This window comes from Cotesia glomerata, linkage group LG4 (assembly GCF_020080835.1).
Source record: "Cotesia glomerata isolate CgM1 linkage group LG4, MPM_Cglom_v2.3, whole genome shotgun sequence".
Lineage (NCBI taxonomy): Eukaryota > Metazoa > Arthropoda > Insecta > Hymenoptera > Braconidae > Cotesia > Cotesia glomerata.
The window spans coordinates 27768878-27840966 of record NC_058161.1 but is presented as its reverse complement, the minus strand read 5'-3'; the positions used below and the strand labels follow the sequence as shown (position 1 = coordinate 27840966).

Here is a 72089-nt window from a genome sequence, read left to right as displayed (position 1 = left end):
GAATACTTGAAAGTATCAACAATCGACTGATCAATATTTGAACTTGCTTTTAATAGATGACAGTCCCAAATTGTAAAGACCTGATTATTCTTCTTATTATAATCCTCAAATATTTCTTGCCAAGCCTGATAACTACCGAATTGTCTTCCGACATAAAACACTTTTTCAGTATCCATAATTAATGAAAATATTTAATTACTTGTTTTAAGTTGCCTTAATCTTGCCTTAATCAGTGTACTTGCTTTTATTTGAGTCTCAGTAATATAATACGCATTACGTCTTTAAACGAAACAACTCTAATTCTATGAAACGCGTACCTGCTCGAAGTTAAAACACATAGTATTATCAGCGATCCCATAATCGAAACGTAGGAAACTAGTAATGTCAACGATATTAAACTTATACACACTGTAATACTATGCAGTAGCATTTGATAGTTAATTTATTATTATAATAACGCAAAACTTTCCATGTTTAGTCTGCTGAATAAAAGTTTAATTTTTTTTTATTATAATAAACACGATATTCTTTTATATAACTAACAAAAAAATAATCTTTGTATCACTTCAATAATGGCTGGTAATTATAAGTAATTCAAACAAACCTAAGAAGAAAGCAAAGAGTCGTCAAAGTTATTTCAGTGATATGAACATTAACGTGTACAGTCACGCGCTTGCTGTAGTAAAAATATTACTACTAAAATATCCAAACGTCATATTTATTATTATAGATTAGCTAACATATACACATATGTATTTTAAAAATATACGGATTTCCAATATTTAATTTATAACCATATTCTTTAGAAACACGCGCTTAATGAAATTTTTTTTTACATTTTTAACGTTTACCTATACTTGTTATATTTTCATATCATCCCGTGTAAAAAAAATTTGTTCCTAAGGAATGCCTCAGGAATCCCGCATCAGGAACGTCCCGCTCGTGAGACGGACAGGAACTATGAGCGGACGATTGACGGGACATATTAAAATATCGGAAGTAGCCGAAAAAGCCTTGAAAACCTGAAAATGATCTACGAGATAATTCAGGGTAGTTTCAGGTTTTTCTTCAGAATATAAAAAATTACAAAAGTGCCGCGGAAATTCCTGCAAATAACCTGAGGTTGAGTTTAGGATAGTTTCAAATAATTTTGCAGAATACAAAATTAATAATAGCACCGCTGAAATCCCTGTAAATGACCAAAAGACTAATTCGAGGTAGTTTCAGGTTCTTTTGCGAGATACAAAAACGATAAAAGTACCGCTGAAAGTCCTGCAAATGACCTGTGGAATAATTAAAGGAAGTTTCAGGTTCTTGTTCGGAATATAAGAAATTATAGAAGTACCGCTGAAAGTCCTGTAAATGACCTGAAGAAAAATTCAGGATAGTTGCCGGTTCATCTGTAGTATAAAAAAAATAAGTAAAGTACCGCTACCATTCTTGCAGATGATCTCGGGGATAATTTAGGGGAGTTTCAGGTTCTTTTGCGGGATACAAAAATGATAAAAGTACCGTTGAAAAACCTGGAAATGACCTGTGGGATAATTTAAAGGAGTTTCGGGTTTTTCTTCGGACTATAAAAAATTATAAAAGTGTCGCTAAAATTATAACTTAAGTTATTTTTATTTATACCAGAGATGAACCGGTAACTATCCTCAATTTTACTTAGAGTTATTTGTAGGAATTTCAGCGGCACTTCTATAATTTTTTATATTCTGAAAAAGAACCTGAAACACCATTTGCAGGACTTGAATTAGCCCTTAGGCCATTTATAGGGATTTCAGTGGTGCTATTATTACTTTTGTATTCCGCAAAAGTACTTAAAACTATCCTAAACTTAGCCTCATGTTATTTGCAGGAATTTCCGTGGCACTTTTATAATTTTTTATATTCCGAAAAAACACCTGAAACTACTCTGAATTTTCTCGTAGATCATTTTCAGGTTTTCAAGACTCGTTCGGCTACTTTCAATATTTTAATATGTCCCGTCAATCTTCCGTTCATAGTTCCTGTCCGTCTCACGAGCGGGACGTTCCTGATGCGGGATTCCTGAGGCATCCCTTAGGAACAAATTTTTTTTACACGGGTATATACTTGATAATATATTTAAAATGTATAATATTAAAATTGCCCCTCATGAAAATAAATACTTGCTTTTGTTTGGGTCTCAGTAATATGACACACATTACGCTTTTAAACGAAACAACATTAATTTTATGAAACGCGTACCTGCTCGAAGTTAAAATATATAGTTACTTTCAGCGATCCCATAATCGAAACGTAGGAAACTAGTAATGTCAACGATATTAAACTTATACACACTGTAATACTCTGCAGTAGCATTTGATAGTTAATTTATTATTAGAGTTGCGCAAAACTCTCCATGTTTAGTCAGCTGAATAAAAGTTTAATTTTTTTTTATTACAATAAACGCGATATTTTTTTATATAACTAACAAAAAAAATACTTTTCATACTATTTAAAGAATGGTTGGTAATTATAAATAATTCAAACAAAACTAAGAAAAAAGCAAAGTGTCGTCAATGTAACTTCAGTGAAAGCAACTTGTAGAGACACACGTCTGCACTCAGTAAAGATATCGCTACTGACAATATTATGTAAACGTCATTTTTATCATTATATAATTGCAAACGTATACACAAATATCTTTGATGAAATTCAGCAATTTCTAAAATTTATTAATGATCATATTTTTAAAAAACACACGGCTAATAAAGTTATTTTTCATTCTCAACATTTTTATGTATTTTATATATTTTTATGTTATATACGTTATTGTATACTTGATATCTGTACTTTCTACTTTTTATTATAATAGTTGCTTAGTTTTTAATTTCTTGTAGCAACAATCTATTATAGAAGGCAAAAGATGAAAATCACATAGGATTGTTCAAATGTAACCCCAGTTTGTCAATCTGAATTTAAATCTAATTTAAGATAAAATTGTTTTTGCCAATATATGCATATACGAAAAATATAAAAATCTTGTAAAAATTAGCCCTCATAGAAAAAAAAATACTTGCTTTTGTTTATGTCTCTGTAATATGATATACATTAAGCCTTAAAACGAAAAAACTTCAATTCATTTAGACGCGTATCTGCCGGAGGTAAAAACATATCGTCACTTATAGTCACTCTTACCGAATCCAATATTCGAACGTATCAAGTTAGTAATTTCAAAGAGGTAAAACTTTGAGATGAAGTTTTATGATTAATGCGGCACAAAAAATATTGACATGAAAGGCTACTTAGATCAAAAAGGATGCCGCAACTTAATAACAACAACGTACTTTAATAAGAAACATTATCAATTCATCTTTGTGATTAAAATAATATTCTTTTTTTTTTTATTAGACACCATTTTTTTTGCATAAAATGTTTCAATGAAAAAATTCAACATACCTTTCTGTCCGAGATCGAAAAATCACCGCAACTGCAGCGAACCGCTTTAGTTAGACTGCTACCTCAACCTGAAAACTATCGGAAAATAACAATAAATTAGACATTGCAAGTTTTTCAATCGGAATAAAACTTTCAATAAGGATTGAATTTTATTTGCTAAAATAAGTATATACAAATTATATTAAAATATCGACAGAATTCGCCCTCATAAAGAAAAAAATACTTGATTCAGTTCGAGGCCCAGTCATATTGATACACAGAACGCTATAAAACAAGAGAATTTTTATTCTTAGACACGCGTACCGGCTCGAGTAAACGAGTAGTCACTCAGCAATCCCAATATCCCAACTTATAAGGATAATTATGTTAAAGATATTAAACGTATATACACAGTTAGACTCTGCATTATCATTAAATAATTAATTAAAAAGTATAGTTGCGCAATATTCTTGATATTTTGTCTCCTGAATAAAAGTTAAATTAAGTTATGTAATAAATCACAATATTTTAAAATAAAATTAATATTTAAAGAAAATTATAAAGTTTGCAAATTTTTTTTACTTGAGATGAAGTTTTATGATTAATGCGGCACAAAAAGTATTGACATGAGAGGCTACTTAGATCAAAAAGGATGCCGCAACTTAGTAACAACAACGTACTTTAATAAGAAACATTATCAATTCATCTTTGTGATTAAAATAATATTTTTTTTTTTTTTTTTACTAGACACATAAAATAAATACATAAAAAAATGTAATTGTAATTACGTAGCAAAACTTTCAACTCTTATCGGAACTGAAGTGAACAGTAGCTGGACCCCCCGAGCTAGAAGAAGCAATTCAGATCACTACGTCTTCGAAACTGCGACTGTTCTATCGAGTAGACTGCATGGTGGACAGTAAGATAAATATAATATTTATAATAACAATATATCCATAGCAATATTTCCTTAGTTATGTAGATTCATAATAATATTTTTATTATATAAATTTTTCTACTATTGTTTGTATTTTTTACAGGTGCTCGCTTTTGGATTTTTTAAAGATCATCGGCTTTACCCGCAAAGAAATTCGAACAGCTTTAGACGTTGCTGTGGACCGGCAAAGATGTAAGAATGATCGTAATATTTATTATATCTTTTCATTATAAATTGACTTTTGATTTTTTCAGATCTTTATCAAAATTTGACTCAGTTCGAACATCGCTTAGACCTTTTGGGCAGCAGGAACTTAGTCAGCCGAGCACCAGAGCCAGAACCCGCGGAAGTTGAAGATGAACTCGCGGAAACCGAAGATCAACCCGCTGCAGTCGAAGATGAACCGGTGGAAATTGAAGATCAACGAGAGGAAATGGAAGATGAACCTGCTGCTATCGAAGATGAACCGATAGAAATTGAAGATCGGCCAGAGGAGATCGAAGATCAACCCGTGGCAATTGAAGATCAACCTGTGACAATCGAAGATGAACCTGCGGAACCCCGAAGTGGAAATGATAATGATTATATTTACTATCGTAAGTAGAAATAATAGATTACTTCTTAGTAATCATTAAAAGACAAAAAAAAAATGTTACATTAATTTTTTAACTTTTTTTTTGCAGGTGGAGAGATACAGCTTCTTGATGAGCCGGAGCAGGTTCCATGGATAAATTCTTCAACTGAAGGGATGGAATTTAACGACGAGGAAGCTGATGACTTCGTGCTTGCCTGTGTTGCCTGCCGTATAAATAGGCCGAAGGCGGCATTCAGTTCATGCGGACACAGCTGCTTGTGTTCAAAGTGCAAGTACAAAATCGAAGAGAAAGCGAGACAGGAAAACGCTCATCGATCCTCTCATACAATTGCATGTTTTGTTTGTCGCTCGCCAAGTTCGATAATTGCTATCTTAGAATAGCTTGATGCTAGAAATATTTTTTACATTTGACATTTTATAATTTTTAATTAAGAATAACCGGAAATAATATAATACTGCTATACTATAATTAACTTTTAATTGTAGTATATTATTTCGTTCATTCGAAAATTTTTTTTTTTTTTTATAACATTTTATCTAAAAACTAGAATTTGCTTGTAATATTTAATACTCCTTCATAAATAAACATTAACATGATACATTAAAAAGTTTCTTGTAATATTCTTTTCATACAAAAATAGTATAATACTAATTAATATTAAGGTTAAAAACTTAGTCGACGATGAAATAATATAAATTTTGTTATTTTTAAAATTACTTAACATTCCCAATGAAGTAATGAATACAGTTGCAAGGAAGTAAGTATATTTATCATAAAATTTCATTTTTAATAAAAAAATAAAAATTATATCGGTTTAAAATTCATTGCTTTTAAGATATTGTCAAGTATACTCAAACTGAAATCTTGAAGTTGTAAAAATTTTTGCGTAATATTTTTACCGTTTTTAATGATATCAATTTTTATAAATTAAACATTTGAAATATGGTTGAGATTTAAACTGTTTCTTTTTTTTCTTTTAAACGTGATAGAAAAATGTATATATTTCATTTATATAAACGTCTCAGTTCTAAAATGATTGAGAGCATAGTAAACATTGAATGTATATTCGAGCCGGTATTATGTTCATTGATAAAAGTATATTCAAAAAAATTATCTCATATAGAATAATATCTGACACTAATTTCATATACTACAATGATTCAAAAAATGAAATTAATAGAAAGCATGAATTCTAGCATGAACAAATTAATTAAAAAAAATTTAAAACTTAAGTGTAAAAATAAAAAAAGAAGGCAAAAATTTTAGCGGTTTCACTTTTCATTAGCTTAGTTCGTTTAGCACAAAAAAATTTTTTACAATAATTATACTGGTTAAAAATTTTTTTTTTTAACAAAAAAAGTTGATATCTCAATCTCTCTTTTTCTATATATGTATTTATTAATTTATCTTTTCCTTTCTTCCGTTGATTAATTACTATTGTTTCAACAGCTTGCCGAATGCTGATAATATTCGATCCCACGCTTCAAGACAAGTCATTCATCGTCAACGACGTCGTTACCGTCCTCCAATTCCACAAAATTTCGAAGATCTAGGTGAAACATTAACAGCTTACCGTATGGTATCCAATATTTATCAGCAAGAAGTTATTGCTGAAGATGGATCAATTGCTCAAATTTTTGGTAGCAATAACACGTTACGAAGACTCGGAGAAAGCGATGAGTGGCACCTTGACGCTACTTTTTAAGTAAATATCTAGTGAAAATTATCACCATTAATTTTTAACTTCCCGCTAAAAAAATCGAAGATTTTCAAAAATCGAAGATTTTCAAAAATCGAAGATTTTCAAAAATCGGGAAGTTATTGTTTTCACCCCGTTTTGCAAAAATCGAGTTTTCATCAGATCTCGACGTTTGAAGGTCACAGGAAGCTTCCCTGACTATCCCCGCGAGGTTGTCACGGTGTCTGTATGTATGTGTGTGTGTGTGTGTGTGTGTGTGTGTGTGTGAAAGTATGTGAACCGCTTATAACTTTTGAACGGCTTGACCGATTTCATCGCGGTTGGTGCCATTCGAAAGGGCTTGACCAAACTTAGATTTTGAAAACTATTTGGACCGATTCAGATCAATAGATTTTGAGAAATCTTCAAAAAACTAAAAAAAAAATTTTTTTCAAATGTGGTTTTTTTGGAATAAATTTTAAACGGCTTCATGGTTCAATTCTAAAAACTTATCAGCTTTTAACCTTGAAAAACCACGTCGATCGCCACCAGTCCGGTCAAAATCGGTTGATTCGTTCGAGAGATATCGTGAACGAAAGAAAACCGAAAAAAGTGTTTTTTCGGAATAACTCCAAAATTCCTAGCGCGATCAATTCAAAATTTGAGATTCTTTGTGAGGCTTGAAAAACTGCGTCGAATGCTTCTAACCGCGTAAAAATCGGTTTATTCATTCAAAAGTTATTGCGGTTTAAAAATTCAAGAAATAGTGTCTTATCAAATCTCTATCAGACTTTTGAGCTCGAAGTGCTTTAAAGCATAGAAAAGCAATCTCTTTGAGCTCGGAGAGCTCAAAATAACCCATAAATTGTATTTTTGAGCTCGAAGAGCTCAAAAACGTTATTGGTGCAATTTTAAGCGCCTAAGTATGGAATTAGCGGGAAGTTGCAGGGATGGCCTTCAGGGTCAACCGTTTTCCTAATTTTGTTTACAATATTTTCTTTTCTATAAAGTTTTTATTTGATTCAGTGCGTACCACTACGTCCTCGTGCTTTGCAACTTCTTATCATTCATATACGTCGATTCGATGTGGTAAATAATAATTTTTAATGATACGAGATTAAATTAATATGTATTAAATTTTAATATTGATCACGAAGTGTTAACATTAGTAACATTTAATAAACAATTTCAGGGAATTCCTGCCTTATAAATTTTATGCAGTCATCGTACAACAGAAATGTATAACGCAATATTTCGGTGGATTCCACTTCAAGTAGTTCCTGAAGTCCAAGAAAACCTTCAAACAATTATAACAGACTTCGAAGCGGCTATTTTAAAATCCGTACAAACTTGCATGCCGTGGGTTCATCGGAGAGGTTGTTGGTTTCATTTTGCGCGGGTAATTTCATTTTTTTTTTATTTTTTGTAAAAGTAACAGTAGCAGCAGTAGAATCTCACAATTATTAAACTTACTGAAGCAAGATGATGAATAAAAAAAATTTTTGCAGGCCGTCACACGAAAATGGAACTCTCTAGGACTTCCCGGTCGGGAGGCACCTGAACATCGGATTTTGAATTTAACTTGGGCGTTACCACTAGTCCCAGCAGCTAGATTTGAGGAAGCTTTGGAAGAGGTCGTAGCATTAATTCGACCTTTAGAAGATGGAAATGATAATTTTTATTTATTTCGTCGATATCTTCAAAGATTTTGGTTGCCACTGGCAAATATTATTTCAGTTTATAATACACCGTGGCGAACTAATAATATTGCTGAAGTTTGCAATATGCATTTAGTGTCTAAAGTTGGGCCTCATCCACCGTTATTTAAATTTTTACGTAAGTAATAAGAAGTATTTCTTTATCGAACTGCTTTTCGTTAAACTTATCTTGAAAGGAAATAAAATTTCTTTTTTTTTTTAATAAAAATCACACTGCGTGTATACATATATTTTTTTTTTATTATTATTAATATTTTTTATTATTTAATAAAAAATACATTCATAAAAATTATTAGTTCTCTATGTTAAAAAATTAATTTCAGATCGCCTGATTGAAATAATCAAAGATGATGAAAAAAAATTAACTCGATTACTGGATGGAATGGATTTCGGTAGAAATAGGCGACATCGACAATATCAAATGGATATTTATATTCACAGTATATCCAAGAAGCATTAGAAACCAGGAGGTATGATTCCATGTTGAAAACACCGAGATATACGTTTATTTATTAACTACAGATTAAATTTTTTAAGTAACATTACATTACAACAACTTATTGTGCAGATACACAATGCTCGAATTTCTTGAAATGGCTGCAGTTCGACGTCTGGAAGTCCGCCATCGCTTAGACGTTGCCGTAATGAGACAGCAATGTATGTGGTTGTATAAAATTTCATTAGTAATCTATAAAAAATACGTTTTGTAAGACAAACAGTTTTTATCTTTATTTGAATAGACCTCGATGATGCTTTAACACAAGAAGAAGAAGTTTTATTGGAACACATCCGTAATGCTGTTGAATTACCAGCTGTACACCATGCACCATTAGATGCAGCTAATCCAATTGATGAAATCGATTATTATGGTAAAAATAAAAATTAAATAAATACTAATAGTTTAAATAATCTCATCATGATACATTTATAGCTAGTGTAACTGTTACATTTTTTTTGTTTCTTTTTAAAACAGCTGGTAAAATCATTGAAGAAGATGAGCCGGAGGTTGTTCCGTGGATTCATGATGCGTCAGCAGGAATGGTATTTGCTGATCAGCTGGCAGTAGAAGGCATTAATAAATGCTATGCATGCTTGACAAATCAAGCAAGAGCAGTTTTTTGTCCGTGTGGGCATTTATGCTTATGTTTAGAATGCAAATTTAAGGCTGAAATATCTGCCAACAGAGAAGATAATGCAGCACGATTAATTTGTTTCATATGTCAAGTACCGAGCAATTTTTTAATGATCATTCGATGAAAATGAAAAAAAAGTTTACTATACTGTAATATTTTTAATAACAACTGTAGTCAAACAGATGAGCGTGAAATAAATGAGCGCAACAAAAAATTTTGCTTTTTTTTTTTAATTCATTTAAGGTAAAAGACCCAGTTATTGACACTGAACTAGTTATTGACTCTTGCAATTTTATTTAACTTAAATAAAACAAATCGACTCTAATAAATTAATAAATATAATTTTTGAACTATAAATTTTAAGATAAATGGTTTTTTAAGAACATTTAATTTTTAAAATTAGAATAAAAATGCAAGTGTCAATCAACTAGGCCAGTGTCAATAACTGGGTCTTTTACCTTATATTAACATTTATGTTGAGAAACGTAATTTACAAATTCGAGATCCTTCATTAAGGACTAACTCGTTGACTTTATTAGTTTATCCATTTTTTACTCGTGATTTAATAGATATTCATAAATTTCTAATGGAATAACCGTTAACAAGTAAAACTGAAAAAGAAGAATTTTTTTCGTAAGTTTTAAACAAACTATTTTATTAATTTACTAATAATTATTATCAGTTAACTTCTTTTATACTTAAAACTTAAAGATTATATTTAATTAATTTATTTAATAACTATTAATTTTTTTTATTAATTACTATTAATAAAAATTAATTAATAATGATGGAGAATATTTTATACGAGTTTATGTTGAGAAAATAAAACGAAGTGAAACTATTGGCCCAGGTGATGGGTTCCCAAACTACCCTCCAGATTTGAATTAGACTCCACAGTATTCTTTGAGCTTTGATATTTCTGCATGAGAAAGCTCTTGCTTCTCACAACAACGTCTGCAGCAGCTTGATTTACATCACTCCAGAAGGCTCCTGGAAGCTCGGGGGTCTATAATTTCCTTTCAGGTTTACAGATCTCAAAATTAGGAAGGGTTACCATTGTCCACGAATCACAGTAAATCGTTGCCGGGTAAAATTATGAAGTGCAAATGGTAGAGTTAAAGTAGATGGTATCCATAATCATCTCATATACCAGACATTGTGAACCGTGAGCCAGTAATTAGAGAATTACAGAATCAGGCGTAACTAACTGACTTATTACCGAGTGAAGTAATGAATACAATTACAAGGAAGTAAGTATATTTATTATAAAATTTCATTTTCAATCGAGAAATAAAAATTATATCGGTTTAAAATTCATTGCTTTTAACATATTGTCAACTATATTCAAACTGAAATCTTAAAGGTGTAAAAATTTTTACGTAATATTTTTACCGTTTTTAATGATATTAATTTTTATAAATTAAACATTTGAAATATGTTTGAAATTTAAATTGTTTTTTTTTTTCTTTTAAACGTGATAGAAAAATGTATATATTTTATTTATATAAACGTCTCAGTTCTAAAGTGATTGAGAGCATAGTAAACATTGAATGTATATTCGAGCCGGTATTATGTTCATTGATAAAAGTTGATTCAAAAAAATTATCTCATATAGAATAATATCTGACACTAATTTCGTATACTACAATGAAAGCATGAATTCTTGCATGAAGAAATTAATTAAAAAAAATTTAAAACTTTATTAAGTGTAAAAATAAAAAAAGGAGGCAAAAATTTTAGCTGTTTTACTTTTCAATTACTTAGATCGTTTAGGACAAAAATATTTTTTACAATAATTATACTGGTTAAAAAAATTTTTTTTTAAAGAAAAAAAGTTAATATCTCTATCTTTATTTTTCTATATATGTATTTATTAATTTATGAATATTTTTTCCTTTCTTCCGTTGATTTATTTACTATCGTTTCAACACCTTGTCAAATGCTGATAATATTCGATCCCACACTTCAAGACAAGTAATTCATCGGCAACGACGTCGTTACCGTCCTCCTATTCCACAAAATTTAGAAGATCTAGGTGGAACACTAACAGCTTACCGTATGATATCCAATATTTATCAGCAAGAAGTTATTGCTGAAGATCGATCAATTGCTCAAATTTTTGGTTAAAATATTTTTTTTTTTACGAAAAAAGTTAATATTATTATGATCGTTATTAGCTCTTTTGAACCTAGAAAAAACTTCACGCTTGATTTGACCGTGATGAGGACGAACGTCAGTGACAAGTTTGCCGCCTATCACCGCAGCAGCTCCTAATATTGGCACCAAGTCAACAATTACTTTTTGACGGATTGTTCATTTACCAAATTTAATAGATATTCTCTAAACAATTTAGTAAAAATGGTTTTTTATATGTAAATATTACAACATATGCATTAAGGTTTAATTTTTCAAACTACATATGTTATAAAAATAAGAATTATCATTAAGATAAATTTCATAAAAATTAAGTAAGTTGTCAATTAAAAAGTTTAAAAAATTTTTTATCAAATAAATTATTTACACAAAAATTTTTCTGTTTATTTCTTATTTTAAAAACTTGAACAACTACAGGTGAAATTTACAAACGTTTATTTTTTTAGTTATAATTGGTTTTATGAATAAAATTTCAAATTGTAAGACATGCGCAATTTCATTAAACTTTTTTACCTATTGAGATTGGAGTACAGATGTCACTGAATAGAGATAATATTGAATAAGGATGGTATGGGTTGTGAGTAAAGTTATATCCGAACAAAAACAGTTTCACTGTAAAAAAATCGCGCCAAGTCCACGTTCATAAGACTATTAAGAAAAAAAAATTTGTTTTTTTCTTTACAAAAATATATAAAATAAAAAAATTAAAAAATCCAAGTAACCGATATGATTGTTTATGATTTTCGGAAATTAAAAAAAATTTTGTTACAAATTTAAAAATTAAAAAAAAAGTTTGGAACGTATTTAATGTGCGCGGTTGCAAAATTTAAAAAAATTGAAATACACAATGACGCACACCAAGTACGTTCCAAAATTTTTTTCTTAATTTTTAAATTTATAACAAAATTTTTTTTAATTTCCGAAAATCATAAACAATCATATCGGTTACTTGATTTTTAATTTTTATTTTATATATTTTTGTAAAGAAAAAACAAATTTTTTTCTTAATAGTCTTATGAACGTGGACTTGGCATTTTTTACAGTGAAACTGTTTTTGTTCGGATTTTAATATTTTTTGTAATTATAATAAAAATTTACAATTGGTACCAACTTAATTAAATCTCGCGTTGGTTGCATTTTTTATAGCAAACTATCCCCTTGAAACTACAGTTTATGTAAAAATAATTCCAGCGCACCCTGGCGGGCGTAGATGCAAGCTGTGAAATATCTATTTTTAACTGTAGTTTCCCATCTAATGAAGGATTACTATGCATTCTCGAATTATTTAGTCTGTGGCAGATCACTTTGCCCATCGAAAAAAAAGTCAGGATCGAAATTTTTGCGTTGCTATAGTTTGTGCTGATTAAATTTAATAATTTCAAGTAGATTAATTGTTATAAGTGAATATAATTAATTAATAACAGTCAAATAAAGTATGAATTACTGTTATAATATACAATTTAGGAAAAAAAAGTACCGTAGAATTAAATAAAATTTTGCAACCTCGAAATACCGTTCTGCTTACAGTAAACACAGTCGGTAGTCTGGCGCTCCGTTTACAGCAGATTTGAACGGAACTTGGCGCCAGATTCTACCGAATCTGTGGATTTGAATACAGTTGGTACTGAATTGAGTTGTTAGCACTGCACTAGAGTGAAGAAATTCTGAGTAAGCCTGTAAGTGTACCTGTAAATACAATAGTTAATTTTATTTATAATATTGATATTAGATTTGATTGATACAAATTATATATTACTTACTGGCTTTGATGATAGTCGACTAGTTCAGATGTAACAATTCTTACGAGGGCCTTCCTGTAAACATCTTCAAATATTTTAGATGATCTTAATGCTTTCAATATTTCGAGGCCTCCAGTCTTTGCTTCTAGTGTCGCTGTTACCGTGCCATATTTCTAAAATATACCAAAAAGAATTAAATGTTCGGTTTGACAGATACTGCAGATAAATAACATTAAAAAGATAAATTTGTACCGAAAATTTTGGAGTGGCACCAACGTCAAATGATGTTGATGCTCCTTCAATGCTTCTACCAGCAACTGATGGATAATTTCCACTTGATGGAGTAATTATATTTGAAGATGATGCAAATTCTCTGTTGTTTTCTTTTTCAATTACACTGTCAGTAGTCCTGAGATTTCCCAACACTTTCAATAAAAGTATTTTTGGGCCCATTTTGATGCCCATTAGCTCTAAATCTTCTTTCTTTAACTCCAAAAAAAACAGTACCGTCAATACACTCCTCTAAAATTTAATAAAAACAATTACAAATCGTATAAATACACACAAGTGATTATTCATAATAATAATTAATTAATTAAATCGTTTAAGTTATTCTTCAGTTTTTCTCACTAATTAAAATAAACCAAAAAATGAAATATTTATGCCTTCTTTGACAGATTATTAAAGAGAAATTAGTTACAATAAAATATGACGTAAGCTTATATAAAGATTGTTGGATTTTGATGGGTTCCAACAACATAAAGGTTTAAAGTATCCTAAACGGGATACATTAGTAAAACGATTGTCAGATTCTTCGTTACATTCAAGATGATATGCATGTAAATTTACATTAAATTCTACCGTTATGCATGTCGATATTAAAAAATGAATTTCAGTTCCATTTAGAATAATAATTTCTTTTATTTTTCCAAACAACGGCAAATTGTCTGAACGAACTATTGGAACTTTGAGACAAACGTATAGTCCAAGACGAAATTCGACACCGTTTACTTTCACTGATCTTGCCAAAAGTACTTTGTGTAACGGGTAATTTTCCACGGTTTTGCCACGTTCGGGGCAATTCGTGCGCCTGCTACCTTCCTCGGACCTGGCTACCGTTTCTCAGGTTTCCTACTCCGAAATGGGCAATCCACGCGCCGCAGCCTTCCTTGGATATGACTCCCGTTTCTCAGGTCCCCTCTCCGACTGTAAGTAAATGAACCAAAAGTCCTAACACTGGGTAACACAGCGTGACAACAGCTAATTAACCGACAGAAAACGGTAACAAGCAAAACAACTATAGTTTCAGTAATTTCAACGTCCCCCTTGCTCGAATCTGAAGCTTGCCGAATTCCAGGGTCAAAAGGGGGTTGTCATTAATATACAAACTGAAATAAAAGCCAAAACAAACTCACTTAAATGTAAATAATAGATATATAAATAAATCTAAAGAAATAAATCCGAAAAGTCAAACAGGTTATGATAAAGACAAAATAAAAAATTTATTTATCAAAATCAATTAAATTAATCAATGAAAAGATTACAAGTACAACAAAACACACGTAGTACAATTTTAGGTTATATTAAACCCCAAAACTAAATCAAAATGAAAATACAAAGAAAACGATTTCAAACTATAATCTTACGTCGGTAAACGCACGAGTACCTTCCGTCGGTAACGAAGGTCCGATCAAAACTGGTCTTTACAAAATAAAAATCCTCACACACACTCTCACTCGTCGTGAGCGTCAAAATCGCGAACTAACTGTCAAAAGCTGGTTCCCCGCTTCCCCAGGAGACTAGCCGTCACCCCTGGGCCTAAACCTCTACCCCGAGGGCGAATGGAGAGTATCCTCTTCGCCCCCACCTACACGGCGTATGATCACCTACTGGAGTTTTGACAGAAAGTCAAAAATCCAGGGAAGTCAAAATCTTGTTAAGAGTTCAAAAGGTACTTACCAATGTTCTGGGCGAAACAAGGTAATGTCCCTCCAGGTGTTATTGTTGGAAGAGTCTTCACCACAAATAACACTCTGTCACAAGACTTTTTTTCCGTGCCAAAATTTTGGACTTTATCATATTCAAAATTTTTACTTGAAGCGAACAAAATTGGAAATTTATCGCCATCTATCCGGCGTCATCGAACGAGAATTTTAAAATGGATGCGATGATTGAAATGTTTCAGCAGTCTGAAACAAAACATGGAGTTAAATATACAAACTACATTGGCGATGGTGATTCGAAAACCTATTCTGGAATTATAAAAGCAGATCCTTACAAAAATACAACCATAAATAAAAAGGAATGTATAGGCCATAATGAGAGCTTCAACCAACTAGTGTGGAAAATATGCCCAAAAACCGTGAATACTAGTTCTACTATCGTACAAATTGCTGCATACATAGCTACTTGTATATTGAATGAAGGTACAAATTCATTATTAATGATTATGGATACCCTAGGACTTAATTGTGGGTCTAATTCCCATCGGTATGCTGAAAAATTGGATGCTGCACGTGTGAAAGTGGCAGATCAGCGCGCCAACGACAACACTCGGGAAGGCAGAATACTTCGTAGGCAACAGCAAATTGATGTTTTGGAAACTTCCACAATGGCTGAAGAACTATTATATAGCCCAGGAATAGATGACTCGATGTAAGTAATTTAATAATTCGTATTTCTGTACGTGAATCTAGTGTGAAACTTTAAACGCGTTTTTTCCCAAAAATCTAGACAAAAATTTCCTGAGGACGCCATTTTGTTAATTTTTGAAAAAAAAAAAAATCCTTTGATCAGCCCAGGATTATCTATTTATAAAACTAATTTTTTTCATCCGATTGATTTTAGATGAATCTCCAAGGACTTATGATTGTCACCGCAAGGACCTTTTTTTGGAACTGGGTCAACACAGACAGCTATAACTTTGGAAATTAAATTTTTTTTTTTTTGAAATTTTCGTGACTTCAAGTCAAAACATTGTATAATAATGCCATATTACTACTTTTGTAAAATAACATGATTTAATAGCAAAAAAAAAAAATACTGAAAATTCTCATTTTTTCGTGCCTCTGACTACCCCTAACCCCTTGGAATATTACAAAAAATTACAAAAATTATTAGAGCAAATTTTATAAATTTTTGAAATTATTTAGGTAATATGAATTTTGTTTATTTAAATATTTATTTGTTGAAAAAATAAATTAAAAATTCATTATGATTACATTATCGGATCATCAGTAATAAAGTAAAATGGATAATCTATATTATTATAAGAGATTCCTATCTATATAGTCACTTATCACAATATCTCGGAAACCTTCAGACCATAGACCTAGACCATAGACCATAGACCATAGACCATCAGACCTAGAAACTTGAAATTTCGTAGGAATATTACTTTTGGCATGTAGAGGTCAGCTAAGAACAGTTTTTAAGAAATTCCTCCCCCAAAGGGATTTGCGGGGGCGTTAACAATGAAAAATTCCCGTTTTTAAACTATAGCTGCAATCGACTCCAAATTTGGTAGGAATCTTTTGTCAGAAATATAGAAATAGTATACGAATGAATTTTACGATAGATCACCCCACAGAGTGGATATCAACAATGAAAATTTTTAATTTTCCAACTATAGCTCCTACAGACTCCAAGTTTGGTAGGAATTTTCTATAAGTGATGTAAAAATCATTTATTAACGAATTTTACGGTATTTCACCCCACACGGGATTGCGGGGGTGGGTATTAACAATGAAAATTTTTAAGTTTCAAACTATAGCTTCTACAGACTCCAAATTTAGTAGGAATTTTCTGTAAGTGATGTATAAATCATTTATGGACGAATTTTACGATAGCTCACCTGACAGAGGATTGTGGGGGTGGGTGTTAACAATAAAAATTTTTAATTTCCAAGCTATAGCTCCCATGAACTTCAAACTTGGTAAGAATCTGCTACATGTGAGGTAGAAATGATCTAAGCGCGGATTTAATGACAACCTACGCCAAATATGAATTGAGGGGGTGAATGTTAACAATGAAAATTTTCAATTTCCAAGCTATAGCTCTTATAGGTTCCAAATTTGGTAAGAATCTGCTATATGTGTGGTAGAAATGATCTAAGATTTTATGACAACTTACTCCAAATATGGATTGAGGAGTGGGTGTTAACAAATAAAAATTTTGGTTTTCAAAATATAACTCCTACATGCTCTAAATTGAGTATGAGTCTTCTATATGTGATATAGAAATGATCTAAGAGCGGATTTCACAACGAATCACCTTCAATGAGGATCGCGGGAGTGAGAGTTGACAATAAAAAATCTTAATTTCCAAAATATAGCTTCTAAAAACTATAAATTTGGTAGGAATCTTTCATTTATAATGAAGAGATCATCTCAAAATGGACTTTAACAGATTCAACTCCTGCCCGACTAGAAATTACTTTGGGATTACCCAGCATATACATCTGGACCTGATTGGGTTCCGAAGAGGCACGTCCAATTGGGAAATCCCTATAAGGGCCTAATTAGCTCCCAATCGGGTAATCCCAACATAAAAATAAAAATTTTTATTCAGTTTTTCCCGATAGGGCCCTGCGTGGGACCTAAATGGGAAATCCTAACGTAAAAAAAATACAATTTCTAAATTTTCCCCAGTGGGATCTGTGTGGGATCTAAAAGGGATAACCAAACGAGAAATAATAATAAAATTGCTAAGTTTTTCCGAGTGGGATCGGTGTGGGACCGAAGAGGATTTTCCCAACGAAATGTAAATAAGGCATCGATGGGTTTTCCTAACTGGGCTCGTAGTAGGATCCAATTGGGATAACCCAACCTGAGAGTAGATGCATGAAAAAATAATCTTTAAATTTATACAATCGTTTATTTATATAAAAAATCAATCACCCAAAGGTTTGTGAGCTTATATTATTAGCATATATTTATTGTAAATTAATTAGAAATAAAAATAAAAATTAGCCGATAAGTATAGAAAAGAATTAGGAAAAAAAATCATCTAACATTGTTAAATAAAAACTACAAAATTTAGCTTCATCAAATTTTACATAACCTTATATTTTGAAAAATTTAATTTTACGAGATTAAAAATACATTGTAAAAAATCGGGATGGATTCGGAGTAAATCTTAATCCAAATTAAAATTTAGTCCCATTACTCGGAGTTTTGGAGTAAAGTAATTAAACAATTCGCGTGTAGAGTGAATCCGAAGTTTTTTTAGCGGAGTTATTCTAGATTAATTGGGATCGATTCCAGATTAAATTCAAGTACTCCACAGAAAAAAAAGGTTCACTTGAGCCAAGAAAATATTTTTCTTCCTAATTATTTTCTTGAGCGAAAAAAAAAAATTTTTTTGGCACAAGAAATTTCACTTATTCCAATAAAATTAATTTTCTTGCTTATTAAAGAAATAAGTATCTTGATCCAAGAAAATTTATTTAAGTTAAGAAAATCTTATTGTTTTGAGAAAATTCAGCCTCTTGCTCGAAAAAATTTAGTTCTTGATAGAAGTAAATTTTCTGATCTTGAAAAAATTTCTCTTTTGCTCCAAAAATTAAATATCTCGATAGAAGTAAATTTTCATCAATATTTTTATTGATCAACATGTCAAATGGGAAGATCAAATAATATTGAATCATTTTTTATTCAAAATGTATAATTGCACGCTAAAATAATACAAAATCGGTATCAAATATTTAAGAGAAAAATTTTCTCAAGGTGAGAAAATTTTTTTCTCAGCTGAAGTAGGTGGCGCTGCTTCCCTAAAGTATCTCAAAATCTTGATCAAATATAAAAATTTATTGTATCAAGTATTTATGATAAGTTGAACTAAGAAAAAACTACTTCCACCAAGAATAAAATTTCAAGAAAAATTTTTACTTCAGCCAACACAACTTCGGTCTTCCTTCAGGCATTCGAAAATTTTCTTAAACCAAGAATTTTGTTCTCCAGTAAAGGAATTTTCCTTTCTGTGTGATTTCTTAGACTGAAATACATTTTGATGTTGCTGAAACAAGATTCATACTCAAAATTTTTACTTCTTAGTATAAAAAAAACTTTTAATTGAAGATAATTTTTATTGTCAGTATGTAAAAATTCAATTTTTGAAAAATATCCAACTTTTGAGGATTCACATTTGCAAAAGAATTTATATTGTAAAAAAAATTAAACTTTTTCATAATTAAATTTTTATCCATACAATAAAATTTTAAAAAATAACTTGCATTTCAAAAAAATTTTAATTTTCGAAAATAAATTTTTTGTGTTAGTATAAGGGGGATTCTAAACTAAATCGGACAGTTATAAGGAATTTTATTCTTTATTTTTTCAATTTTTCTACATTTTTTGGTAAATTTTTTTTTTTATTTTTAAATTTTTTATTTAATTTATACAAAAATTGTATTTTCACGTCAGTAAAGTGGATAAATAAAGAAAAAAAAAAAAAAATTTCTTAAAGCTTGAGCATAACATGAATAATGTCTCAGTCAACCGGTAAAGTTCATGTATACGAGATAGGAACTTTCCTCATCAGCACTCCTGCTTGGACCAGCGGTAACGTCAAAGACTGAGGACCCAGAGGACGCAAGTTCGAGCCCAACACACGACAAGGATTTTTTCGATCAACGATTTCATTTCAATTCAAATTAAATTTACTAATGGGGTCTAATATAATATGAGTATCTAATCTTAAATTATTTTTAATCTTTTCAAAAATCATAATATTTTTTCTTTCAAAATTTAGATTGGGTTCTGATAGGGATTTCCCCCTTGGGACCTAAAAGGGATTGCCAAATGAGGGCCGCATAGGACTTTGCGTGACATCCCCATGTGGGGTCCCTATTAGGAAACCCAACGCGGGCCCAATAGGTCTTACATTAAAATTTCTAGTCGGGTGATAGGGATTGCGGATCTGGGTCTTAAAATCTACAATTTTAATTTACAAATTATAACTTCTACAGACTCCAAATTTGGTGGGAATCTTTGTGTATGATGTCAAGTTAAGCTAAGAATGGATTTTCTCGAATTCCAATCCAAAAGGGATTGCGAGTGCGTTAACAATGAAAATCTCTTATTTTTAAACAATAGTTTCTATGGCCTCGAACTTTTGTTGGAACCTTTTGTTTATAATGTAGTAATCATCTCGAATAGGATCTTACGAAATTCCTCCCCTACATAGGAGTGCGGGAGTGATGATTTGTCAAAAAATTCATATTGTTCCTACAGATATAAAATTTGATAGAATCTTAAGAGAAACAGGAAATCACAGAGATGGCCTCCAAGGTCAACCGATTTAGATATTTTTCTTTCTTAATGATTATATTTTCTTACAACAATCGTCTCTTTGGCAGCGGCTAAAAAGTCATTATAACGTTTCCAAAATTTTACTTTATATGTAGCTATTCAGTCAACGGACTAAAAGATTATAACATACATTTTATTTTTGCTGATCACTCACCGATGAATTGTTTTTATTACAGAGGAAATTTTAATTAACAGCAAAATTCGCTGCACTTTGAGCTAGGCAGATTTCAATTGCACTTATGAGACCTACAATGACTTTAACTGAAACTTTCAATGCTCATTTCAAATTTTTTTCTTCGTGTCAATTATTATTCATTTTTTGAAGAAAGCCACGGAAATGTTATATTAATTGCACATTAAAAGTTACAATAAATATTAGCTAGAATGATCACATGGATAGAAGGTAAATGCCAATTCGATGAAATTCGGAATCTCTGTAAGTCAATACAATACTCCAATTAAATTTCAAGTTTAAATCTACGAATACAATTCTATAAACGCCCAGCGGAGCGGGCGTCTAACAGCTAGTATATGTCATAATCCAAAGTACACAAAAATATTAATCAGTAATATACTTTGGGATATGCCCTTTTGGCATTAATAACCCAATATAAAAACTGAGCTTCAATACGAATTTAAGGTCCAATTTTATATATATTTATACATATATACCCATACTGCCGTTATCGTAGAATAGTCAGAATAGCTTTCTAGGAGCTGAAGGGCTTGAAGATCTGATGAGTATAGCATTTTTGATTTTTATAAAAATGTAATTGAAATTACTTACCGGTGCATTATAAAATACTCAGAGGTCCTTTATCTATAAATTAAATTCACAACAAGAAAATTCAAAACTTTCCAAAATAATTAAAAACTTTTGATTCAAAATTTATAAATAAAAAAAAAACTATTAATATTTAACTTATATTTTATTATGTTATATGTACAGTAACTCCGAGAGAACATTTATTTACAATTACTTATCCAAATTATATTAAAATTACAAAAATATTAAAATATAATAGTATTAAATCAATTTTTAAATAATATGAATAACAAATTAAAAATCATAAAAAAAAAAATTAAATTTTAAACTGATTACATTGAAGAAGCAATTCTTATTTAAATACAATCAAGTACAATTTACAAAAATTTTTTTTGCCTCTTGTAACGGTTAAAACGCTTTAATATCCTCTCTTGTACACCCTGTACCGGTGCTTTTCTTTTTATTCCACAGCCGTTGGAACCATTCATCTTCCTGGGAAGGGATGATATTTTCTTAATGGTTATTTTTATACCGACTTTAGACAAAAAACAACGATACAGGTTGTTCGATAATCTTTTCAAACTTTCTTCGGCTTGATCAATTTTCGCATTATTAGGACTGGTGCCGCTACTAATGCCACTGTCAGATTTAAAGTTTGTTTTATATTCTTCTTCTTCTTCTTCTTCTTCGGAACTGCTGCTGCTGCTGCTGCTGCTGCTGCTGCTGCTGTTGCTGCTGCTGCTGCTGCTGCTGCTGTTGCTGCTGCTGCTGCTGCTGCTGTTGCTGCTGCTGCTGCTGCTGCTGCTGTTGCTGCTGCTGCTGCTGCTGCTGTTGCTGCTGTTGCTGCTGCTGCTGCTGCTGCTGCTGCTGCTGCTGCTGCTGTCATCACTACTGCTATCGCTGCTACTATCGTCGCTGTCACTGTCGCTACCACTACTACTATGACTGTTCTTATCCTCATCTTCAAATAAAAAACAGGTTGGCATAAGAGTTCGGATAGTAGTTAAAGTTTCTTGATCTTCTTGAAGTTTTTCTTTTAACTCCTTTTCACTCAGAACTTCATTTGGTGTTTTCTTGAATACACCGTCGACAAATTTCCGAATTTCGTCCAACGTTGACTGCTGATAATCCCACAAGTCGAATTCTCCATCCATTTGCACAGAAGGTTCTAATTCCTGCACAAATTTCACCAAGCTTAATTTTTTATCATCGGACAGCCTCATGATCGCCAAAGAAAGAAAAACTTTCTGCTGAGAATCCATTCTTAACTTATTTTATCAGAAAACGGTTTCTCACTTTATATTGAAATTTCACTTAAACAAACAGCTCTGAGTAAACGACACAAATTATTGTTGTATATTATTTTCAAATGTTAGAAAATAATTATTTACAAGCGACAGTGAAAACTGATTAAATAAAAAATTGTAGCACAATATTAACTAATAATCACTTGAGATTTTTATAACTGTTAATTGTCCAGATATACCAAATTTCTCTGAGAGACGTCTGACTTTCTCAAGCAATATCTTGAAACTAATTTTGAAGTCACCAGGGTTGTAATGAGAATGACTACAATTAGTATTACAAAAGTTGAAACTTTATTCCCATTCGACAATATTGTCTTTTGGAAGGGCAGCAATATAATAGGTCTGCAATTGTGATTGGTTTGTCGTCAGCCAGGTATAACTTATTATATTGGGTTTTGACTTCCGTATCTGATTCCAGGAATATGTAATGAGTTTACTTAGTTATCCATTTGTACCGAAAATGAAGGTATATTGTTTAGGTGAGGCGCATATACTTAAAATCTAATTGAAAGAATAATATTAGAATGTTTCCGTATTTGTACAAAAGTAACCGTCCTAAATACAGGAATTTTTGTAATAGACACAGTCAGGCAGTATTCTTGAGGTAATGAGATTATAATGGTCAAAATTTTTGCTTGACAATGAGTAACAAGTAATAAAACTTTTCATGTTTGAAAGCAGGTAAAATGTAATTATGAGGACCATATTTTTCAACGGAGTAAATTTACCAGGCTTGGTCTGGCGCCAAAATGTATGTATCAAGCACGTAATTATATTCGTAGACTTCCGTAAGCGTTTAGAATTTTTAACTTTTAAGGATGAATCGTGTTAATTATATCATTAAAATTCCTTTTTAATTTGATCTCAAAGAATAAAAATAAATTTTATAGTTTTGATTATTCACATCTCTATACTCGTAATCAAGATTCTATTGAGTTTAAAAAATATTAAATTAGTTCATGAAAAACATAATTATTACGTTTTATTTACTGAAATTTTCGGAATGATTTGTCGCTGGATGTTACTTCAACCAAATCTTTAGATAGTTTTCGACCTTTATTATATGTATTTTTAATTAACTTATAAGGTGAAAATGACGATGTTTGAATGTAATAAATTTATGTAACATAAAAATCTTCTAAAATTATAGACACTGCCGATTGCGAAAAGATATCCCAAAGATTATCATTATATTAAAATATGTTATTAGATACTATTATTATTACTAATATACAACACTTATTATAGAAATATTATTAAGATAAAAAGACAAAAAATGTAAACAAATTTAAGTACTTTGCTAGTTTTGTTTTAGCCTAATGTTTAAAATAAAATTTCAAAATTATCAGCTATTTAAATTTTATTTCATATTAAATTGAATATCGTTGACTAAATAAATCTAAATTCAAATAAATAATAAATAAATTATTGAATTTTTATTTCCATTTTAAAAATAACTAAATAAAGTGTATTAAACAGTCGACGCAGTATTAATTTCAGCACGAGATTTGTCAATATTAGAAAAATTTTACTAGTGTTAAATAAGTGATGATTATGAATATGTATACATGAACACCTCGAAAGGTTTTATACCTACAGTAATTTACTATGGTTTGAATTATTATATGTATTGAAAAAGGTTCTAATGCATGGGCTTACTTGAGGTAGTTCACTCATAAATGCAAGATTCTTAAAAGTTTTTCAAGATTTGAAATATTTGTAATCGAATACATATTACATACAACGTTAAAATTTTAATTCAATTAACCGTATCAAACATGGGATAGTTGTCATTATAAATAATATTTTTGTATAGACAGTTTTGAAGAAGAGCGATAAAATTTCAAGTTTTTGTTGTTTCGTTATTCAAGGGACTTAACGGCAATTTTCAGAAACTGACATCTGTTAGAATTATACATTAGAAGAGAGTGGCAAAATAGAGAGCCCCCAAAATTTTGTAGAAAAATTTTTTTCTCTAAAAGCTCTTAAGATTAAGCTTTAAAAAAATTGTAAAAAAAATATAACACTTTTTTTTACTGTTTCTAAAGTTTTTTTTTTTGCATTCATCAAAATACTGAAGAATATTCAAATACTCAATTACAAGTAAAATATTGATGTCAGCAAGAACTCAAATATAATCTGCTCATTTTATTTTAGATTTTATACCCGGCAATGTCGAAAATGTTTCTTCCATTTTTCTGTATTAAGCGCCTTAAAAAAAAAAAATATTAATTTTATATTTTTCGTAATATTCAGAAATATGTAGAAAATTTTTTTTCAATAATTATCAAACTAAGAAGTTTTAAACTTTAATCTTGTAATATTATTTTGTTTTGATAATTCAGAAAAAAAGAATATAATAAACTTCTCTTTAACTTCAATTACAAAACTATATTATCATAAAAATGGAAATTCTCAATTTAATTGTTTATTCAGAAACATAAACAGAAAATTTTTTTCAATAATTATTGAACTCTAATTGTTTATCACAATTTTACAATCTTTTTTGGTGTTAATAATTAGTCAAGGAAAAATATAATAAATGTATGTTTAATTAAGATCAATTGGAAGAAAATATTTTTATAAAATTTTTAACACTTCTGTTTCTCAAAAAATCTTTTTGATTCAATATTATTGTATTTAATTATATCTGTTATATACTATCACATATTAAAGAATATTAAGCTGATTTTTAGTTATTTTGTACGTTGTCTAGAAAAAATATGGTCAGATATTTAAAAAATGTTAATTTTATAAAATTTTGTGCTAATAATTTTTAACTTCCCGCTAAGAAAATCGAAGATTTTCAAAAATTGGGAAGTTATTGTTTTCACCCCGTTTTGCAAAAATCGAGTTTTTATCAGATCTCGACGTTTGAAGGTCACAGGAAGCTTCCCTGACTATCCCCGCGAGGTTGTCACTATGTCTGTATGTGTGTGTGTGTGTGTGTGTGTGTGTGTGTGTGTGTGTGTGTGTGTGAAAGTATGTGAACCGCTTATAACTTTTGAACGGCTTGACCGATTTCATCGCAGTTGGTGCCATTCAAAAGGGCTTGACCAAACTTAGATTTTGAAAACTATTTGGACCGATTCAGACCAATAGATTTTGAGAAATCTTAAAAAAACTGAAAAAAAAATTTTTTCCAAATGTGGTTTTTTTGGAATAACTTTTAAACGGATTAAAGGTTCTATTCCAAAAACTAATCAGCTCTTAACCTCAAAAAACCACGTTGATCGCCACCAGTCCGGTCAAAATCGGTTGATTCGTTCGAGAGATATCGTGAACGAAAGAAAACCGAAAAAAGGGTTTTTTCGGAATAACTCCAAAATTCCTCGCGCGATCAATTCAAAATTTAAGATTCCTTGTGAGGCTTAAAAAACTGCGTTGAACGCTTCTAACCGCGTAAAAATCGGTTTATTCATTCAAAAGTTATTGCGGTTTAAAAATTCAAAAAATAGTGTCTTATCAAATCTCTATCAGACTTTTGAGCTCGAAGAGCTTTAAAGCATAGGAAAGCAATCTCTTTGAGCTCGGAGAGCTCAAAATAATCCATATATTGTATTTTTGAGCTCGAAGAACTAAAAAATGTCATTGGTGCAATTTTAAGCGCCTAAGTATGGAATTAGCGGGAAGTTGCAGGGATGGCCTTCAGGGTCAACCGTTTTCCTAATTTTTTAAACTAAATTTAATGTACTCAGCTAACTAAATTATTGAAAAAACGAAATGAAGCGAATTCTTATTCTGGACCCACCCAGGATGCGATAAGGGCGTATGAAATAAATTTTTTTTTGGCAACCGATGTATTTTTGTATGAAACGTGTAGAAATGTAAAAAAAAATTTTTCTTCAAACTAAAAATTTTTTTTTTTGGGAATTAATTTATTTTTACCTGAAACGTCGAGAAATGAAAAAAAAAAAATTAGAAAAACGGTAGACCCTGAAGGCCATCCGTGCAACTTCCCGCTAATTTTATACCTAGGTGCTTAAAATTGCACTAATGATGTTGAGCTCTCCAAGCTCAAAAATACAACTTATGTGTTGTTTTGAGCTCTCTGAGCTTAAAGAGATAGTTTTTCTATGCTTTTGAGCTCTTCGAGCTCAAAAGTCTGATAGTAGTTTGATAAAACACAATTTTTAAAATTTTCAAACTGCAATAACTTTTGAATAAATGAATCGATTTTTACGCGGTTAGCAGCTTTCAACGCAATTTATTAAGCCTCATGAAGAATCTGTAAGTTTAGTTTAATCGAACTAGGAGTTTCGGAGTAATTCTGAAAAAGCACTTTTTTCTGTTTTCTTTCGTCAACGATAACTCACGAACGAATGAACCGATTTCAACTGGACCGGCGGCGATCAACGTGGTTTTTTAATGTTAAGAGCTGATTAATTTTTGGAATCGATCGATAGAGTTGTTTGAAAGTTATTCCAAAAAATGTCGGAGTTATGTTGAAAAAATCCTTGTTTCCAAATATTTCGTCGAGGATATCTCTTGAACGAATCAACCGATTATTACGTTTTTTGCGGCGATCGACGCGGTTTTTTGAGCTCTAAAAATTATTCTATTTCACCAAAAACGATCCGAAAAGAAATATCGAAGTTATGTGAAAGAACACTTTTTTCGGTTTTCTTTCGTTCACGCTATCTCTCGAACGAATCAACCGATTTTGACCGGATTAGCGGTGATAGACGTGGTTTTTCAAGCTCAAGGGCGAATTACTTTTTGGAGTTGATCGATAGAGCCGTTTAAAAGTTATTCCAAAAAAACCACTTTCAAAAACATTTTTTTCCCATTTTTTTTTAGATTTCTCAAAATCTATTGGTCCGAATCGATTCAAATTCATAGGAAATCAAAGTATGAAGGAACTCTTTAGAACGCCGTTTGGTAGATTCCGATCGGTTCGATCGTTCAAAAGTTATAAGCGATTCACATACTTACACACATACATACTTACACACATACATACTTAGACACACACACACACACACACACACACACAGACATAGTGACAACCTCGCGGGGATAGTCAGGGAAGCTTCCTGTGACCTTCAAACGTCGAGATCTGATAAAAACTAGATTTTTGCAAAACGGGGTGAAAACAATAACTTCCCAATTTTTGAAAATCTTCGATTTTCTTAGCGGGAAGTTAAAAATTTTTTCCAAACTAAAAATTTTTTTTGAACTTAGAAAAGGAAATTGAATTTTTATTATACGCCCTTACGGTTCCCGGTCGCTATAAGGGCGTATAATTTTTATCCGCCATTGTGGCATCTATAACGCGACATTTTTAATTTTTTTTATTTAATATATTTAATGGCAGATTTATGGTATAAATTATAAAAAGGTAAAATGTATGAATTAAAAATAAAATCTTCAAAGTTGCTCTAAAACTTTTCAATTAATTATGTACTTTTCAATTTTTTTTAATTGAGAAATTGATATTTTAGAATTTTTTATTTAAAAAATTAATTTTTTTATTAATTAAATGAAAATAAATAAATTTTACAGATTTTTCAAATTACTCTACATTTTTAAAAACTTAAAAAAAAAAAACTACTGTTTTAGAACCAATCTGTTACCGTGTTTTATCCGGTTTAAAATTTACAAAAAGTAAAGTTTTTTTTATTTTTTTAAATACAATATAAAATTGACATTATTATTTTTTTTTTTTCATGCAATATTATGCCGAATGAAAAAATCTTTTGTGTATGATTTCTAGATACTTGACTTTGAAGTGTTAAATTCCGAAAAGAGTAGAATTTTTGTATTCTAATACAGAGTGTATCTGTTTTTGAATAAAGTTATACAAACAACTGAAATGAATGTTGTATCAACTTTATTATAATTATAAATTTAATTATCAATTTTATTTAGGCTTCACGTTTGTCTACATCTTGATATGGCCATATCAACCCTGATCAAGTCTGATATTGCCAATTTTTATATTAGGTCTGATCAGAATATTTTTTCACGAGATATAGTTAGATATGATTAGATCTGGACAGTTTTTGGATCTGATAATATAAGATTATACATGATCATATATAAACATGTCTGTTCATATATAAACAGATCAAGTTATGTATGATTAGACCTGGCCAATTTTTGGATCTGATAATATAAGATTATACATGATCATATATAAACATGTCTGTTCATATATAAACAGATCAAGTTATGTATGATTAGACCTGGCCAATTTTTGGATCTGATCATGTATAGACGATTATGCATGGTTATGTATGATAAGACAAAATATTTTTTCATCGGGCGACCACAAAATTAACATATATAATTATTCGGGTTTGATTGCTTTTTTGAAGCAACAAAATAAAGGTTTTAAATCAAAAAAAGCTGAAACGTTGGACGCTGAGCAAATCAATCAATTTTTGCTCCAAGCTCCTGATAATCAATTCTTGACAATTAAGGTTAGTAATTTTTAATACTTTTGAATATTCTTTATTATTGAATAAATAAATTCATAAATATATTTCATACTTATTTTATTTTTTAACTGGCTTTGATTTTTGGGGTTCAAGGTGCGTGCAGGCGTCAAGAACTTTGTGATTTAACGGTGGACAATATAATCGCCAAAGGTGACATGTTGTTAGTAAAAACTCCAAAAACTAAAACCGGCAAAGCGAGATCTTTTGTCGTGACGGATGAGTTTTATCAAACTTATAAAAAATACTCCTCTTCACGCCCAACAAACTTAGCTACCAAAAGATTCTTCGTGGGTTATCGGAACGGCAGGTGTACGAGGCAAAATTTTGGCATAAATACTTTCGGTAGCATGCCAAAAATAGTAGCCAAATATTTGAATTTAGCAAACCCGGAGTCCTACACAGGCCATACTTTTAGGAGAACGTCAGCTACTTTGTTAACGGATTCTGGTGCTGATCTTCTAACAATAAAAAGCCACGGAGGAAGGAAATCCAATTCCGTTGCTGAAGGTTACGTGGAAGACTCAGTGGGTAACAAAAATCGGATTGATGAGCAAATTGCACGTGCCATATCATCGAGACCATCTACTTCACGCAAACATTCAGATTCAAACACTCCAATTTTTGAAAAAACCTCTGAAGAACTGATGAACATCACTGTGATGGACCGAGAAAATAAAAGATCCGAAATTTTGGAGCAGATTTCATCTAAAGACGCCATGAATTTGAATACTACGTTTACGAACTGCACAAACATCACAGTTCTTTTAAATGACACTGAAAAAAAGTAATTTATTTATGTTGCTGTTGTTGGTCTTGTTTGTTTTGTTCTGATCAAATAAATTTATACTCATTTTTAATTAATTGATACTTTTTTAAATGCTTAATTTTTCAGCTATTATTTTTGGTCTGGGAAGGCTTTGCCCTTTTAAAAATTACAAAAAATTTATTTTTTGTCAATTAATATTAATTCATTTTTATTTATTGTTCGAAATATATTTGTTTCTTTTTTTTTAACTTTTTATTTGTTTGTTGGGACTGGCGGGGCTCCCGCCCCCCCAACTCCCCGCCGGGGCTTCGCATCTAATATATTAGCACGAAGCGGCGAATAATAAAAAATTTGTTTACTATCTACATGCAAATGAGTATATGAATTATCTGTACTCGGTCTTTAGTTATATATTTTTGCTACATATCTTCTAGATAAGATTCGAATCGCTTATCAATGTTTCATTTTTTAGATTAAAAGTACTTGAACCATAGTATTTATCTAAAAATTTTTTCTTCTTATTTAACATCCGCTAATTACAGTTTTTTATCTAAACAAGTTTCAATAAATTTAGTACCCCAAATGATATGAGTGTTTGATAAAAAGATAAGTAAATATTTTTCAAAAAACTATTTTTAACAAAAAATTAGATGTGGATGTTCATATAAATATTCAGTACGTAAATATTCAAACTGAGACTCAAAGTAAATTTTATAAAAGTAAATTTATCTACTACTGTCTGATCTTATAAAAACATTATTTTTCACTTATTTCATGGCTCGGCTTATATTATTATAAGAAATTTTCAATGCAAAAATTATTTATTAGTTCTATCAACTGTTACTTTGAAATATTCCAAATCCGGTCCTTGTTACTAAGTTAATACAATAAGTTCCCAACTGCAGTTACCGAGTTTTTCAATTAAATTCTATTTAGCCAACGTTTCAGGTCAATATAAGTAGTTAAACTAAAAGCCCTTCTGTCTAGCTAAAGTGTGAAGTCTCAGCAGGAGTTTGTCGCCTAGGATCAGTGACAATAGCACGTGCTAGCAAAAGATAATTTATGCTGGCTCATTTTGAGCGCCGGCGCACTGATTTTACGAAGCGTTTATGATTTGACGTATGCATTTTTAAATTTTACAACTCATCGTCTCATTGCATTAGTGTGGCGCCTATATAGATTAACTGATAATAACTTCGTTTTAGATTTACGGATTATAAATCCTCATCTTTTTGAAAATTACCAAAAGCAATTTTTCGTTTAGCTCTAACATTTTTTGAAATTTTCCATTGAGTGATTATATAGCTGAGGTTATTGTTAAGAAGAGATATTGTAGGCATACTTTCAATTGAATTTTCGCTATTGAGAGAAGAAAATGGTAAATAATATTTCAAATTAGCGATTATAAACATTGCAAAATTTATTATTTCGCCTCATCAGTTATGCTTGAACTTCCTTAAATAATTATTTAAGGAAGTTCAAGCATAACTGATGAGGCGAAATAATAAATTTTGCAATGTTGTCAATTCTTCTGAATAGTTTTATAATTTATTTATTATTTTCATTTATAATTATGTTGCATAAAAAATTTAATAACCCACAATTATTACTCATTTAATGAAAAAAATGTACATTGTAAAAAAGTCCGGAGTAAACTGAGAATGAATTTTATTCCGTATTCATTCCCATCACTCGGAGTACCGGAGTGGAGTAAATAAACGCTCCGCGTACGGAGTAAATATATATTAGGGTGGCGCAAAAAAACCGACTATTTTTTTTTTTAGTCTCTCTAACTACGATATAGTAAACATAATTTTTTTTCAATTTAATAATTTTACAAGTAAAACATATCATTATATTTAATTGTTTTTTTTTTCTGATTTCTTAATATTTCATTTAATTATGATTAGTTTTATAGTAAATAATCTAAAATTACCGCTTTTTCATTTCGTTGGGAAAGAAATTTTTATTGTTTTATTTTTAACTATCATATGCAAGTTTTTTGTAAACTTTTCCTGTAAAATCCATAAACTAAATCATACTGTTGTTAAACTATATTAATACAGTAAACTATATATAATGCAAGTTAGCCAAATAGGCATAGTATTGTAATTGTAAACAATATTGTATGTACAAAAAGTATCGATTGAGAAAGAATGTACATAAAAATTAAGCCAATAAATAAATCTTTGAAAAAAAAAAAAAAAAAAAAAAAAATTTTATTAATAAAAATGTTTCATTTCGTCGAGACAAAAATCTACTTATATCTGAAAAATAATTTGAGGGTAATTCATTTGATTAACATATTTTTTCATTCATAATACAAACTTCCATATCAAATATATTCAGTTATATGTCTCAGATCTAACTCCATTTTTTTTTCAGCGCTTGCGCATTCAGCATTATCATGCCTCTTTTACCAATGGTAGAAGGTAAACCTACTCCCACTTTTCTAAGATGTCTGTACGAGGGTAGGAGATGGAGTAGGGGTTGATTTACCTTCTACCATTGGTTGATTTCTTGTATAGTTCTGGTATACTTTTTCACATCCAATTTTGGTATAAATATACCAAAATTTACCTAGAAAAATTTCATAAATTGTTGAGCCACGGACCTGTTTGCATAACTTTTCTCGCTTTTTCAAAATTACCACATGGTTTTGAATAATTAGTCATTTCGACTTTATAAAAATTTTTTTTCATTCAACAATACTTCTTTGCACGCTAATACTTTTACACTTTTTATCAAATTTTTCTGTTACAGATTACCAATCAACAAATCAAGATGGTAGACGTTTATTCTTTGGGACTTGACAAATACCAGCTTGCTAAAATGAAGCCAGGGCATATCGTCCAACAAAGGCACCCAGCACCAGCTCCAACAGAACTGCCAGCAGTCATCGGCGTTCAATACAGCGGTTATGACACCAGTAGATGTTCCGCAGAAATGCGAAAAAAGCAGCTCCAGAGGATGAAGGAAGAATCCCGAAGATGTCGACACCAGGAAATCAACAGCAACGGGATCCAGGAAGAATACGATGCAAAGCTGGCAGTACAAGAATTTGAAAGCCAGATATTAGAATCTGTAAATTCTAAATTTGATCAAAAGAATCCTTGTTTTTATTATCGAATGATTCTGACGATTCGGTAACGACTTATGTAGTTAATTTTTTTTTTTTTTTAATTAAATATTCATTTGTATTTATTTTTTATAAAATTTTTATATCTGTTTATGTAAATATGTAAATAATCAATGTAAAATTTTTTAGCTAATTATTAATAAAATGTAAAATTAGCTTTATAATTTTTTTGTTGTTATTGATTATTATTTTAAGTTATCATTCTATTCCTTAATAAATTAAAATAGAAAAGTTTTTCCAAAAAATCTCCATAAAAATAATTTTAATTTACAGTGTAAGATTATTTTTAGTCATCTTATTGCTAACTTTGAAATACATCTATGACATTAACAACTTAGTTATAGTTTAGTTAAAAAAAAATTTGGAAAATCAAAAAGTGCACGCCTCATAACGCTCATTCATTTTTTAAGAAAAAATAAATTGTGTAATTGATTAAAAAAAAAAAAGTTATAATTAAGGGAGTATTCTACTGTAGAATTTTGAAAAAATCGAAAATTTTTTTTTTTTTTCATATTTTCAAAGTTTAGATATTCAAAAATATGTCAAAAATATGTCATTAAAAGGATTTTTCAAAATTCCTATTATTTCTATAGTAAATTCCTATAGTAAAAAAGTTGTTGATACAATAGTCAAATCAAGTTTTTGTCAAGGGTGTAATGTATGGAAACACAAAAAAAATGATGACATCGAAGCTTATCTAGATTGGTATAAAGAGCATGAAGAATTCTGCACTATAAATCATAAAGGAAGCGCCGGAAAAATGGAAGTTGACGCGGTTGTTGAAATGTTTGGGAGGTCGGAAACCAAGCATAATGCCAAATATATCCGATATATCGGAGATGGTGACTCAAAAACTTTCAAGGGCATTCTTGATATTAACCCCTACAATGATAACGCGGTAGTAGAAAAAAAGGAGTGTGTTGGGCATGTTAAAAAACGCATGGGTTCACGGTTACGTAAAGCAAAAAAAGATAATAAAGGTATTGGTGGCAAAGGCGCTGGTAAACTCACTGATTAGCTTATCAATGAATTGTCTTTATATTATGATTTGGTGTGGGTCATTGTGTATTTCAATTTTTTTAAAGTCCTAGTAAATAGATTTTACGAATTTCATTAAAAGTAAAATATTTTGCAACCACGCACACTAAATACGTTCTAAAATTTTTTTTTTAATTTTTAAATTTACAATAAAATTTTTTTCAATTTCCGAAAATCATAAACAATCATATCGGTTACTTGGATTTCTTAATTTTTTTATTTTGTATCTTTTTGTAAAGAAAAAAAAAATTTTTTTTTCCTAATAGTCTTATGAACGTGGACTTGGTGCGACTTTTTTACAGTGAAACTGTTTTTGTTCGGACCAATTATATTCAGTTATATGTCTCAGATCTAACTCCATTTTTTTTTTCAGCGCTTGCGCATTCAGCATTATCATGCATACTTTGTATTTTAAATGGGATGGTGTCTTTTACCCAGATCCCGATTACGCAGATGGCGCTATTACCCAGATTCGTTTTACCCAGATCCCTTTTACTCAGATCCCGATTACACACATATTCGATGACACAGAATATATATTGCGCAGATCCCCATTACGCAGATCCCGATTACCCAGATCAAAATTTTATAAACGGGTAGTACATTTGATGTTTGTTAAAATTATCGGTTTCAATAAATGAAACAATAAATATAAATATAAAGTAGTATATTTTAAATAAATATTATATAAAAGTAAATAAATAAATAATATATAAATAATAATTATTGTGGTAAATAATGTTGTGTTTCATAAATTATTACCGTGTTTAGTTTGTGGTTAAATTTTCGAAATGTAAATATACATAAGTACTTGTAAACTGATCAGCTGATCAGCTGATTATTTTAGTGTGCGTACAAATTTTGGTAAGTAAAATTTTGAATAGGCTGAATTTTTATGATGTAAAATATGCATTAGATAAGGTGAAAACCTAGTTATTTACACTGGCCTTAGTTATTGAGACTTGCAATTTTATTTTCCAAAAACAAAAAAGCCAACTCCAATAAATAAATAAATATAATTTGTGAATTAAAAATTTTAAAATAATTGGTTTTTGAAAACATTTTATTTTCTAATTGTTTCAGGAAACCTCGATGGGATCTAGGGCATCTGGAGCTATTCAAGAAGAATTTTTACGTTCCCAGTGACACAGTTTCAAATCGCAACCCACGTTTTATCAAGCAATATAGAAGCGAAAAGGAGATAAATCTTCGTGGAATATTATACCTAATCCATTTTTTTTCATTTTTGAAGAGGCCGGATTTCTGAATTACGTTATAAAATAAGTTAAGTATAATAAAAAGTTAAGAAATAATTTACTTAAGTAAATAATAATGATACACGATGATGAATAATTAGTAATAATAATTATAAAATTGGTTGATTAATAAACAGCAATTAAATTTATAATTTGTTCATTTAAATCTTTAATTTATTTGAATTATTAAATACATATATTAAATATTAATATTTATCTCTAATTTGTTTATTTAAATCCAACAGGTTGCAGATGACGTAAGTCACACATCTTGTATATGGAATACTTGTTTGTATGGCAGAGCACCGAAAAGTTCACAAGCCAGAGATCTTGACAGCGGAGTGGAGATTGTCATCGCTACTCCAGGAAGATTGCTAGATTTTCCTGGAGTTTATTAGATTGTAACAAAACGTAGAGTAGATAAAATAACGAGAAAAATGAAACGTAAGGAATGGTCAACTGTATGCTTTCATGGTTATAAAACTCCACAAGAACGTAATTGGGTATTACAAGGTATTATTTAACATTGTTTATTGTCATAATTTTTTTTGTATTTCTTGAAATTAATTTTATATTTCTATCCAATTAGATATTCGATCTGATAAGGCTCCATTTATTGTAGCAATTGACGTAGCAGCTCGTGAACTAGGTAAAATGAAAAAAATTTTTTTTTATTATATCATTCATTGAACAATAATATATTGATTTAATTTTGTAGTCAAAATTAAAATTAAAATATAATATCAACATTGATAAAATTTTATTTATAATCTTAAATATTTAATCATTTTTAAATCTATTTTTATTAACTTAAAAGTAATTGAAAGAAAAGAAAATAAAATCCAATTTTTAATAAATAGTTACTTAATAATCAATAATAATAATTTTATTACAATAATTTTAAATTAATTATTACTTAATAATCAATAATGTTTGTGCTACACTTTTTTTTTATAATTTTTTTCTCGAAGAAAAGAAGACATTTTGTTTTTCTTCACAAACGTTTTTGACAAATTTGAAAGATGATCAAAATTAATATTTTTATTTTCTAAATTTTCAAATTTTTTTTTTTCATCTATTGTTTTTTTTAAATCGTTATGCTGCTCTTTAGATAATACATTTATTGGTATTAAAATGCATTCATTGCTGTTTATTTTTTTTGCAATTAAAAAATTTTGTGGTTTTCCTTCCTGAATTTTTTGTTTTTTCGGAAATGAATGCAAGTTATAATGGTCTTGTGAATTTCTTTTTAAATTTATTGATTTATTTGTCGATGTTAAGGTTGTAGTGGTCAAAGTTGTTGAAGACACAGTCGTGATTTCTATTGGAGAATTTGTGGTTTCGCAATTTTTCAACAATTTTTGACCTAAAATAAATTTGGTATTATGAAGATAATATTTATTGAAAAAGTCCATTATTCGGCAGTCTAAATGAAAGTAGATTTCGTAAATCACGTATGTTGAATTAAGAAAATATCGGTTGGATATTATAAACGCCGTCGTGACAAGCTGCGTTATATTGTATAAATATGTGTATATAAGTATATATATACACATGTATATATTTGAACCATATGTATTTTCTGAATCAGCTCAACGAACTGAGTCAAGAAATTACAATATTTTTGGAAAGTTCCGTCATGTGGATCAATGCAAAAGTTATATTTATATTAAACTACTAAAAAAAATTTTTTTTAACCTGAACTATCTTCATTGAAACATTCATTGCTCCAATTGTTGAAAATCCAATGTTTCAAATCTTCAGCTTGATGTACTGAGTATTCAGAATTTTTTATTAAATCATTATTTGTTAGTTCCTTCATAATTTCTTTTAAACTTGTTATGTTTATAGAATTTTTTTTATTTAAATACTTTAATGCTAACTGTAATTAAGAATATTTATTAAAATTTTTGAATAATGTTATCATCAGAAGTACTTACTTTCAGAGATATATTAATAAATGTGATGGTATTTGGGAATGGGGCTTGCAAAAGATTTAAAATATGATTAAATAATATTAATCCTAAATCGTCAGCTATATCTTTCATTTTGGAGATAATTTCGGCTAAAAAAACCATCAATCCATGACATTTATTATCATATTCCAATGGCCGATCGGGTGTCTTAAGGCATACTTCATTTAGTTCAACAACTTCTTCATAACACCTGTAAATATTAGTTTCATTCCCCATTAACATGTAATTGAAACGCATAACTTTCTGATGGATAAATATATTAAACAACTTATATGTATAATTAATTGTAAAAGTAAGTGCAGTAGATACTGCTGAACAATATCTATCTAAATATTAAAATTTTTTAAAATAATTTATTATTTTAATAGAATAAATTTTTTGTAAAAATATACCATAATAATAATTGTTTTGTGAAATTTATTTGAGACAAATACGATGATTGTTTCATAGCATAAATATTATTGATCTCTTGAATACCATTTTCTCTATAATTGGGATCGATAATGCTCTAATAATTTTATAAATTAATATTTTTTTTGTCCATTGAAATGTTGATTAAGGATTGTAAAACAATACTTACCTTCTCAATTATTTTTTCAATATCTTCAAAACAATTATTATCGTTTTCACTACTAATTAAAATATTATCAACAGAAGTTGACTTAATCAAGGATTTACTATCCGTTGTTGGTGTAGGTGTTGGTGTTCGTATTGGGGATGTTGCTGGTGCTCGTGCTGACAGTGATGGTGTTGATGGTGCTAATGCTGGTTGTGATGGCGTAAATGTTGGTCGTGATGTTGCTGTTGCTGGTGCTGATGGTGCTAATGCTGCTGTTGTTGCTAATGCTGGTCGTGATGTTGCTGGTGCTGATAATGATGGTACTGATGGTGCTAATGCTGGTCGTGATAGTGTTAATGATGGTCGTGATGTTGCTGTTGCTGGTGCTGATGGTGCTAATGCTGATAGTGATAGAGCAAATGTTGGTGGTGATATTGCTGTTGCTGGTGCTGATGGTGCTAATGTTGGTCGTGATGTTGCTGTTGCTGGTGCTGATGATGCTAATGCTGCTGCTGTTGTGGTTGTTGTTTTTTTAATTAATTTGAAAGAATTTTGCAAGGAATTTAATTTTACATTTCTGAAACTAGCAGATACATTTTTAATGTTCTGCATCTGGGAGCTTTTTGTATTTTTACTTTTGTTTCTTAAAGATAACATAGTGTTGCATGATTTTTTCACCATTCTTTCTTGAACTATTTCAATTGATTGTTTTATATTGTCCAAATATATTTTATTTTGGTCAATTTTATTTTCTCTTACAATTGTATCCAATTGTGAGAGATCTAAATTATCTAATGGTGCATCTAGCAGCGTTGGATTGCGAAGAATGGTATTTTTTACTGTACTTAACAATTCTTCGAAACTTCTAGGGAAAGACTTTAAAAATTCTTCAACCGTAATAAGGTTTTGTTCCAACTGGAGTTGCATGTTTTTAATGTACAAGATTCTGTCGATGGTTGCTTTGGGAGTATTCCTTTTCGGTTTCAAATGGTTCTTCACTCTTTTTAAATTTAGTTCTTCTTTTTTTAGAACTTTCTCAATACCGTCTGGAACAATTTTACAATAAGATATATAAATTTTTTAACATCAACAACTATATAGTTAATAAACTATGCTGATAAAATGGGTCGCTAAATTTGTTCATCAAATTACTAACACATTATAGTTATTTAATTCATAAATTTACTTTTTACGTTTATATTTATTAGAATGAAATTATTATTTTACCTGTTAATGTCCAAATATCGGGATGCTCTTGGCCTATAATATGATTGCTGTAGCGATTGAAACTTTCTGCACCATCATTAGTATTAGCCGGAGCATTAAAAACACTCACTTTATCAGCATTAGACAGCCAAGTATCTTTGAAATAATCGAAATAAATAAGTATATTTGAATCTGTGTGCTTCACATTATTTATTTCTTTATGAATAATTTTTTCTGCTTCAGGAAACAATGAAGGAGGCAACAGAGGCACATTCATCATTAAAGATAAAATGTACTGGGGAGTTTTTAATTTATGAAGTTGCCAATTCCTAATTAGAGCCTACAATTAAAATTACATAAAAGAAGGTAAAAAAGTTAAAATTTTGTTATATTTTTATTTTTATATTTTCAAAGCATACTCACATGGACAAAATGAAAGTAGCAACCATACATCTTTGCGCCTTTAAAATTAATCCTTAAGGATTTAGATGACGCTTTTTCATAATCAGTCATAATGGCCAGTGATTTGTTTTCTAAATTAGGGAACTGATTAATTAGCCAGGAAAAAATGGCATTATACATTTCCGTATCCCTGTTTTCCATTAAAATCATTAGCCCAGCTATATACTAAGAAATATAATAAACATAATTTTTATCAATATGTACAAGTACTTGTACATAACAAGTACATGTAAAAACTTTTAGTTAATCCATAATAAAAAAATTTTAGTCTCTTATAATTAATTGTTAAAAAAAATTGCTAGAACTATTACCGTATTATTAGTTTTAAAATGGATGGAGTAAATTTGCTCCATTTTTGGTTTCCGTGCTGTTCTCTAAAACATTTTTTATTAAATAAAAGTTATAATGGCAAAATCTAATACATGTTTATAAACTTTTCTTAATTTAATTTTCTTTATAGTTTTCTTTATAATTTTGTTTAATAGTTAAAATGTGGTTATAAATTAATTAAATAGCTTACGGAAAATGTTCCATCCATGAACAATTTGTCGCTTTCGCTAAGACCGATTAAAAGGTCATTGGTAGAAAATATAAGCGCCGTTTTTCCATTGATCGACTTCACTGCTGCTTTCATAAAAATGGAATCAATTAAATCAGCCCCTAACTCGGCCATGGTATCGGGAATGTTAGGTCTGCTCAAACTTCTCTTCCTACTTAAAGTACTTCTTACAGAATCATAAATATGATTTTCTGCAACTTCGGGAAATCTGATAAATTAATAATATAAAATTAAACAATAAATAATTGAGAAATAATAAGGGATGATTATACAGATACGTATATAACTTTACTTTTTACACGGGTTATGTTTTAGTTTCTATAAAAAATCGGCTGAATAATTTTATGAATAAGTTAATTACCTTGAACAAACATCATCGAAGATATCAACTAATTTTTCGTTTGTTGTTTCCGCTTCTTCAATCATGACTTTCTTCATAGCTCTCCAAACATCCGCATCTTCTTCCGGAAAATCGCTATGATTATTTTTGATGAAAAAATCAACATTTTCATTTAATTCTGAAAAATTAGCGATGAACTCGATTTCCGATACAAAATGAAGTGTCGCCTTGCAGCCACTTTTTCGATAAGAGCATCTTGCTACTTTTTTGCACTGATAATCTTGCAAGTATTTGAATCCATTATGGTAAAATAATACCGAATCATTTCTCTTTCCCGGAATAATTTTCATACTTTTTAATAGAAAATAATTAAATATTTCTAATCAATCTTTGACAATTATTCAATAATTTTTTTATTTGTTATTGAACAAAAATTGACATAAAATTATAGGTTTTTTTTGTTTTCTTTTAATGTTTTTTTTTGTTTTTATTTTTTTTTTTAAGTATTTATTATAATAACAAGTAAATATAAATAATTTTAATAATTATAAGTAGTAATACATTTTTAATCATATAAATTATTTATAAATTATAGATAAAAATTTTTCTTTTACATAAATAATTAAATTTTTTGCTGAATCAAGTACATTTTATTTGAAAAACTTTAATATATATTTAAGAAGATGTGTGACAAACTGTGATTAGCTCATTTTTAATTCGAATTTCCAAGTTAAAATGTCACTTTTTGACAAAAATATAGGGTAAATAATTATAAAATTTGGCAAAAGTACTCAAATAACTATTTTTTAGGTATTGATTGTATTATTTTTAAAGTAAAACATTTGGAAAAAAATAAATAAATAGTTTATTTTTCCGCGTGAAACTGCCTTACCTTAAAAATCATTATAAAATCATAACATAGCTAAATTTTACACGCAATGGAATAATTCTCTACTTTGAATAATTCAAATAAACATAAAAAATAAAAGAAAAAATATTTCAATACCAAAAATTGTATTAGTTGTAAGCTAATTAGGAATTCCTCTACAGACAATTTTATTTACTTCATTTTATGATGATTTCTAAGGCAAGGCAGTTTCACGCGGGAAAATAAACTATTTATTTATTTTTTTCCAAATGTTTTACTCTAAAAATGATAGAATCAATACCTAAAAGATAGTTATCTGAGTTCCTTTTGCCAAATTTTATAGTTATTTATCCAATATTTTTGTCAAACAACGTCATTTTAACTTGGAAATTCAAATTCAAAATTAGGCAATCACAGCTTACCACCTTACCCACCTTCTTAATAAATAAAATAATTGAAAAAACAAATAAAAATAAAAAATGATGAAAACAAAAAAGCATTAATTTTATAAATAAAGTCATTAACATAAATTATATTAGATCACAACGTCATCTGATAGTATAATTCTTGCTCTTCTTTGCTAAACTAATAAAATTAATTATTTCTTTGAAAAAATGTGTAAGTATAATAAATATTTAAATAATTTCTTAAACTTTTTATTTTTTTTTTTTTAATTTCATTCAATAGTTTTATATAATGTATATTCTTTTGCACTATCTAATGTTAATTTTATTCTGTTAATTATAGGGACACGAAATCAAGAAAATATATTAATTGCTGCACGATTAAGTACCTGCGAGCACATGTTTCAATCTATTAACTTTGAGTACATTAATTTATTTGACGAAGAAAGTTGGACGTGAGTATAAATTAACTTTCATAATTATATCCGCATTTATAATTGATTGGAATATTAATTTAGGATTAAACAAAAAAGTATAATTTTTTTCATTAATTTCAGTGAATTAGCAGAGTGGACAGGCCTTCGAAGGAGCAAATCACCCAACGAGTGCTTTCACCACTTCTGTGATTTGTACCACAAATTTAAAGTAATTAATGATCATTAGTGCTTGTTAAAATTTATATAATGATTTTATTAATTATTCAAAATATTTCTTTTTTTTTTTTCAGTTTCACAAAAGTGCGACAAAGAGGGCTGAGGAAAATGAACACTTCACATTTTATGCAGAGTTCAATGCGTACTACCATCTGCTAGGAAATCGAACACGTTTCTTTTATGAAAATTACAAAGAATGGCCATTCCTCAATTAAAAAAAACATTGTTTTTTTATATCTTCGGTCGTCATCGTCCTTTCGCCATTTACCGCTAATTGATTTCTTGATTTATCTTTTTTTTTTTTAAATAAAATCAGCACGTCATGGATCCCTGCATCATTTAACTTTTGATCCACGTTTTGGCTTATGAAGCCTTTCAATTTCAAAAATTTGTTTATTACAAAATGGTGCACTTACTTGCATCATTATGTAATTTAATATTTATTTTTTGTATCTTTACTGAAAAAAGTTAAGTAATAGGTAATAAAATAATCAAAAAATTAAAAATCTGCCGAGTATTCATATTCAGTGTTTTATTGACAAATATAAGGATGTTGTTTACAAAAGTGCTGTTTTTAAATATTTTCACAAAGGTTATGTGTGATTTAAAAAGTGATACCGGTAATCACAGTATGATCCGTCAAATCCAGACTGACGCTAAAAAAAACATAAATATAGAGGTAGGTAACCCCTAAGCTGCCGCCGCCTGGACCGGATATCGAAGGCATCGAAATTATAACATTTACGTTAGGTGAGGATCCGTCCTCACCGTGACGATGATGATAGCTTGAGGCTATGGTTGGCCCCGACAGGCCCGCTGCTCTCGTGTGAAGTAGATGGTGTACCATCGAATTTCGCCAATGATGGTGAAGAATCGTGCTTCACGACGATCGTTCTTCCGGCTCAGAAGGCAGAGGTGGTAAGATAATAGGTGGAGGTAAGGTAGTTGGAAGAGGAGGCGGTGGTGCGGTATGAAGCAGAGGAGGTTTTATTGACAGAGTCTTGCCGACGACTTGCCTGAACGATTATTCACTGGACTATGGCTCCTCGAGTAACTGCGACTGTAACTTCTTTGTCCTCGTCCGTTGCTCCGATCTTTACTGAAACTACGGCTGCGACTCCTGGAGTAACTTCGGTCCTTCCCTGTGCAAGGACCACCACCACGCCAGCGATCTTTACCACCTGCATTAATTCAGACTATTGTCAATTATATTCATTATTTAATTTGATTTAATTATGCAAGTTTATTCATTTAGTTAAGAGGTGCTTCAATTGTAACAATCAATGAAATTGAAAATTATAATTTTTTTTTTTTAGTAACTTATTAAAAACAGTAATTTAAGAGGTGGGCGGAAATTTTAGCTTTAAATTTAGTTCCAATGCTTAAGTATTTGTAGTTATTTAAATTACTTGTAAAAAAATTTTTTTTTATACCGAATCATTTTTTTTGCTAATAATACATGATAACATTTTATAGTAGTTAAAATAAATTTTTAATAATTTAATTAAATCAGTATTATAGAATATACTACAGCGTAACTTTTGATAGTTTTAGAATTAAAATGATTGAAACAAAAAGTAATAGTGAGAAGCAAATTTTGTCACAATTGCAGCACCTCTCCCTGAATAATTATATTTAGATATTACCTTTTTGTTGTCTAAACATTCCAGCGCGACTATCTATAAGCTGTAATAGTTTTGGATTAATAACCTGATTAGCCTCCTTTAATACTTGAATTAGGTCATTATATTTATTCGAGTTATTGGGTGTAAAAAATGTATAAGCCGTTTCGGTTTTTTGACGACGGCCTCTACGACAGATACGATGAACATAATCTTCTGAACAAGATGGGTAGTTGAAGTTTATCACTAACTTCACGCCTTCAACGTCTAAAATTTTTATAAATACAGTTAGCAAATTGTATAAAAAAATAATGACAATAAACAATATTAAATAATACCTTGTAAAACCCAATCACGTTCTTGTTGAGTTTTATCACCATGAATGCATACAGTTGACCATTCTTCACGTTTCATTGTTCTCGTTATTTTGTCTACTCTACGTTTTGTTACAATGAATACAATCGTTTTATTTTTGCTTTCACACATTTTTTTTTTCAATAGCGTATTCAGTCTACAAACAAACAATCACAATCACAATTACAATTACAAGTATTAAGTAGATAACTTTATTACAAATATATCATACTTTACTTCTTTTTTATAGTCCTGGCAAACGTCAATAATTTTTAAATTATTTTGATTAGCTGACAACTGAAACGATCTAACATTAATCTGAGCGTAGTCTTTAAGAAAATCTTCAGCTAAATTGTTAACCTCCTTTACTCAAGTCACAGACCACATGAGTGTCTGCCTGTCAGGTCTAATTTGTTCAATTATTTTTTGTATTTGACGTTCAAAACCCATGTCCTATATACGATCAGCCTCCTCATCCAACTCTAAATATGTACACCTCTTCAAGTTCGTCCAGACAGAGTCAAGAAAATCCTAGCAATCTTCCTGGAGTAGCGATGGCAATCTCCACTCCGCTGTCAAGATCTCTGGCTTGTGAACTTTTCGGTGCTCTGCCATACAAACAAGTATTCCATATACAAGATGTGTGACTTACGTCATCTGCAACCTGTTGGATTTAAATAAACAAATTAGAGATAAATATTAATATTTAATATATGTATTTAATAATTCAAAATAAATTAAAGATTTAAATGAACAAATTATAAATTTAATTGCTGTTTATTAATCAACCAATTTTATAATTATTATTACTAATTATTCATCATCGTGTATCATTATTATTTACTTAAGTAAATTATTTCTTAACTTTTTATTATACTTAACTTATTTTATAACGTAATTCAGAAATCCGGCCTCTTCAAAAATGAAAAAAAATGGATTAGGTATAATATTCCACGAAGATTTATCTCCTTTTCGCTTCTATATTGCTTGATAAAACGTGGGTTGCGATTTGAAACTGTGTCACTGGGAACGTAAAAATTCTTCTTGAATAGCTCCAGATGCCCTAGATCCCATCGAGGTTTCCTGAAACAATTAGAAAATAAAATGTTTTCAAAAAACCAATTATTTTAAAATTTTTAATTCACAAATTATATTTATTTATTTATTGGAGTTGGCTTTTTTGTTTTTGGAAAATAAAATTGCAAGTCTCAATAACTAAGGCCAGTGTAAATAACTAGGTTTTCACCTTATCTAATGCATATTTTACATCATAAAAATTCAGCCTATTCAAAATTTTACTTACCAAAATTTGTACGCACACTAAAATAATCAGCTGATCAGCTGATCAGTTTACAAGTACTTATGTATATTTACATTTCGAAAATTTAACCACAAACTAAACACGGTAATAATTTATGAAACACAACATTATTTACCACAATAATTATTATTTATATATTATTTATTTATTTACTTTTATATAATATTTATTTAAAATATACTACTTTATATTTATATTTATTGTTTCATTTATTGAAACCGATAATTTTAACAAACATCAAATGTACTACCCGTTTATAAAATTTTGATCTGGGTAATCGGGATCTGCGTAATGGGGATCTGCGCAATATATATTCTGTGTCATCGAATATGTGTGTAATCGGGATCTGAGTAAAAGGGATCTGGGTAAAACGAATCTGGGTAATAGCGCCATCTGCGTAATCGGGATCTGGGTAAAAGACACCATCCCGAAGTAGGCATGATAATGCTGAATGCGCAAGCGCTGAAAAAAAAAATGGAGTTAGATCTGAGACATATAACTGAATATAATTGATCCGAACAAAAACAGTTTCACTGTAAAAAAGTCGCGCCAAGTCCACGTTCATAAGACTATTTGGAAAAAAAAATTTTTTTTTTCTTTACAAAAAGATACAAAATAAAAAAATTAAAAAATCCAAGTAACCGATGTGATTGTTTATGATTTTCGGAAATTAAAAAAAATTTTATTGTAAATTTAAAAATTAAAAAAAAAATTTTAGAACGTATTTAGTGTGCGTGGTTGCAAAATATTTTACTTTTAATGAAATTCGTAAAATCTATTTACTAGGACTTTAAAAAAATTGAAATACACAATGACGCACACCAAACCATAATATAAAGACAATTCATTGATAAGCTTATCAGTGAGTATACCAGCGCCTTTGCCACCAATACCTTTATTATCTTTTTTTGCTTTACGTAACCGTGAACCCATGCGTTTTTTAACATGCCCAACACACTCCTTTTTTTCTACTACTGGGTTATCATTGTAGGGGTTAATATCAAGAATGCCCTTGAAAGTTTTTGAGTCACCATCTCCGATATATCGGATATATTTGGCATTATGCTTGGTTTCCGACCTCCCAAACATTTCAACAACCGCGTCAACTTCCATTTTTCCGGCGCTTCCTTTATGATTTATAGTGCAGACTTCTTCATGCTCTTTATACCAATCTAGATAAGCTTCGATGTCATCATTTTTTTTTGTGTTTCCATACATTACACCCTTGACAAAAACTTGATTTGACTATTGTATCAACAACTTTTTTACTATAGGAATTTACTATAGAAATAATAGGAATTTTGAAAAATCCTTTTAATGACATATTTTTGAATATCTAAACTTTGAAAATATGAAAAAAAAAAATTTTTTCGATTTTTTCAAAATTCTACAGTAGAATACTCCCTTAATTATAACTTTTTTTTTTTTAATCAATTACACAATTTATTTTTTCTTAAAAAATGAATGAGCGTTATGAGGCGTGCACTTTTGGATTTTCCAAATTTTTTTTTTAACTAAACTATAACTAAGTTGTTAATATCATAGATGTATTTCAAAGTTAGCAATAAGATGACTAAAAATAATCTTACACTGTAAATTAAAATTATTTTTATGGAGATTTTTTGGAAAAACTTTTCTATTTTAATTTATTAAGGAATAGAATGATAACTTAAAATAATAATCAATAACAACAAAAAAATTATAAAGCTAATTTTACATTTTATTAATAATTAGCTAAAAATTTTACATTGATTATTTACATATTTACATAAACAGATATAAAAATTTTATAAAAATAAATACAAATGAATATTTAATTAAAAAAAAAAAATTAACTCTACATAAGTCGTTACCGGATCTTCGGAATCATTCGATAATAAAAAAAAGGGTTCTTTTGATCTAATTTAGAATTCTATTTTACAGATCAAATTTATAGATTCTAATATCTGGCTTTCAAATTCTTGTACTGCCAGCTTTGCATCGTATTCTTCCTGGATCCCGTTGCTGTTGATTTCCTGGTGTCGACATCTTCGGGATTCTTCCTTCATCCTCTGGAGCTGCTTTTTTCGCATTTCTGCGGAACATCTACTGGTGTCATAACCGCTGTATTGAACGCCGATGACTGCTGGCAGTTCTGTTGGAGCTGGTGCTGGGTGCCTTTGTTGGACGATATGCCCTGGCTTCATTTTAGCAAGCTGGTATTTGTCAAGTCCCAAAGAATAAACGTCTACCATCTTGATTTGTTGATTGGTAATCTGTAACAGAAAAATTTGATAAAAAGTGTAAAAGTATTAGCGTGCAAAGAAGTATTGTTGAATGAAAAAAAATTTTTATAAAGTCGAAATGACTAATTATTCAAAACCACGTGGTAATTTTGAAAAAGCGGGAAAAATTATGCAAACAGGTCCGTGGCTCAACAATTTATGAAATTTTTCTAGGTAAATTTTGGTATATTTATACCAAAATTGGATGTGAAGAAGTATACCAAGACTATACATGAAATTAACCAATGGTAGAAAGTAAATCAACCCCTACTCCATCTCCTTCACTCGTACAGACATCTTAGAAAAGTGGGGGTAGGTTTACCTTCTACCATTGGTAGAAGAGGCATGATAATGCTGAATGCGCAAGCGCTGAAAAAAAAATGGAGTTAGATCTGAGACATATAACTGAATATATTTGATATGGAAGTTTGTATTATGAATGAAAAAATATGTTAATCAAATAAATTACCCTCAAATTATTTTTTCAGATATTAGTAGATTTTTGTCTCGACGAAATGAAACATTTTTATTAATAAAATTTTTTTTTTTTTTTTTTTTTTTTTTCAAAGATTTATTTATTGGCTTAATTTTTATGTACATTCTTTCTCAATCGATACTTTTTGTACATACAATATTGTTTACAATTACAATACTATGCCTATTTGGCTAACTTGCATTATATATAGTTTACTGTATTGATATAGTTTAACAACAGTATGATTTAGTTTATGGATTTTACAGGAAAAGTTTACAAAAAACTTGCATATGATAGTTAAAAATAAAACAATAAAAATTTCTTTTCCAACAAAATGAAAAAGCGGTAATTTTAGATTATTTACTATAAAACTAATCATAATTAAATGAAATATTAAGAAATCAGAAAAAAAACAATTAAATATAATGATAAGTTTTACTTGTAAAATTATTAAATTGAAAAAAAATTATGTTTACTATATCGTGCTTAGAGAGACTAAAAAAAAAAAATAGTCGGTTTTTTTGCGCCACCCTAATATATATTTACTCCGTACGCGGAGCGTTTATTTACTCCACTCCGGTACTCCGAGTGATGGGAATGAATACGGAGTAAAATTCATTCTCAATTTACTCCGGACTTTTTTACAATGTACATTTTTTTCATTAAATGAGTAATAATTATGGGTTATTAAATTTTTTATGCAACATAATTATAAATGAAAATAATAAATAAATTATAAAACTATTCAGAAGAATTGACAACATTGCAAAATTTATTATTTCGCCTCATCAGTTATGCTTGAACTTCCTTAAATAATCGATAATTTGAAATATTATTTACCATTTTCTTCTCTCAATAGCGAAAATTCAATTGAAAGTATGCATACAATATCTCTTCTTAACAATAACCTCAGCTATATAATCACTCAATGGAAAATTTTAAAAAATGTTAGAGCTAAACGAAAAATTGCATTAGGTAATTTTCAAAAAGATGAGGATTTATAATCCGTAAATCTAAAACGAAGTTATTATCCACAGATTCGGTAGAATCTGGCGCCAAGTTCCGTTCAAATCCGTTGTAAACGGAGCGCCAGACTACCGACTGTGTTTACTGTAAGCAGGACGATATTTTGAGGTTGCAAATTTTATTTAATTCTACGGTACTTTTTTTCTAAATTGTATATTATAACAGTAATTCATACTTTATTTTACTGACATTAATTAATAATAGTCGATCATAACAATTAATCTGCTTGAAATTATTAAATTTAATCAGCACAAACTATAGCAACGCAAAAATTTAGATCCTGACTTTTTTTCGATGTAAAAAGTGACATGCCACAGACTAAATAATTCGAGAATACATGGTAATCCTCCAATAGATGGGAAACTACAGTTGAAAAAAGATATTTCAAGGCTTGCATCTACATCCGCCAGGGTGCGCTTGAATTATTTTTACATAAACTGTAGCTTCAAAGGGATAGTTTGCTATAAAAAATGCAGCCAACGCGATACTTAAGTTGGTACCAATTGTAAATTTTTATTATAATTACAAAAATACTAAAATCGAACAAAACAGTTTCACTGTAAAAAAATCGCGCCAAGTCCACGTTCATAAGACTATTAAGAGAAAAAAAAATTTTTTTTTTCTTCACAAAAAGATATAAAATAAAAAAATTGAAAAATCCAAGTAACCGATATGATTGTATACGATTTTCGAAAATTAAAAAAATTTTGTTGTAAATTTAAAAATTAAAAATTTGGAACGTACTTGGTGTGCGTGGTTGCAAAATATTTTACTTTTAATGAAATTCGTAAAATTTATTTACTAGGACTTTCAAAAAATTGAAATACACAATGACGCACACAAGTACGTTCAAAATTTTTTTAATTTTAAATTTACAACAAAATTTTTTAATTTTCGAAAATCGTATACAATCATATCGGTTACTTGGATTTTCAATTTTTTATTTTTATATCTTTTGTGAAGAAAAAAAAAAATTTTTTCTCTGCTAACATAGTCCTGAACGTGGACTTGGCGCTGGATGCCATTACAGCTGTTTTGTTCGGATCAGTATCTGTCTAGGCGCCACACTAATACAATGAAAATATCGCTTCGTAAAATCAATGCGCCGGCGCTTAAAATGAGCCAGCATAAATTATCTTTGCTAGCACGTGCTATTGTCACTGATCCTAAGCGACAAACTCCTGCTGAGACTTCACACTTTAGCTAGACAGAAGGGCTTTTTAGTTTAACTACTTATATTGACCTGAAACGTTTGCTAAATAGAATTTAATTGAAAAACTCGGTAACTGCAGTTGGGAACTTATTAGTAACTTAGTAACAAGGACCGGATTTGGAATATTTCAAAGTAACAGTTGATAGAACTAATAAATAATTTTTGCATTGAAAATCTCTTATAATAATATAAGCCGAGCCATGAAATAAGTGAAAAATAATGTTTTTTATAAGATCAGACAGTAGTAGATAAATTTAATTTTATAAAATTTACTCTGAGTCTCAGTTTGAATATTTACGTACTGAATATTTATATGAACATCCACATCTAATTTTTGTTAAAAATAGTTTTTGAAAAATATTTACTTTTATTTTTATCAAACACTTATATCATTCGGGGTAGTAAATTTATTTAAACTTGTTTAGATAAAAAACTGTAATTAGCGGATGTTAAATAAGAAGAAAAAATTTTTAGATAAATACTATGGTTCAAGTACTTTTAATCTAAAAAATGAAACATTGATAAGCGATTCGAATCTTATCTAGAAGATATGTAGCAAAAATATATAACTAAAGACCGAGTACAGATAATTCATATACTCATTTGCATGTAGATAGTAAACAAATTTTTTATTATTCGCCGCTTCGATGTTAATATATTTCACCCAGTACTTATTATTTCTAGAAATGGCCTGCAGGGTCAACCGTTTTCAGATTTTATTTTTAAATTTAGAAGTTTTGTAATGAAAGGACTGTAAAAATTCTCAGAATGATGTTTTGAAAAATGAGGCTGGTAAAAATGTTCTTTTTCAATTGAAAAAAAAAAAAAAAAAAAAAAAAAAAATAGAAATTGAAAAAACACTATAACAAAATTTAAGGATTTAAAAAAATGTTCAAGTTTAATGCAATAAAAAATTAAAAATATCCATCATTGAAAAATTTTTGAATTTTTTTTTTTTTTTATTAATTGAAAATATGACGATGAAAATAGGTTTGGATAATTTTTTCTTTTTTATATAAAAATTTTAAAACAAAAATTTTGAAAAAAGTCTTAGTATTCTAGTAATTAAAAAGCCATTTTTTATTATATCTTCCTGACTAGAAATTATATTGAGAATACCCAAGGTATATATCTGGCCCCATTGGGTTCCAATGGGGCATGCCTAATAGGAAAAATCCCAATGAGGACCCAATGAAAAACCCAATGGGGAAATCCCAATTGAAAATGAAATAAATTATTCTCAATTTCTCTAGTTTGGATTCATATGGGATCTAAATGGGAATACCCAACGTGAGAATAAAAATTTTTGGCACTTTTCCAGTTGGGATTCATGTGGGACCAAAGTGGGAATGCCCAATGTGAAATTAAATAATTTTTAGAAGTTTTTTCTAATTGGGATTTATGTGGGATCTAAATGGGAATACCCAACATTGAAAATAAAAATTTTTGCACTTTTTCTTGTTGGGATTCATGTGGGATCAAAGTGGAAATGCCCAATGTGAAATTAAAATTTTTCGAAGTTTTTCTAGTTGGGATTTATGTGGGATCTAAATGGGAATACCCAACGTGAAAATAAAAAATTTTTGCACTTTTTTCTTGTTGGGATTCATGTGGGATCAAAGTGGAAATGCCCAATGTGAAATTAAAATTTTTTCAGAAGTTTTTTCTAGTTGGGATTTATGTGGAATCTAAATGGGAATACACAACGTGAAAATAAACAATTTTTTGCACTTTTTTCTAGTTGGAATTCATGTGGAATTTAAATGGGAATACCCAACGTGAAAATAAAAAATTTTTGCACATTTTTCTAGTTGGGATTCATGAGGGTCCAAAGTGGGAATGCCCAATGTAAAATAACAAAATTTTTAAGGAATTTTTCTAGTTGAGATTCACATGAGACCAAAGTGGGAATACCTAGGGTAAAAATGAAAAACTATCAGTTTTTTAATTCATCACTTGCAAATGCATTATGTGAGCTTATATTATTAGCATATATTTGCTGTAAATTAATTAGAAATACAAATAAAAATTAGTCGTTAAGTATAGAAAAGAATTAGGAAAAAAATTCATTCAATATTGTTAAATAAAAACAATAAAATTTAGTTAAGCTTTTTAAAATTTTACATAACTTTATATTTTGAAAAATTTAGTTTAACGAGATTAAAAATAAATTGTAACAAATTGGGATGAATTCGAAGAAAATTTTAATCGAATTGAAATTTAATCCCATTACTCGAAGTTTCGGAGTGAAGTAATTAAGCAATTCGCGCACGGGTGAATCCGGAGTTTTTAGCAGAGTAATTCCAGATTAATTTGGGATCAATTTCAGATTTAATCCAAATACTAAGTTGTGAGACTGAAATAGATTTTTATGTTGTTGAAACAAGATTCATACGTGAAATTTTTTCTTCTCACTACAAAAAAAAAATTTTAATTGAAAAAATGTTTATTATTAACATGTAAAAATTCAATTAAACAATTGTTTTTGAATTGTTCGTTTTTATGTACTTAAAAAAAAATTCAAAAACATCGAAAGAAGATAAAATAGAAATTTTATCCAAAAACATGAAAGCAAAAAAAAAAATTCGAAAATGTAATTTTTCGCCTAGTTATGGCCTAATATGGGGTTGACCCTACTTGTAAATAATTACCGAAAATTTAAAAAATTTGCATTTCAAAAAATTTTAATTTTTTTAGAAAAAAATTTTTTGCTAGTATAAGGGAGGATTCCAAATCAATCGGACAGTTTTATGGTTTTTATTTTTTGATTCTTTCAATTTTTTACATTTTTCAGTAAAGTTTTTTTTTAATGTTTCAATTTTCTATTTAATTTCTACAAAAATTGTATTTTTAAGTCAGTAAAGTGAATAAATGAAAAAAAAAATAATTTCTTTAATTTGAAGTATAACATAAATAATATCTTAGTAAACCGGTTAAGTTGATGTATACAGAAACAAAAATCCACATTAATAGTACTCCTGCTTGGACGAGCGGTAACGTGAACGACTGAGGACCTAAAAGACGCAAGTTCGAGCCCAACTCACGCCAAGGATTTTTTCAATCAATAATTCCATGTCAATCCGAGATTAAATTCACTAATGAGTTCTAATATAATAAGGTAAAAGACCCAATACCGGAACGACGAAGGGTACATGACTGGTTTTATTTCTTAGAAAATATTCAAATGGTTCATTAGTAATAATAATTCATCATGTAGTTACACGAAAATAATTAAATTTATCAATTTTGTCGAATTTAATATTAAAAAACATGTTTTTGAAAAAGTCTACAAGACCCAGTATCAGAACACCTTAAATGCCTAGTCCCAATACCGGAATATGGTTGACCCAATACCGGAACGATAAATAAAACTAATTTTTTAATCTAAAGAGTCCGCTTTTCGTAAGTTGCTCTCTAAACATGAAATAGTGGTTTTCACTTATTAGAAGTGCATATTCACTATTTGTTAAAGCTAAAACCGAGCCACGCAGAATAAGTGAATATTCACTTTATGAATTAGTGAATACACGAATATCATTAATTCGGTATGTGACTTTGAAATTTCCCTATTTCAATTAATGAAAATAACATTCACTTTTACAATAGTGAAATTATATCACTAATACTTTAAGTTAAATTTACTAAAAATATAAATTTAACAATCTCACTCAATAATTAGTGAAAATCCCTGTTGCGTTTACTAAAAATATTACTAAATGAATTAGTGGAATTTTACAAAATTATAAGTGCATTTCAACAATTTGTAAGTTGAATTCACTGGAAATACTAGTAAAATTAAAAAAATGCTAATTATGCATTTTTGCAAAATTATAAGTGAAATTTACTTAAATCATTAGTGCAAGTATTTTACTGAATGAATCAGTAATATTTACTGTAGTATTTAGTTAAAATTTAGCTAATTAAGTTAGTTCAGTTTTGTAGAACTTTGAATTTTGGTTTTACTTATTAAATACATTATATTCACTTAAATAATAGTTTAACTTAAGTAGTGTTGACAAATAATTTTTTAATATAAAAATCAATGAATAATGAATATTTATTTTTTTAAAACATTGATTTATTAGCACAAAGTAATTAAGTTTTTAAAAGGAATTATAAGTATTGAGCATTAGGTATTACTTTAGAATTTTAGAACATAATAAAAATGTTAATGATAATAGAAGTAATATGATTATTATTTTATTTTATTTTTTATTTTCTTTATTAATAAATCCTGACAGCCTGTATGGCCAATTATGAGGATACAAAAAGATACATTAATGTATTTTTAGAAGGTATATTACACATGTTGCAATGAGCAATTATAAAAAGAAACATATTTTTAAAACTATTAACTAAAAGTACAGGTGTTTAAATTTGATTTATATAATAAAATATTCACATATTTATACTTATTATTACAAGAAGATAGTATATATAACCTCAATACAAGAAATATAATTATTATTAAGGCAGTGGAGCATGATCATATGCTTTTGCTAATTTAATTGTCTAGAGTTAATTATGATGGATGCTAGAACATTGGCGCTGCAGCGCGTTTGATAGCCAAAGCAGGTCAATATCACTATTCTGTTGAACTATATAATTACAGGCGTTAATCAGTCTATTAATAGGTGATGTAAGGATGAAGTTGCTCCTCTGCCGAGGTGGATAGAAGGCTGATCAGATCTTAAGCATCTTTTGCGGTATTATATTGGGTAATGTTATGAAGTATAGAGAAGTTAATTAACTGATCCGCCTTAATGTCCAAGCCCCAGCAGGAGTTAACGAAAATGCGGCGAGTTGAAATCGCCCAGCAATACCAATGCACCAGCATCCATGGCCGAGTGAGACGAGAGTTGGTCAAAGGAGGTCAGAGTAAATAATGTGTGCATGCAGGTCAGGAAGGAATATAGATGTTAATTAGATGAGTTTTTATACCCAGATTGATAAAAAATACACCCACAATTTCAATCTGAGGAAAAGAGCAATAGTATATCATCAAATTTTATGGGTATTGCATTAAGTGTACTCCTGCATGCAATCAGCACACCTCCAGCCGACCTCCTGAACTCCTCACGTCTGTCGGACCTAAAAACAGAATATTCATTACTAAAAATTTCATTATTAAATACACCTGTTTTGAGCCAGGTTTCAGAAAAAGCATAAAAATCATACTCAGCCATACTAGTTTTATAAAATATACTATCTAATTTGGTATTTAGTCCCCTGACATTCTGATAATATAATGTCAGACAGGATGAAGGTGGAGTTTAAGCTGAGTTTTTGGGAGTCGAGGCTAAAATATTCCGATGGTCCTTGATTATCCTCGGTTGACCAGAACGAGTTACAATCCTCAAATTCCGTTCCCCCTGCTGCTGTCCGTTCCTGGAGTTGTTGACGTAATATCTTTTGTTCGTTCCTCTGGAGATTTGTTTTGTCGTGGACTATCGAAAGATTCTCCACTGACAGGAGAGAGAGTCCTTGGCTTTCTTTGCTCTAATCAATCCGGTTATGATCTGATCAACAGAGAGACATGGTTAACGAAAATAACCTTAATTGGCCTAGGATGGAGTGAGTTTGACGAATATTTACCCAGTCTTGTACAGGAGGAGATTGAGACATTATTTGCAAGAGTATAGCAAATACCTTGGACTCTGGAGAGGTCATCCTCTTGACGCTCAATAGGAGTAGATTTTTGAGATTCAACAATGCCTAAAAAAAGGGCATTGTTTCTTCTGGCCAGACGATCGTCTACTTCACGCAGAATAACACTATTATCAGACTGAGTATGTATGTCAGTAACTAAGTTGTGGATAATAATAATATTAATCATTATGATAATAATAATAGTTATAAAAATATATTAAAAAAGCTAAAGAAACTCACTCTCTCTGTTTGATACACAGCACAAGTACAGCTAAAATAATAAATAAAAAAGTTTTGATATGATCAGTACAAAATATCAATCATATTTTTTAATCAGATAATGAATCATTATCGTTATCATTAAGAACTTTTGAATCCTTGATTGTAATATTACTTAATGTAATATGTAGTGCCGAGACCACTGATCGTGATGTTACACCTTGCATTCCAAAAATGTAACAATCTATAAAATTGAAAAAATTTTGCAAACTGTTCGGGTACTGTAAATTCAGCACGTAAAATAGCTTATAAAGTAAATTAAAAGCTGCAATCGGTCCACTTTTGTCGCCTACGCTCATAAGCCAATTATCTCCTTCAATGAAAAATTTTTCATAACCTTGACCTTTCATAAGAATGAGACATGGTTGGACATTATTAGCTTCACGTTCCTTAATCTCTTTGATGTAGTTACTTATATTAGTTCCGTCCTGTAAATAAAATAAATGTACATAATATTACATATTATTTTGTTTGTTAATATTTAATTTCAAATTGGTAAGATGGTATTGTTATAAAAAAAAAAAAAAATCAGAATAATTACCGGAAGAGTTTTTATGAGATCTTTATTGAGAAATGCAGTTTTGACGGGTAAAGGGCCATCATCGCTTTCACTGAGTTTCTAAGAAAAAAAAAAATTAATTGATTTATGGTTATTTATTACTTTCAAGAACTATAAATAAGAAGAATTATAACAATATTCGATAATTGCAATTCAAAACTTACTCTTTTCTTTCGTTTACCTACGCCTTTACCTCTTTTTGTGATCACAGAATTTGATACCGGTAGTAATGCACTGAACATGAGTAAGGCTCTCAAATTTTCTGCAAAAAATAAATTGCAGTATTAAAATCAATTGACACTTTTTTATGACAACACTAACACGAGCAACATTAACAATTTAAATATATGAATAGCTTAACAAATTAAAAAAAATAATATAAAATTCAAAGATATAAATGAATGAATTTAACGAGTAATTAATATTAGTAATTAGAAAAGAACATAATATGTGGCAAACTTTTCCAAAAAGTTATCTGCTACGTTCGGATATTTATTATCGAAATCGCATTCAATCTATATAAATTATAATAAAATTAAATGAAAGAAATTAACTACTCTCGATTTTCCAGCAGGAGATTAAAAAATTCAACCTATATAAAAGAAAACAAAATTTTACTATTTCTCCATAGTAATCCAAGAGACGCGGGTAAGTTGTAAAAACTTTTGAAATAGTTGGACTTGCAGATTGAATCCAATACCATCTGAATTCTCTTGTCTCTTGCATAAAAGTAATAATTTTTCCTTTATTTTCATCAGAAGGCTTAATGAATTTTAATAAAGAAATCTAAAATAACATAAAATGAATAATTGTATTATTTGACATTTTTGGAAAAAAATTAAAAAACCAATAAGCTAACACCGAACCTTTTTATCTATTTCTTCACTAGTAAATTGGTAGTCAGCAGACTGTGAAGAAGAGGAAAGTCCTTCAGACTTTTTTAGAGCTGCTTTTGTGTATTTTTTTTTTGATGGACTCAACTTGGTTCTCATCGTACTCAAACGATATTCTATGAAACCATTTTTAGAATTTTGATCGTAAAAATGCTCCTAAAAATCAACATTACAAATTGAAATTATTGCTTCTTTAATTAATAAATCATCCACTAGTGAAATTGTTATCCTTACCCAACCATCTTTTGAATATTCATTTTTTAGTCGCGGAAATTCAGTTATTAATGCTTTTGCCAAAGCTACTTTAGCCGATTGCGGTGGATAACTAAAATATAATTTAAATACAATAGTTAATTTTATTTATAATATTGATATTAAATTTGATTGATACAAATTATATATTACTTACTGGCTTTGATGATAGTCGACTAGTTCAGATGTAACAATTTTTACGAGGGCCTTCCTGTAAACATCTTCAAATATTTTAGATGATCTTAATGCTTTCAATATTTCGAGGCTTCCAGTCTTTGCTTCTAGTGTCGCTGTTACCGTGCCATATTTCTAAAATATACCAAAAAGAATTAAATGTTCGGTTTGACAGATACTGCAGATAAATAACATTAAAAAGATAAATTTGTACCGAAAATTTTGGAGTGGCACCAACGTCAAATGATGTTGATGCTCCTTCAATACTTCTACCAGCAGCTGATGGATAATTTCCACTTAATGGAGTAATTATATTTGAAGATGATGCAAATACTCTGTTGTTTTCTTTTTCAATTACACTGTCAGTAGTCCTGAGATTTCCCAACACTTTCAATAAAAGTATTTTTGGGCCCATTTTGATGCCCATTAGCTCTAAATCTTCTTTTTTTAACTCCAAAAAAAACAGTACCGTCAATACACTCCTCTAAAATTTAATAAAAACAATTACAAATCGTATAAATACACACAAGTGATTATTCATAATAATCATTAATTAATTAAATCGTTTAAGTTATTCTTCAGTTTTTCTCACTAATTAAAATAAACCAAAAAATGAAATATTTATGCCTTCTTTGACAGATTATTAAAGAGAAATTAGTTACAATTAAAAATGACGTAAGCTTATATAAAGATTGTTGGATTTTGATGGGTTCCAACAACATAAAGGTTTAAAGTATCCTAAACGGGATACATTATTAAAACGATTGTCAGATTCTTCGTTACATTCAAGATGATATGCATGTAAATTTACATTAAATTCTACCGTTGTGCATGTCGATATTAAAAAATGAACTTCAGTTCCATTTAGAATAATAATTTCTTTTATTTTTCCAAACAACGGCAAATTATCTGAACGAACTATTGGATCTTCGAGACAAACGTATAGTCCAAGACGAAATTCGACACCGTTTACTTTCACTGATCTTGCCAAAAGTACTTTGTGTAACGGGTAATTTTCCACGGTTTTGCCACGTTCGGGGCAATTCGTGCGCCTGCTACCTTCCTCGGACCTGGCTACCGTTTCTCAGGTTTCCTACTCCGAAATGGGCAATCCACGCGCCGCAGCCTTCCTTGGATATGACTCCCGTTTCTCAGGTCCCCTCTCCGACTGTAAGTAAATGAACCAAAAGTCCTAACACTGGGTAACACAGCGTGACAACAGCTAATTAACCGACAGAAAACGGTAACAAGCAAAACAATTCCCTGACAGCCATACAGACCGCAAGTTACGGCTAAATTGTATCGCTAAGTTGTCGTCAATGTGCGACCGTATTTTGAAAGTAACTTGCCAGTAAGCATTGACGGGCAAGGCTTGACGATAACTTTCCTTTAAATTGGAGATAACTCTTACCAATATGGCGGACTGCGAATTTTTCCCTTAGAGTCGATAACTGATTACCAACAATAGATACTTGAACGACTAGCAATTAAATTTAAATGCTTAAATAGGTGGCGCTGTACGATAATGCTTAAATTACGAATAAAAATCGGGAAAAATTTGTGGAAAAATTTAGAAAAAGAAAAAAAAATACAAATAGCTTTCATATCAAATGAAAATTTATTAAATAAAACTATTATTATTATTATTATTATTATTATTATTATATATTATTGCCAAATTTTCATTTTCCTATTAAATAAATAAATAAAATTATGCAGTCTCATCTGCACTATCAGCCTTTTCCTTTGTACTTTTATTAGTATTTTCTTCATCTGAGCTCTCGTCTATTGGAATCCAAGTACTATTTAAAATAGAAACACTTGTTCTTCTTTTCTTGGCTGCTGGTCCTTCAGATTGTTTCTTATTTTTGCAGCGTTGATAAATGCGGGAATTCCCAGCCTTCAATGCTTTTTGTATAGCATTCTTTACATCAGTCTCAGTGCTGTTGGGATACATTTCCAATAAAGCTTCTGCAAAAAAAGAATATTAACAATGAAAAGTCTAATATAATTTACATGATATTGACAAACTAATCAATGACAAAAAATAACGGAAAAATACTGAGAGCGGTCAATTAATAGTGAAAGAAAACGAATCACAGCTCTATGATGGTCACAGAAATAAAAAATTCTACAGCTTGATGAAGGTAAATTGGTTAAATGAAGTAGCAGGATACGATCTGACATGCAGTTTTTGAAAGAGAGTTTGTAAATGTTCATTTATAACGTACACTCAAAGAAGATAGACATTCTGTCCTCCATAGGTACTCTGTTAAAGTTTCTAGAAAGAAAAGTTGTTATATGTTAAGTGTATTCTGTAACTTGTATTCTAATTTCATGAGAAAATAATGTCAAAACTGTATTTCTGACGGTTACGTCTCATACATTTTTAGTACCTGTACTTGTACATTTATAATTACACATTCTTACAACGAGCTGTCGTGCTCGAGTTGCAATTCTTAGAATGGTAGACAAATGCATCATATAACCGAATTGATCGCTCAAAATCAGAGACTAAATAAGGTTTAGCTTTAAATTGATGCAGTGTTGATCCTATCTTGAAACTTACAAAATAGCGTTTTTTTTTTTAAATTTAATTTGTAATTAAAATCTTTGGTCATGATCATATATTTCTGTAAATAACAAAAAAAATTTTTAAAATCATGATTATTTATAATGTTTTTTAATAAAATATTTTCGAATTCGTTGAAGAAAATAGAATAAGTAATGTAAGAAATTACTTTCTTTGTTAAAAAGGCATTGTAGGGGTAATGCTTTTATGAATATAAAAGGTTTGAAATTGAATCATTAAGTACCTGCCACTGACATTACATATCTACCTGGCAGTCAGCCCCTGTCTACCTGCCCATATAGGTAACGTATACATGAACACAGTACTTATAATTTATGTAGGTAAACTTTAAATATAAAAATTAATGAATAATTCAATTTCATAACAACCTTTGTATTTTTTTTTGGACATAATTATATACCAAACTTTATGTATATTTAAATAATACTGTGAAATTAACCTTCATTTTGATTTTGTTATTAAGTCACTTACCAACACAAATGCTTGTTCAATACTGTAAATAAAAATTAAATTATTAAATTTATCAAAGTTAACAAACGTTTATTTTAGATTGATACAGTCTATATTATTTTATACAAACCTTTGTAACTAACAATGTCCAACTAATAAACCTCAATGGTAGTGAATGAGAGATGCAACCATAATTTATCATCACTTAATTTGCGTATATTCTAACCTATTTTTTGGTGAAATTACTTATATACAACTTACTAGAAAATTTTTACCTAACAATTATTGTGGTTAAGTTGATCGCAATTTTCTATTTAAAGTTGATGACAATTTAACCGTAACATTTTGAAGGGAAAGACTTTCCTATAACTTTCCTTCAAAATGCGGCCGTACATTTCCGATAACTTGTAGTACATATTTAACACATCCCGGGAAAAATGATCAGATCTGATCAGACATGAACAGGCATGAGTCTTCAGGTCTGATCAGGTATGAAAAATGACCGGGTCTGATCAGACCTGGCCAGGCATGTTCAGGTCTGATCAGATCTGTTCATGTCTGACTCGATCAGGTCCATCAAAAAAATCGGTGCCGACGGGGATTCGAACCGTACACCTCGCGCTCTTCAGACTGACACTTTACCTCTTGACCAAATGATTCATCTTAACTTGAGAGTATCTTTCGAGCTACTTCAAGTAATTCAAATTTTATACATGATTTATCCTTATAGTTAACGGAGTTCTATACCTAATTTATTAATTATTAATAATTAATCATATATTACAGTGATTTATTCGGAACGGCTATGTATTTTTCGCTCCATTAACATATGGTTCTACACTGAGAGAGAATTTTATTCAATAGTAATAAAACAGTTTATTTGGACTTGAAAAAAATTTAGTTAATATTAATAAAATTATATTTCATATAAATAAAATTATATTAGTATTTAATAAAATTTCATAAGTATTTAATAAAATTTTCTTAAATACTAATATGTGTTTATTAAAATAACCACGAACGACGCTTTCGTTTGCTGTCATTAATACGAATATTAAGTCATTAAAAGAAATAATCTCAAAAAAAAAAAAATTAATATTCATTAATTAATTATATTAGATTGAAATATATTTTCACAGTAAAGGCTTTTAGTAAGTAGTATTAAGATTGTTTAACAAGACATCCTAACCTAACCTATTTGTTTACTTCATGACGAATCACATGTAGAGATTTTAAATAATAAAAATAAATAAATATTCGATTGAATTTATGAAATCATAGTCTTTATTTTTAACAAATGCGTCCCTACATTGTCTGGTTTTCTGCTTCTGTTTTCATTTTATTAAATAATGTCTAACTCTTATCGATTCATTTGTGAAATTTTTAAATTTAAGTGCATAAAAATTAACATCCACTCGGATAACAACAGTTGTAGACTTTGTATTTCAAAATATAGTTCCGACAAAATTCAATTTTACTTAATTATTTATTCAATTAATTACTGATCAATACTTGTTAGTTAGTTGATTAATGAATTTTCTTTATATTACATGTAGATAAATATTCATTACATACTAAGAAACATTTATTAGTATTTAATAAAATTTTTATTAGTATTTAAGGAAATTTAATTAATATTTAATAAATTTTTATTTGGGATTAGCCAAATAAACGTTTTATTAAATAGTAATAAAATTTCATTACTATTAAATAAAATTGTCTCTCAGTGTTGGCTAGATATCAGACATGGACAGGTCTGATCAGGTCTGAGCGTATTTAAGGCTTCAGACATGAACAGACATGAGCAGGCATGAACAGGTCTGATCAGATCTGAACGTATTTAACGCTTCAGACATGAACAGACATGAGCAGGCATGAACAGGTCTGATCAGGTCTGAGCGTATTTAATGCTTCAGACATGAACAGGCATGAGCAGGCATGAACAGGTCTGAACGGATTTAACGCTTCAGACATGAACAGACATGAGCAGGCATGAACAGGTCTGATCAGGTCTGAACGTATTTAACGCTTCAGACATGAACAGACATGAGCAGGCATGAACAGGTCTGATCAGGTCTGAACGAATTTAACGCTTCAGACATGAACAGACATGAGCAGGCATGAACAGGTCTGATCAGGTCTGAGCGTATTTAATGCTTCAGACATGAACAGGCATGAACAGGTCTGATCAGGTATAATTTCAGGCCTGATCATACATGAACAGGCCTGCTCAGGTCTAATTTCAGGCCTGATCAGATATGAACAGGTCTGCTCAGGTCTAATTTCAGGCCTGATCAGATATGAACAGGTCTGATCAGTCCTGATCATTCTTCCCGGGTTGGTTCAAAGTAATTGTATGTGACTAACAATTCCTCCATAATAAGTAAATTGTTTTTCAAAATATAACGAACGTTATCAATTACAGATCTTCCTCCTCTGAAAGCACTAATGTAATTTCTCTGTAAAAAAAAGTAATATCAATTATGAGCTATTTATTAACTGTTTATAAATATCGAATTCTTACATTATTATGTTAGCACTGTAATTAAAATCCGTTAATATTTTATTTTTCAAGTTCATATACAATTTATAATATTATATACTTACTAATTGAGTTCTATCTTCTTCTCAAGCATTATTATATTCATTAACTCCCGCCACAGTACAGAACGGTATAAAATCAGGTTTGGCTATTGACGAGGCAATCCTTTGATTCCAACGCTGATTAACTATTTCCGACAATGTAGATAATTGCTCGCCTTGCTCATTCATTTTTTTGATAGTTCTCTGAAATCATAATAATCATATTAAATTTTTGTTACTTAAAATATATCTTTTAACAGAATTTTTACATATTTTTTTTTTGTTTAAATTAAAATAAATTTTATCAAAATTTAACTTCTACTCATTTATTAGTTATAATAAAACAATTTTACAAACTCGATATTCTTTTACCACTAATGAATTATAGTCATCTATTGTTTTAAATATTTTAGAGTTGGAGATGTTCCTTCAGATTCATTAAACATTCTTATCAACTTTCAGGTAAAATTTGCGTGACAACTTGCTTCGTACTTTTGAACGCAACTTGCTGTGAAAAAATAGTACTTAAAATCATGAGAGAAAAAGTTGCGTGCAACTTGCTGCACAAATTCGAGTACAACTTTCTGTTCACCTGTTGCCGGCTATTTTTTGACGACAACTTACCTGTACCTTTTTTTTTTTTTTAAAGAAGTTTATTTGCTTTATTTTAATTACATAAGTTTTACAATAAATATTCGGCTGCAAATCAACTTAAAAACTAGCCATTATATTATGTTTATTAATAAGATATTAGTCTCCGTGTGTGGAGCTACTCATATCAATCGTATATGTGGATCTGAAATTATTAGAACCTAAGTATTTTGTTAATTAAATATGCATTGGGAGGTATCCAATTAGGATATATATTCTTGTTATTTGAGGAGCGGTGGGAAAACTGCAAAAACCCTCGCTTAGCTTATTAAAAAAAATTAATAAAGAAAAAATAAAAATATTAAAGAAAAAAGATTATAGCTTAATTCTGTACATATATACAAATATACATATTAACACTTCACCACGTCGCTGACCAGCCGTTGAGTTTTCTTAATTTTAATTTTATACGATGGCAGGAGTCCTCTAGCCACCACTATCTTTCATCAAGACTGTAGAAGTCCATTTTATCTCGTTCAGGTAAGGCCATTGAATAAACTGGATCATATTTATTGTTGGCAATCATATCAGATGTCAGATTAATTCTTTTATTTGCGGCATTTGTGCCCCGATGGTAGATTGTTGGGACGTTGTTGGTGGCTTGGATGATGGCTTTTTTGTCAAAATAGATAAACGCTTGGGGTGGTAGGCAAGCTGAGTTGTGGTTCGTGATGTAGATCTGTTGGTCAGGTGTTTCCAAGATCTTTTCAATTTCTTTATTCTCAATTGAAGAGAGTTTCGCAAAGTAATCTCGCGTTAGCTTGATTATAAAATTGTCGATCCGGGGGATGTTAGCAATGTTGTATAGAGTTTCATTGCTGATTTGCTTCTTGAAGTTGGACTCACGAGAGCGGTATACCCTCAGGCAAGTCCTAATACATTTGCGATCCAGGACTCGGATTTTTTCCATGTAGGATGCGCTGGTGTTCCACCAAATTGGGCTGGCGTAGGTGATAATTGGCCGGATCAGTAGTTGGTGGCATATAATTTTAGCCCTGCTAGTCAAGTGTTTGCAGTAGAATAAGCTTCGATTGGCTTTAAAAGCTGCTGAAGCTTTGTTCAGCTGAATATTAATATGTTTATTCAGGCGTAGTTTGTCGTCGAGATGTACTCCAAGGTATTTAACTATTGACTTGTGAGGGATGTTTACTACTGTATCCGTACCTGGATTGGTACCTTTCAGTGTGAAGGTGTTAAGTCCTGGTCTGCTGCCTTTGGTTAGAAAGTGAGTCGATCGGCGAAAGACTATTGTTTCACATTTTGTGTAGTTTATTCTTAGGTTCCAAGTTTGCATGAATTTGTCTATTTTATTTAGAAGCTTTTGGAGGCCGTCTTGGATCTTCAGTGGTGACTTTCCAGGCAGGTACACCACCAAGTCATCTGCAAAGGCGATGGCTTTTAGATCACCTTTATTTAAATCGAACAAACTGAGTAGGGTGCTGAAATAAATTGAAAAAAGGGTGGGAGAGTTGACAGTTCCCTGTTGAAGTCCCTCAAATATTTTAAAGGTTGTGTTTGTGGAGTTGGTTCCGTCCCAAATAATAAACGTTTTGTCGTGTATCATATCGGATATTAATAGAGTCATCCATTCAGGGAATCCAAGCTTTATTAATCTATATATCAGGCCATTAAGCCATACAGAGTCGAAGGCTTTCTCCAAGTCAATTAAGAGAGCTCCGACAAGTTGGTTATAATGAAGACTGCGTTGAATATCTGAAACTAATTTATTAATAGCGTGAATCGTGGAGTGCTGATGTTTGAAGCCAAATTGTTGATCGGGGATTATGTTATTTTCTTTGCAAATTTTGTTTATTTGTGTATTAATGACGGTTTCGTATACTTTACTTAGAGTTGGTGCGAGGCTTATTGGCCTGTAGCTTGTTGCCTTAGATGGATCTTTATCCTTTTTCAGGATTGGTAGTACTTTGGCTTTTTTCCAAGGTTTTGGAAAGTAGTAGGCATTAAGTGCATTATTGAATATGATGACTAATGCTTGGATGATGTTTCCTGGTAGATGTTTTAATATTATGGTTGGAATTCCATCAACTCCGCTAGATGTTTTGTTAGGGAGTCTTCGTAGTATTAAGTTGAGAGAATGACTATTGCAGAAGAAATATTCTTTCTCGTCTTCGTGTTTAGGAAGAGTTGATCTATTTTCAGTTGTGAATTTAGTGAATGTTGTATTGTTATTGTGGTTGTCATTTAATTTATTTTTAATCTTAGTAGCTTCTTTATCAACTATTTCTTTTATTCTGGTTCCGTTATTGAGGTACCTAGGGGAGTTGATGGATTGGAGAAACATTCCGATAACTTCCAGCTTACTAGTTGGGTCAGAGATAATTACTGTGTTGTTTTCTGTTCTATTGATTTTTTCAGCTGGTATGCCTATTAGCATTGGGTCATTCTGATTAAGAATTTGGTCTCCGATACTAATAGGATTTTTTCTTCTCAGGTAGCGGTTAATTTTAGGAAAGAATGTTGAGGCATCACGGTGATTTATTTCCCTGAGTAAGTTCGCGTAGTACGTTGCTGAAGATGTTCCAAATTCCTTCCTCAGTTCAGCTTTAGTGAGTTTGATGAGTTCTTTGAGTCTGATAATTTCCTTCCTGTGGTTGGACGGGTTGTTTGTCTGTAGTTTATGGAGTTCGGTTATTAGGCTTGATTTATTTTTTTGAAGTTTCTTGATTCTGGAGTTGATATATTTATGTAAGTTATTGTGAGGCTTGAATTTTGGAACCGTTTCTTCGATGGTAGTTAATATTGACTTATTTATATCTTCGATGAACTCATCAATTTCTTTGATGGTCAGGTTTTTGTCATCAGGGATGATTGTATTGTAGTTAGATTGTAGTTTGTATTGGAACTTACCCCATTTTGTTGCTTTGAAATTAAATCTGTGTAGAGTTTGTTGTCTATCTATGTATTCCATCCTATTTGGCAGCTTTACAGTGAAGGTAAGTGGTAGGTGGTCGCTGTCATACTCACAGGTGCTTAATTTATTGTTGATCAAATCGGTTATTTGAAGGTCTGTGATACATATGTCTAAGTATGTATTGCTATCTGTTCGTGAAGGTATATGTGTCGGATAGATTTTTGCATTGTACTGATCTGCTGTTGTGTATTCCCATCTGCGGAGGTAGCGTCCACGTTCATTATCGGCATGGTCACCCCACTCCATTCGTCTAGCATTAAAATCTCCTGCTATTATAAATCTATTATTGGTCTGATTTAATTTTAGTTTGTTAAAAATAATATCTAGCTCTTTTAAAAATATTATTTTGTTAGAGTTAGTGGCATATAAGCTGATTATGAATATGTTTGTGTTACTATTGTCATTAGTGTTGATTTTTAAAATTGTATATTCAATAATTTCATTACCTGTAGAAGATGGGTAATTAATAATTTCATATTTTATACCTTTACGTATGATAATAGCAGTTCCGCCTCCTTGCTTTGAATTTGGCCTGTCCGTTCTAATAATGTCAAAGTCTTTGTATGTTATAACGTGTTTTTGATTTAATTTAGTCTCCAATAGGAGTACGATATCTGGTTTTTTGGCTTCAAGAAGTTTCAGTAGCTCCAGTCTTCTGTAATTATGCTGGATGGAGTTGACATTAATTGCTATAAATTTAATTAGATTGTTGTTGGTACTGGCTGTGATATTGCTTTGAGTATTATTGTCCGCTTTTGTTTTAGTAGTCGCCATTTTCGATACCTAATGTTGTGTAAAGAAAATTGACTCTGTTGTTAAGTTCATTTAATTTGCTATCTTGTCCGGCTAGTTGATTGGAAATTTTTTGCATTCCTAGAATCATTTTTTCTGCCCAATGACGCGTGCTGTTAAATTGTTCACTATTATCATAATTTATGTTGCTGGGACGTGCTTTCCCAAAATTAGGCTGTTGTCTCAGTGGTGGCAGCGTGGGCCATGCGTTTGATTTTCTCGGTGGATTGTCTTGGTTCTGTGTGTTTCTTAAATTATTGTTATTGTAATTATTATTTATTGAAGTATTACTTACGCGATTGTTTTTGTTAATTAATTGTTTATGTTTATGTTTCAGTGAATTATCGTTTTGTCTTGTTTGACTTGCAAAAACTAAGAATGGGCATCCTTGAAAGTTAGCCGGGTGTCCTTTCTCTCCGCAGTTGATGCAAGTTAGGTTTTCTTTGTTGTTGTCTTCAATGGGAATAGTGCATTTGCCTCTTTCATGACTTTGTCCGCATTTTACGCAGCGGTACTCCATGTTGCATTGTGAGCTTGTGTGCCCAACTCTTTGACAATTTTTGCACTGTGTTACACTATTTTTGATTAAGTTCTCCCAGTGTGCTACTTGAGATCCTATTTTTTTCAAGCTGGTGAGATCTTTTTTTTTTACTACCGGCTGGTATTTGTATAATAAAATGCTGTTTTTTATATTTACTATTTTTACATACAATTGGTATAATTTTTGTTATAATTATATCTTTATTCGCTTCGAGTATATCTGCTTTGATATCATCTGCAGTATAGTTACCATAGATGTCTTTTAAAACCACAGTTTGTGGTTTAAGATCTTTGGGTGTATACGTGTAGAATTGGACTTTTAATTCTAATAATTTAAGTTTGATTACGTCGTACGTGCTCCGATTTGCTGCTAGTATTGTGTGGCTCTCTCTGTTTTGCTTAATAGTGACTGCGTCCTTTTTAATTCCCGCGCTGGTTATTTTGGCGCTAGTTACTTTTATGTCTTCACCTATTATGAAAATCGGAGGTGGTTTGAGTGGCTTACCATTGTTTTGCTGCCCTCTGTCGGCGTCAAAGCCAGGCTGCTCTGCATTTTGAGAGCTCCCGGGAATTGTCTCTGTATGATGACTCACTGTATTTGTTAATTTTATATTATTTTTTGGATCTAGTGGATTTAGTGCATCATAGCGATTGTTTGTTTCCGTTGTCGTGTTGTTATCGCTGGTGCGTGCTTTTGCTGTTTTTGTCGGTGTTTGCCACTCATCTTGGTCTTCCATGGCATTTATCATTGATTCAGAGTTTGCTCGTCTGTTTGTTAATGATGGTGAGATTGATCTCCTGGTATTTTTAGTTTTACCTGTCTCGATATAATCTTTGAATAGTTTTTCGAACGCTAATGAGATCGTGATTCGTCTTGGTGTTTTGAAAGTTTGATCCTCGCTGTTGATGGCGGGAGCCTTTCGTTTTTTGTTTACGTTTTCCGCCATCTTGGACTCCGCCATCTTGGGCAGGTTGGTGTTGTTCGAGGCTTTATTATTAATTATTATCACTTTACTTATCTTAAATGAAAACTAATAGAATATTACACTTGTTGTTGAAGCTTACAGCTGTTTGTAACTTTTTCCAGATTTGCAGCTGCAATGATTTCTATTAATTCACGTTGTAATGAAGAGCAGCTGAAGAACGATGTCGACAGCGTCACGTCTCGTTTCAGTCTCACAACTTACCTGTACCTTGCGGCAGTAGATTGGTCTTCTTTTTCTCAGAAACTTGTAGCCAACTTGATGCCAACAATTGCAAATTCGAAATCTGACCGCAAGTTGTCGCTAAGTTGGCGGCAACTATCTGACACCAACTTAGTTGGACTGAAACCCTGGCTATCAGGGTAGTTTCAGTAATTTCAACGTCCCCCTTGCTCGAATCTGAAGCTCGCCGAATTCCAGGGTCAAACGGGGGTTGTCATCAATATACAAACCGAAATAAAAGCCAAAACAAACTCACTCAAATGTAAATAATAGATATATAAATAAATCTAAAGAAATAAATCCGAAAAGTCAAACAGGTTATGATAAAGACAAAATAAAAAATTTATTTATCAAAATCAATTAAATAAATCAATGAAAAGATTACAAGTACAACAAAACACACGTAGTACAATTTTAGGTTATATTAAACCCCAAAACTAAATCAAAACGAAAATACAAAGAAAACGATTTCAAACTATAATCTTACGTCGGTAAACGCACGCGTACCTTCCGTCGGTAACGATGATCCGATCAAAACTGGTCTTTAGAAAATAAAAATCCTCACACACACTCTCACTCGTCGTGAGCGTCAAAATCGCGAACTAACTGTCAAAAGCTGGTTCCTCGCTTCCCCAGGAGACTAGCCGTCACCCCTGGGCCTAAACCTCTACCCCGAGGGCGAATGGAGAGTATCCTCTTCGCCCCCACCTACACGACGTATGATCACCTACTGGCCCAACAATCGGGATCGAATTGAAAGTCAATATGATTCTATTCGATTTAATCCGACTTTTGAAACCAGTATTTCGCATTGAAAAGTATTCAATCGAATAGAAAATTTTCGAGGTAGAGCTGAACTTACCGACCAAGCTAGAACCACTTACCATCAGTAATCAAAGTAGAATGTAAGTGATAAACAAAAACGTACGAGAAAAGAAATAATAGATAATTATAAATTTTAAAGGTGCAAGCTGAAAGAATATGTATGAAAGTTTAAAATTGTGTAGCCTATTATATTAATATTAATATTAATAATTTATAAATTTTCAGTTGAGCCATAATAAATAGACGAACTTGATCTCACTTTGTAAAATAAGGTCTGAAAAGTACTCAGACATTTTTATTAAATGTTACTAAATAGTCAAAAAATTTTGTTAGTATAAAATTAAGCGAATATAAGGCAGAGTTAATAATTTTATTAAATACTAATCAAATTGTAGTAAAAGTTATATAACATATTAATTAATATTAGTATATATAGAGAAATTTATTATATACCAAGAAAAAATTTTACTTGATAAAAATAATAATTTATTAAATATTCATAAGAATAATTACAAATGATGGCTAAACGAAAAGGTGATTTTTTGGATTTTTATTAGTCAAAAAAATGGAAGGTTTTGGGGATAGGTTTTATTTGATTTTATAAATTAAGGAGTAAATTTTCAAAGAGGTACACTGATAGAAGGATTTATTTGTATCAAAAAATAGTTGTTTATAGTTAACAAATTATTTAATAAAGATCATTTTTTAATATTAAATAAATATTTCTTAGTATTTAAAATGATTTGTTTGTATTTAAAAAATCTGATATTCATTTATTAAATATTAATAAATCTTTTTAAATACTAAGAAATATTTGTCGAGAATTAAAAAGTGGTCTGTAATAAATGATTTATTAAATACTAACAAATATTTTTAACTATAAACAAATCCTTCTATCAGTGTATCTTTTGATAATTTTTTAATAGAGATAAAAAAAATTTAATTATATAAGCTAAATAAAACTTTATTGACTAAAATTAAAATCACTTAGAATCATAGTATTCTCCATGGTTACATTATTTATATCT

At 30.1% G+C, this 72089-nt stretch overlaps 5 protein-coding genes and 4 long non-coding RNA genes across 10 annotated transcripts in view; 4 read left to right on the top strand and 5 right to left on the bottom strand.

Annotated features, from left to right (window-relative positions):
• The first annotated feature begins 4228 nt into the window (after positions 1-4228).
• LOC123262545 lies at positions 4229-4746 on the top strand. The gene is made up of 3 exons (XR_006508982.1): positions 4229-4321; positions 4443-4531; positions 4594-4746. It is a non-coding gene; the product is annotated as an uncharacterized LOC123262545 (long non-coding RNA).
• A 2888-nt stretch (positions 4747-7634) lies between these two features.
• On the top strand, positions 7635-9588 carry LOC123262502. Its single transcript, XM_044724749.1, has 7 exons — positions 7635-7702; positions 7806-8012; positions 8122-8449; positions 8655-8801; positions 8900-8988; positions 9072-9200; positions 9305-9588. The coding sequence occupies exons 5-7, from the start codon at positions 8907-8909 to the stop codon at positions 9586-9588; spliced, it is 495 nt and encodes a 164-aa protein (XP_044580684.1). The 5' UTR covers positions 7635-7702; positions 7806-8012; positions 8122-8449; positions 8655-8801; positions 8900-8906.
• On the top strand, positions 7851-8791 carry LOC123264052. Its single transcript, XM_044727094.1, has 3 exons — positions 7851-8012; positions 8122-8449; positions 8655-8791. Exons 1-3 carry the CDS (start codon positions 7851-7853, stop codon positions 8789-8791), a joined length of 627 nt encoding a protein of 208 aa, XP_044583029.1.
• Positions 9589-35627: 26039 nt separating the features above from the next.
• Positions 35628-42513, top strand: LOC123262522. Of its 2 annotated transcripts, XR_006508958.1 has the most exons (6): positions 35628-35895; positions 35972-36031; positions 39367-39489; positions 42100-42211; positions 42314-42401; positions 42484-42513. It is a non-coding gene; the product is annotated as an uncharacterized LOC123262522 (long non-coding RNA). The 2 variants fall into 2 exon arrangements; XR_006508959.1 differs by lacking the exons at positions 39367-39489; positions 42100-42211; positions 42314-42401; positions 42484-42513 and adding an exon at positions 36664-36722.
• Positions 42514-42924: 411 nt separating this feature from the next.
• LOC123264050 (probable ATP-dependent RNA helicase DDX17) lies at positions 42925-45058 on the bottom strand (the record flags this gene model as incomplete). Its single annotated transcript, XM_044727092.1, is given in 5 exon segments — positions 42925-43605; positions 44056-44298; positions 44370-44542; positions 44618-44916; positions 44918-45058. Coding segments are annotated over 5 exon segments (861 nt in total), but the record flags the coding sequence as incomplete, so codon positions are not given.
• An 11949-nt stretch (positions 45059-57007) lies between these two features.
• LOC123262552 lies at positions 57008-57351 on the bottom strand. The gene is made up of 2 exons (XR_006508989.1): positions 57154-57351; positions 57008-57040 (listed from the first exon to the last, which is right to left on the bottom strand). It is a non-coding gene; the product is annotated as an uncharacterized LOC123262552 (long non-coding RNA).
• Positions 57352-58025: 674 nt separating this feature from the next.
• On the bottom strand, positions 58026-58905 carry LOC123264049. The gene is made up of 4 exons (XM_044727091.1): positions 58705-58905; positions 58474-58625; positions 58299-58389; positions 58026-58220 (listed from the first exon to the last, which is right to left on the bottom strand). Exons 1-4 carry the CDS (start codon positions 58903-58905, stop codon positions 58026-58028), a joined length of 639 nt encoding a protein of 212 aa, XP_044583026.1.
• Positions 58906-60708: 1803 nt separating this feature from the next.
• LOC123262529 lies at positions 60709-61938 on the bottom strand. Its single transcript, XR_006508965.1, has 4 exons — positions 61664-61938; positions 61523-61576; positions 60887-61123; positions 60709-60771 (listed from the first exon to the last, which is right to left on the bottom strand). It is a non-coding gene; the product is annotated as an uncharacterized LOC123262529 (long non-coding RNA).
• Positions 61939-72009: 10071 nt separating this feature from the next.
• Positions 72010-72089, bottom strand: part of LOC123264048 — a 2226-nt gene continuing 2146 nt past the window's right edge. Inside the window, exon 6 of the mRNA XM_044727090.1 lies at positions 72010-72089. This exon is cut by the window's right edge and continues 142 nt beyond it. Within this exon, the coding sequence (XP_044583025.1) occupies positions 72026-72089 (64 nt within the window). The 3' untranslated portion in view covers positions 72010-72025.

What these genes read in the sequence shown, in the direction of transcription:
- LOC123264049 (XM_044727091.1), bottom strand. Translation starts at nt 58,905, where the DNA reads ATGGGCCCAAAAATACTTTTATTGAAAGTGTTGGGAAATCTCAGGACT. An exon ending in GTGCCACTCCAAAATTTTCG is followed by an intron (nt 58,626 to 58,704) that starts GTACAAATTTAT and finishes GGTATATTTTAG; the next exon opens with AAATATGGCACGGTAACAGC. An exon ending in GTCGACTATCATCAAAGCCA is followed by an intron (nt 58,390 to 58,473) that starts GTAAGTAATATA and finishes ATTATATTTTAG; the next exon opens with TTATCCACCGCAATCGGCTA.
- LOC123262502 (XM_044724749.1), top strand. Translation starts at nt 8,907, where the DNA reads ATGCTCGAATTTCTTGAAATGGCTGCAGTTCGACGTCTGGAAGTCCGC. An exon ending in TGCCGTAATGAGACAGCAAT is followed by an intron (nt 8,989 to 9,071) that starts GTATGTGGTTGT and finishes TTATTTGAATAG; the next exon opens with ACCTCGATGATGCTTTAACA. An exon ending in TGATGAAATCGATTATTATG is followed by an intron (nt 9,201 to 9,304) that starts GTAAAAATAAAA and finishes TTTTTAAAACAG; the next exon opens with CTGGTAAAATCATTGAAGAA.
- LOC123264052 (XM_044727094.1), top strand. Translation starts at nt 7,851, where the DNA reads ATGTATAACGCAATATTTCGGTGGATTCCACTTCAAGTAGTTCCTGAA. An exon ending in GTTGGTTTCATTTTGCGCGG is followed by an intron (nt 8,013 to 8,121) that starts GTAATTTCATTT and finishes AAATTTTTGCAG; the next exon opens with GCCGTCACACGAAAATGGAA. An exon ending in ACCGTTATTTAAATTTTTAC is followed by an intron (nt 8,450 to 8,654) that starts GTAAGTAATAAG and finishes AATTAATTTCAG; the next exon opens with ATCGCCTGATTGAAATAATC.